Source organism: Nicotiana attenuata, chromosome 1 (assembly GCF_001879085.1).
Source record: "Nicotiana attenuata strain UT chromosome 1, NIATTr2, whole genome shotgun sequence".
NCBI classification, from domain to species: Eukaryota; Viridiplantae; Streptophyta; class Magnoliopsida; order Solanales; family Solanaceae; genus Nicotiana; species Nicotiana attenuata.
In genome coordinates, this window is record NC_031989.1 from 37,484,502 (window position 1) to 37,551,819 (window position 67,318).

Below are 67,318 nucleotides of genomic sequence, written 5' to 3' on the forward strand. Positions count from 1 at the left end.
CAACTCCTGCTGAACTGCTCTCCAGAAACGCGAGGTAAACTGCGTACCCCGAAATGATAGATGCCGGCACCCCATGAAGGCGAACAATCTCTCAGATGTAGATCTCAACTAACCTCTCCGATGAATAAGTGGCTGCAACCGGAATAAATTGTGCTGACTTAGTCAGCCTATCAACAATGACCCAAATGGCATCAACCTTCTTCCGAGTCATCGGAAGTCCAGTAACGAAATCCATGGTAATCCTCTCCCACTTCCACTCGGGAAGCTCAATCATCTGAAACAAACCACGAGGCCTCTGATGCTCATACTTGACCTGTTGGCAGTTCAAACATCAAGCCACATATGCAACTATATCTTTCTTCATTCTACGCCACCAATAATGCTGCCGCAAGTCCTGATACATCTTCGTGGCGCCCGGGTGAACAGAATACCGAGAACTATGGGCCTCCGCTAAGATCAACTCTCGAATCCCATCGACATTGGGCACACACACTCGCCCCTGCAACCTCAAAACACCATCATCATCTAAGGTCACCTTCGTGGCACCTCCACGCTGCACCGTGTCTCTCAGGACACACAAATGGGGATCATCAAATTGCCGATCACGGATACGCTCCAATAATGAAGAACGAGCGACTGTGCAAGCTAACACTCTGCTAGGCTCAGAAATGTCCAACCTCGCAAACCGATTGGCCAAGGCCTGAATATCCAAAGCAAGTGGTCTCTGGCTGACCGGAATATAAGCAAGACTACCCATGCTGGCGGACTTCCTACTCAATGCATCGGCCACCACATTGGCTCTCCCCGGGTGATACAAAATAGTAACATCATAATCCTTCAATAGCTCCAACCACCTCCTCTTCCTCAAGTTCAACTCCTTCTGCTTGAACAAGTACTGCAGACTCTTGTGATCAGTGTACACCTCACACGTCACACCATATCGGTAATGCCTCCAAATATTCAAAGCATGAACAATGGCTGCCAACTCTAGATCATGAACCGGATAATTCTTCTCGTGGATCTTCAACTGCCTCGAAGCATAAGCAATGACTCTGCCATCCTGCATCAATACCGCACCAAGCCCAATACGGGAAGCATCACAATAAACTGTATAAGGCCCTGAGCCTGTGGGCAAAACCAATATCGGTGCCGTAGTCAGAGCTGTCTTGAGCTTCTGAAAGCTCGCCTCACACTCATCTGACCACCTGAACTGGGCGCCCTTCTGGGTCNCCAACTCCTGCTGAACTGCTCTCCAGAAACGCGAGGTAAACTGCGTACCCCGGTCCAAAATGATAGATGCCGGCACCCCATGAAGGCGAACAATCTCTCTGATGTAGATCTCAGCTAACCTCTCCGATGAATAAGAGACTGCTACAGGAATGAAATGCGTTGACTTGGTCAGCCTATCAACAGTAACCCATATCGAGTCGAACTTCTTCCCAGTCATCGGAAGTCCAGCAACGAAATCCATGGTAATCCTCTCCCACTTCCACTCGGGAAGCTCAATCCTCTGAAACAAACCACCAGGCCTCTGATGCTCATACTTAACCTGCTGACAGTTCAAACACCGAGCCACATATGCAACAATATCTTTCTTCATCCTACACCACCAATAAAGCTGCCGCAAGTCCTGATACATCTTTGCGGCGCCCGCGTGAATAGAATACCGAGAACTATGGGCCTCCACTAAGATCAACTCTCGAATCCCATCGACATTGGGCACACAAACTCGCCCCTAAAACCTCAAAACACCATCATCATCTAAGGTCACCTTCGTGGCACCTCCACGCTGCACCGTGTCTCTCAGGACGCACAAATAGGGATCATCAAACTGCCGATCACGGATACACTCCAATAATGAAGAACGAGCGACCGTACAAGCTAACACTCTGCTAGGCTCAGAAATGTCCAACCTCACAAATCGATTGGCCAGGGCCTGAATATCCAAAGCAAGCGGTCTCTGGCTGACCGGAACATAAGCAAGACTACCCATGCTGGCGGACTTCCTACTCAATGCATCGGCCACCACATTGGCTCTCCCCGGGTGGTACAAAATAGTAACATCATAATCCTTCAATAGCTCCAACCACCTCCTCTGCCTCAAGTTCAACTCCTTCTGCTTGAACAAGTACTGCAGACTCTTGTGATCAGTATACACCTCACACGTCACACCATATAGGTAATGCCTCCAAATCTTCAAAGCATGAACAATGGCTGCCAACTCTAGATCATGAACCGGATAATTCTTCTCGTGGATCTTCAACTGCCTCGAAGCATAAGCAATGACTCTGCCATCCTGCATCAATACCGCACCAAGCCCAATACGGGAAGCATCACAATAAACTGTATAAGGCCCTGAGCCTGTGGGCAAAACCAATATCGGTGCCGTAGTCAGAGCTGTCTTGAGCTTCTGAAAGCTCGCCTCACACTCATCTGACCATCTAAACTGGGCACCCTTCTGGGTCAATCTGGTCATCGGGGCTGCTATAGATGAAAACCCCTCCACGAACCGGCGGTAATAACCTGCTAACCCCAAGAAACTCCGAATCTCAGTAGCTGATGCTGGTCGAGGCCAGTTCTTGACTGCCTCAATCTTCTTCGGGTCCACCTGAATACCCTCTGCTGATACGACATGACCCAGAAATGCAACCGAACTCAACCAGAACTCGCATTTCGAGAACTTAGCGTATAACTGACTATCCTTCAGAGTCTGAAGAACCACTCTGAGGTGCTGCTCGTGCTCCTCCTAGCTACGGGAGTACACCAGAATATCATCAATAAAGACTATCACGAACAAGTCCAAGTAAGGCCTGAACACTCGGTTCATCAACTCCATAAATGCTGCCGGGGCATTGGTCAACCCAAATGACATGACCAAAAACTCATAATGCCCATACCGAGTGCGGAATGCTGTCTTAGGGACATCAGACGCCCTAATCCTCAGCTGATGGTAGCCAGATCTCAAGTCTATCTTTGAAAACACCTTCGCACCCTGAAGCTGGTCAAACAAATCATCAATCCTTAGCAGTGGATACTTGTTCTTTATCGTCACCTTGTTCAATTGCCGGTAATCAATGCACATCCTCATCGATCCATCCTTTTTCTTCACAAATAACACTGGCGCACCCCAAGGAGAAACACTAGGTCTTATAAAACCCTTCTCTAGCAAGTCTTGCAACTGGTCCTTTAACTCTTTCAACTCTAGCGGGGCCATGCGATACGGCGGAATAGAAATCGGCTGCGTGCCTGGGGCCAGATCAATACAGAAATCAATATCCCTGTCGGGCGGCATACCCGGTAGGTCTGAAGGGAAAACCTCGGGGAACTCCCGAACAATAGGAACAGAGTCAATAGAAGGAACCTCTGTGCTGGAATCGCGAACATACGCCAGATAAGCTAGACACCCCTTCTCGACCATACGTCGAGACTTCACATATGAAATAACACTGCGGGTGTCATGTCCTGGGGTCCCTCTCCACTCCAATTAGGGAAAATCTGGCAAAGCCAAGGTCACGGTCTTGGCGTGACAATCCAAGATAGCATGATACGGGGATAACCAATCCATCCCTAATATAACGTCGAAATCCACCATGTCTAAAAGCAATAAATCAACACGGGTCTCAAGACCCTCAAACACTACCACACAGGAACGATGAACTCGGTCGACCACTATAGAATCACCCACCGGTGTAGATACATAAACATGGATACCCAAAGCATTACTAGGCATAGCCAAGTAGGGTGCAAAATAAGATGACACATATGAATACGTAGACCCGGGGTCGAATAGCACTGAAGCATCCCTATCACAGACCAGAATAGTACCTGTAATAACAGCATCTGACGACTCAGCCTCTGGCCTGGCTGGCAAAGCATAACACCGGGGCTGGGCCCCACCTCCCTAAACCATGTCTCTGGGATGATCTGCTACTGGCTGACCCCTACCTTTGCCGGTCCGAGCTCTACCTCTACGGTCTCTACCTCCACCTCTATGATCCCTACCCCCGCCTCTAGCTGGCTGGGCAAGCTGTGGATCACCTGGTGCCTGAATCATGGGGCGAGGACCCTGCTGCTGAGAGCTACCCGAGGCTCGAGGGCAAAATCTGACAATGTGACTCGGGTCACCACAACCATAACAAGCCCTCGGCTGCTGAGACTGCTGGCCCTGACGACCTGAGTGTCCTCCCCGAAAACTCTGAAGTGGCGGTGCACTGATGGGCTGCTGACCAGAATAATGCTGCTGAGAACCACCACCGCTTGGAGTACCATAAGAAACCTGGAGTGCTGACTGAAAGGGTCTCGGTGAATGGCCTCTACCATAAGAGTCCCTACCTCCAGACGAGGTACCACTGAACCTACCAGAATGACGAGGCCTCTTATCCAACACATGACCACCTCCCCGTGCAAGGGCCATCTCAACTCTGCGGGCCGCATTGGCCGCCTTCTGAAAAGAAATCTCACTACCGGCTCCCATAGCCATCTGGAGACGGATCGGCTGAATCAATCCATCAATAAACCTCTGCACCCTCTCTCGGTCTGTGGGGAGTATAACAATAGCATGGCATGCCAAATCAATGAACCGAGTCTCATATTGCGTGACTGTCATGGAGCCCTGCTGGAGGCGCTCGAACTGCCTGCGAAGAGCCTCTCGCTGAGTAACTGGGAGAAACTTCTCCAAAAACAACTCTACAAACTGATCCCATGTCAATGATGGCGACCCTGCTGGTCTGGATAAACAATAGTCCCTCCACCAAGTCTTGGCGGATCCTGCAAGCCGAAAGGTGACGAAGTCGACCCCATTGGTCTCCACAATACCCATAGTCCGAAGGACCTCATGGCAGCTGAATAAGAAATTTTGTGGATCCTCTGAAGAAGCACCGTTGAAAGTGGTGGTGAAGAGCTTGGAGAACCTATCAAGTCTCCACAAAGCATTCGAAGACATAGCCGCTCCATCGCCGGCCTGGGTCGCAATAACTGGCTGAGCTGCCACAGCTGGCTGAACCACTGGAACATGAGCCTGGGGAGCTACCTGCTCCGGAGTACGTGTAGCAGGAGTTTGAACTCCTCCTCCAGCCTGAGAAGTGGCTGGTGCTACTGGAAGCAAACCCGCCCTAGTGACACTCTCCATAAAGCCTGCCAGTCTGACTAAAGCGTCCTGAAGATCGGGGGTGACCATGACCCCTCCTGGGACCTGAGCTGGGCCCACCAGAGCTGCTGGGGCTGGAACCTCCTCATCATAGTCAATATGAGGCTCCACCTCTGGGACTGCTGCCCGAGGCTGAGCTCTGCCCCTGCCTCGGCCTCTGGCACGGCCTCGGCCTCTGCCCCTCGCAGGAGCTGCTGCTGGGGACTCGGGCTGCTGCGCGGTAGAAGAGGAAGCACGTGTTCTCGCCATCTGCGAGAGAACAGAGTAGAAGGACAATCAGTATTTGAGAAACAGAATTGCACGGCAAGAAAGAACAAAGTGAAATTTTTCCTAACTCCGTAGCCTTTGGGGGATAAATACAGACGTCTCCGCACCGATCCCTCGGACTCTACCAAGTTTGTCCGTGAGTAGCGAAACCTATGTAACCTAGAGCTCTGATACCAACTTGTCACGACCCAGATTTCCCACCATCGGGGGTCCTGATGGCGCCTACTATCGGAGCTAGGCAAGCCAAGCATTTAAACATTTTCTGATAACATCCCAACAAGAACAATATAAATATAACGAGTCATTTAAATTAAAGCGGGAGTCTTTAAAACACAGATACTGGGAAAAAAACCCAAAATGCGGAAATTTAACATTTCTCTACCCAAGACTGGTGTCGCTATCTCACGAACTACTAAAGAGTGCTACAAACAAGCCTGAATAGAAATACATAAGTGTCTGTCTCGGTACAATGAAAACAAACTGAAAACATAGAAAAGGGACTCCGGCCTGCGAACGCCAGCTAGGCTACCTCGTAAGTCCCTGGACTAAAGTCAGCTCCCGATCAATATCCTACTGCTGTGGTCCAAAAGCTGCTCCGGTACTGTGATCTGTGCAAAAGAGCACAGAAGTGTAGCATCAGCACAACCGACGCCATGTGCTGGTAAGTGCCTGGCCTAACCCCGGCGAAGTAGTGACGAGGCTAGACAGGACTACCAAACCAACCTGTGCAGTTCAATATATATATATGCAATAAAAGGGAAGAATACAGAAATTAAACAGTTAAGAGGGAGGGAAGCATACTATGGGGGAGTATAGTCCGGATATAAAGTCAACAATTTAAGTAAGAAACAGGGCAATAACAATAATTAATGAGAGCAGGAAAATCAACAGTTGCACGGCATCAACCTTCGTGCTTTTACTCTCATTCTCACCAAAAGCAACCAAATAAAGTGCACGGCATCAACCTTCGTGCTTTCCCTCTCATACTCTCAAATCATGGCACGGAATGACCCTTCGTGCAAATATAATCAAAACATGGCACGGAATGACCATTCGTGCAAATATAATCAAAACATGGCACGGAATGACCCTTCGTGCAAATATAAAAAAACATGGCACGGAATGACCCTTCGTGCATTATCACTCTTCCTCACCCAATCAGTAATCACAACCAAACGGGGCGAGGGGATAAACAAATAATAAGAAATGTCCCGGCAAGGAAATTACACAATTAACAGCTAAATCCCGGCAAGGGAGCAACAACAATACTCTCACATCCCAGCAAGGGAGATAATCAATGTACTCAACCATCCCGGCAAGGGATTAATCATATCACTTTCTATTTCTTTCATTTCTTACTCAATAGTCTTTTTATCGTTCGAGCCAACGCTCCAAAGAATTTACAATTCATCATTAGTCCTCATACTCTTCACATTGCATAAAATTCATCAATTAACATGGAACAAGGACCCACGGTCATGCTAGACACCGGTGTATAGATACTCGTCACCATGCCTATACACCGTACTCGATCATTTAGCAATAAGCAAATAATAACACTCTAATCCTATTCCTTCAAGCCAAAGTTAGATCAAACACTTACCTCAAATGCTCCAAAATCAACTCAAGCCTCTAGTATAGCTTTACCCCTCGAATTCGGCTCCAACTCAGTCAAATATATGAAATAATGACTTTACAATATTAATAATAGCTAAACAAACTAAACCCAATGCCTAAATATGAATTTCTAAGCTTTCTACCCAAAATTCCAAAAATCGACCCCGGGCCCGCTTGGTCAAAACCCGAGGTTCGAACCAATTCCATGTCACCCATTCCCCCACGAGCCCGAATATACAATTTGTTTTCAAATTCGACCGCAAAACGAGGTCTAAATCAAAGAAAATTGAAAAGCCCTAATTCTACCCTTTTCCCCCAATTTACACCTAAGTTACATGATTTAGGTCTAGGAATTTGATAAATGATGATAGAAAATGAAGAAAACTAGTTAGAAAATACTTACCCAAGAAGCTTTGGTGAAAAATCGCTCTAAAAGTCACCTAGGGGCTGTGGAGAAGAAGAGCTCGTGTGAAATTTGGGAATAATCCCGTCACTGGTCTGTTTTTGAGCTTTAAAAATCACTGGGAAAAAATGCCCTTCGCGTTCGTGGGAAGGGGGCCGCGTTCGCGAAGGGTAGATGAGTCAAAGCATCGCGAACGCGAGATGCTAGTCGCGAACGCATAGAAGGATCGGGCTGGGTCCGGGATTTGCTTGTACGCGAACGCGAGATGGGGCTCGCGAACGCGGTGAAGGGGAAACCAAGGCTACGCGAACGCGGGGACTTGTCCGCAAACGCGAAGAAGGGAAAGCCCACTGGTACGCGAATGCGAGCTGAGTGCTGCGAACGCGAAGAAGCAATTATCTGAGCAAAAATTGCAGAAAAATCTGCTATCATTCTAAGTTTAAAAACACCCCGAACACCTCCGAAAACACTCCCGAGCCCTCGGGGCTGCTAACCAATCACATACACTAACTCAACAACATCCTACGAACTTAACCGTGCGATCAAATCGCCAAACTTAACATCATAAACGAGGAATCAAACCTCAAAATCATCATTTTTTATTCTAACTTCATAAACTTCAAATTTTAGATATTTAGGTCCGAAACACGTCAAATGACGTCCGATTTCGACCACATTTCACAGAAAGCGCTTAAACCATATATAAGACTTGTACCGGGCGTCGGAACCAAATTACGAGCCCGATACCACAGTCTTTTAATCAATTTTCATTTCCATTTTCCTTAATAATTTCAGAAAAATAATTTCACAGAAAAATTCTTTTCTCGGGCTCTAGACCTCGTAATTCGACTCCGGGCACATGCCCGAGTCTCCGTTTACCAAAATTGTTGACCGAAGTCAACTTTAATCATTTTAATGCCACATTTTGATGACCCTTTGGGTCATCACAGTTTAACATCGAAGGCGATGAAACTCTGAGAGATTTTTTGAGGACTCCGGGTGAATACCGGGAATTTATTGTGTTAAAACTGTTGGAAATGTACGTCAAGGCTGAAGACTTTTGCAATAATTAGGTTGCGCAAATTAGGGATATCCCTCAAGCATTGGGTGGTTAATTTGGAGTAGTTTTAGCCGAATAGGTTCCGAGTGAAGGAGTTTGGCATGATCTAAACTTATCTCCATGGGCGAATGAGGAGCGAGGAAATAATTTGTCTCCTAGTTTACATGATCCACAATTTGAGCGGTATACTTCAATTTTCCTGTGTGTTAAGATTTATATTTTTATGTATTGAATTTGTATTAACAGTCATATATCCACAGGGGATACCGGCAAGATATGAATTTTACAAGTTATGAACCAACGCCCACTTGGAATATGCCTAGTTTTGGTGTGTTGGATCATGATGGTCCATCCGGGAGTCATCATCAACATGATAATGTCCATCATGTGATATCAACACATTATGGTTTGTAAGTGAATATATAATTCTATATGTAAAGTTTGGATCAATAACGAGCAACTTGAAGGTAATGTCCTTACTCAATTGTCCAAAGACGACATATTTAATCGAGATCTGGCAGATGCGCAGAGTCAGGAAGAGAATAGTTATTATGACAAAAATGCGATGAGTCTGGAGATGACACACCCTTCCTTGATGAGAGTGATGATGAGGAGGAAGAGAATGCTGAACCTGATTTGACGAGGTAGCATGCTCCACCTCCCCTTAGATCAAGAGTGTACGAGTCCCACGCGCTATTTCATTCAAGGGAGATTCCCTACCTTGATCATTTGCCAAGTATGCCGGATGCGGATGCCCTACAAGGGATATTGACAAAATTCGGACAGTAATGTGGGATAAATCTAGAGCAACAGTGCTGTCAAAGGGCATGCTTTTTCCTGATAAAGCGCGCCTAATCAGGGAGGTGCGAATGTACAACGTAAAAGAGTTGTGAGATGATAGTAGCAGAGTCATGTCCTGATGTATACAAGGTTATTTGCCGTAGATGGTTTACGGGTTGTAACTGGATGCTGCATGCGACGAAGAAGAAAATAAATATGTGGGTTGTGGTTAAATACATTGGCACCCACAAATGTGAAATGGACACATTAAGTGGGAATCACTTTAACTTGGATGTTGACTTGATTTCTCTTGTCTTGATTCCACACATTGAAGCATCCATTAGGTACAAGATCAAAGAGTGTATAACATCTGTCCACCAGGAATATGGGTGTACCATTACCAAAAGAAAGGCATTTCTCGGGCGCAAACGTGCGTTTGAAATTGTTTATGGTAACTGGGATAAGTCATTTGCATCTCTACCCAGGTACATGGCCGCATTGCAACACTTTAACCTCGGGACTGTTGTTGAATGGAAGCTTGAGCGGAGTCCGGGAATACTAGAACATATAATTTAAACCAGTAATTGATGGTTTTGTGCATTGGCGGCCGGTAATATCCATTGACGGCACTCATATCTATGGAAAGTATGATATTAAGTTGTTGATCGCTGATGTAGTAGATGCTAATGGAAGTATATTTTCCCTAGCTTTTGCTATTTGTGCCAATGAATTCCAAGAGACGTGGCCGCTATTTTGAACCACTTGAAGGAGCACGTTGTCAGACAACGTTAAAGTATTTGTCTAATATTTGATCGGCATGACGGTATTTTAAGTTCTATACAGGATTTGCCTGCATGGCAGGAACCGTATGCATACCACTGTTTCTGCGTGAGGCACCTGAAGGCCAATTTCCAGAAGGCATATCCCAATAAGGACTTGCATGGTTTAATGTGGATGGATGCAACATATCACCAAGAGTGTAAATTCATGAGGCACGTGGAATCGATCAGGTAGGAAGACGAAGGAGCCTATCGTTGGTTGATGCGACATGAGCTTGATAAGTGGACATTGCATGCAGATGGTGGCAGAAGATGGGGAATTCTGACTACAAATGTGTCACAGTCTTTCAACGGGTTATTGTAGTTTGCACGTGGATTGCCTATCACTGCCATGGTGCGGATGTCATTCAAGCAGATGGCGGAGAGGTTTGTTGAAAGGGCTAGAGGTGCATCGTCATTGATGGAGAGGGGTGTTCAATTTATGCCAATACCAATGAAAAGATTTGAGAAATACACGAGGAGAGCACATTGGCATTCATATTTACAGTATTGCAACGAGCAAAATATTTTTGAAGTTCGCACAACTATCCATCAAAATTGGGGGAATAATACACACACTGTAAATGAAGCTAGAAGGTTATGCTCTTGTGGGAAACGGTCCATCTACTACATGTCGTGCTCACATGCCATGAAATGCTTTCAACATACAGGTTTTGCGGCAACCAGCTACATTGATAAGGAATATAGTATTGCTGCATACTTAAACACCTATAGTGGACAGTTGCAGCCGGTGGGTGCTGAGCATTATTGGCCGCCGGAATTATTTAAAATGGTGTGTAATAAGGAGTATTTGCGTCAATGACAAGTGCAAAAGAACGCGTATACAGAACTAAATGGATGTTGGTGATACCACTTATGCGCGTAAATGTGGCATATGCTCGCAAAACAGGACACGATCTTCGTAAATGTTATTCAGCTGGTTTGGGTAGTGGTGGTAATTCAACTCCAGGTGGGGTTCATCCAATGTGCCCAATTATCAAGGATACATGTAGTGTTTTTTTCATTAATTTGTTGTAATAAGTGTATTTACATGTTCATCTCGCAGAATGTATGAAATAAAATTATGTCTCCATTGGTGTTAAGTCTTATTGATATTCAGCATTAATACTTCCGTACAATCATTTAACATACACCCCAAGAAAAAAAAACAATTGTCATTCGCCATTATCGTCACTGCCTGGCACTATTTCATTGTCACTGTCTTCAACTTCTTCGTCAATATCGTGTACGTACCCTTCGGGACCGAGGGCATCGTAATCTAGGCCCCAGTTGACTCACATTTCTCGCATTTCATCGCTATCATCAAGAAGACCACTTGCTTTATTTCTACAACAATATTGGACACCTACGTCTAACATCTATGGTAGAAACTTAGGTAGTACCTCCCAATCGACAACTGTTGGGAAAACAGGATAATCATTGTCTCTATGCAATTTATCATTTTCTAATAAATCCCAGTACTGATCCTCCGTTCCTCCCAAGAAGTTAAGATCATCCATTGCATGATGAACAACTAGTGCCTTTTCCATCTCTAGAATTTCCTTCATCAAATACCTAATCACTTCTGGTTCATCTTTGTATGTGTTTGTTTGGAAGGCCGCAAACAGTGCTTGTGGCACAACAAGCCCATGCCAGCAACATAGTACTTCGTAATCACACCGTTTAGAGTAAAGGGGAACCCATTGTAGTTTTTCACCTATAATTCGCATACCTTTAGGCTTTGTAGAATGCGTTTCGCACTCAATAATGTGCCATGCAACTTTATGTGTATTGTCTTGTCGACCTGAAAAAGCTGCCGTTCTAGAAAAGTTGTCTTCTGGAAAAGATATAATGTAGCCTAAAGATTCATTAGCATGCGAAGCATAGCACGGTGAAATACCACGTTATGTGTATTGTCTTGTCGACCTGAAAAAGCTGCAATTCTGGAAAAGCTGTATTGTACCCTAAAGAATCATTGTCACGCAAAGCATAGCGTGGTGAAATACCACGTTATGTGTTTCTTCTTATCTATAAAAGCCTAGCGCATTTAGTTATTATTTGCATCAAGTAGAAAACACTTTCCATTAATTTTGCATTTGTCTTGCATTAAGAAATGTCTGGACGCAATGACGTACGTATTTGTTATTGTGGCAAACTTGCGATTTTGAAGCCATGTTGGTCAAATGGTAATGTGGGGCGCAGACGCTGGATATGTCATCAACTTGAAAGTTATTTTTTTGCAAAAAATATTTGTTAATATATTTTATATAACATGTTAATTAAAAGTGTTGTGTTATAATCCCTATTTGTAGGACGGAAATCAGTGTAGATTTGAATAATGGTATGATAAACCCATTTATCAGGAATACTACAAACATTGTTTGCAGTATGTTTGGAATATGACCGGTGAATACGAACTCCAGATCTTTAAACTACAACGACAACTTCAGGCAATGAAGGAGAAGCTAAAAGATGCGGAAGAAGAAAAAAATAGGTTGGAAGAGAAATTTAAGTGGTTGAAGCAGAGAATAATGGGCGATAATGACTAAACAAACACATGTATGTGTTGAGTGTAGTATTTTATCTTTATGTTTTCGTGTCATGTATTTTCATTACTTGTACCGAATTTAAATTATGTTAAGTTTCTATGTTTGTTTTTGAGTTGTAGTATTAAAATAACAAAGAACACGAGAAATAAAAACATAATGCGCATATAATGTAAACCATAAATAACATTGCTATTATTTACTGAATGTCATATGTACATAAAATCAAAAAAAATCAATGTGTCTCACAGCCTTTATGCTAAAGCAGCCTCTGGCCTGAGGCGCATCCCATCCCGCCCGGCTACACTACCAGGATCATCCTCATCACGCCGCCTCTTTATCAAAGGATACACTGCAGCATGATCGTCAGTAAGGCTGGCAGGCTCGGTAGAAAGGGCCTTTGGTCCAGCAGTAACCTATAGAATAATAAGATATTTTAGTATATGAAATATATATTAGTAATGTACGTGTTTTCTAAAAAAATTTAAAATGTTTTACCATGGTCTCAGCGGGATCCTGAATATAATCATCCATCTCAGGCATGTCAATGTCGCACAAAGTGGCCTCCGTGACGGGCGAGTATGATGGCTTAAAAAGAGGATTTTGATATTTATGACACATCAATGAGATAAAAACAAATATAAATATTAGTAATACAAACTAACCAAATCCTGTGAAAGATCCTCAGCATCCCTCGGTGATGAGCCATAACTCAGTCGGCGCCCATTATCCACATCTCGTACCGAACAATCATCAGCAAACGTCGATGGCTCTGGAGGGGTAGGAAAATACTCATCCCACTCATGTGAGGTAATGGCCATGCCCGTGATCAACAATGGAGCTGACGGGGTCACCTGTGAAGTCCCTGGAGTAAGCTGCAGGCTGAATGAGGGCATATCACTAGGAGCATGGTCTGGCTCAGGGTGCTCACCCGGCTGATCAGCTCTAACATCCTCAACAAGTGCCTCAACGCCCCCTTGCTGGGGACCACCTCCTCGCCGACCCCCACTACTTCGTGGGATACCCCTACCTCTTTGGGCACACCTGCCACGCCGACCATGTTCAGGCGCCACTGCTGGCCCACGCTAGTACTGCTCTCGCTCCACATAATCAGCCTCGTATCCTAAGCGCTCATCATCTCGGGCTCGCTGCAATGTCCGGGAAGCCAGATGTGTAACTTGCCGGCCATATTCGTGCAAAGCGGTCACTTCCTCGCCGGTATGCTACTGCATCTGCAGTCCCAATTAGTAGAATAGATGTAGCCCAATAGCCTGCACAACATGTAAAATATTAATTACGATACGCTAGGTTAACGTTATAAGTAAGTATACAAAATGACATACCAGTGCCTCATGCCTCCCGGCGTATGGAACGAACCGACCGTCAGCGCGATGAACGGGATTCCCGACAAAAAGTCGGGTAATGGTGCGATACCAGCCATATACTCATGCTCACCATCCGTACGCTCAGGTGGAGGGGTGGCGGAATCAAGTCATGCCCCTGGTCCCAAATCTCAATCTACGATTCTAGCCATGCCACATATGTCTAGTCAACCCTGGAACGATTATCCTGTTGGTAATGTGTCCTAATCCAAGCGGGCGGTGGAGGTACAAGCTGCAGTCGACTAAACTAGTGAAGGACTCGCTCGGTGGCATGATGCTGGACAATATCGAGACACATCAACGGGACGGAGCTCCACATAAGTCGGCCGGTCGAGCAATAATCAAGCAATCCTGCTATTAGCTTGTCGTTGTATGACCTCCAAATGAACTATTAAGTAAATACATGAACCGTAAGTATACGCAACACATATAAATCTAGGCCAAGTAAACTTATGTATACATTTACTTGCACGGCCTCCAGCAAATCCAACAAATCCCTGCAATATGGGAGCTGTATCCTCGTCTATCAACCCACCTCCTAGCTAAAGGGAGAAACGGTGGAGGTGGTGCACCAGGAGTGATGGGTGGTAGAGGTGGCTGTAACTGCAAGAACCGCTCCCATGCCCAAACCTAATACACAATTTGGACGTAAAAATTAAGGTATATTTTTACTATGTATGTTATAATCATAAAAGATTGACTATTTTTACATACAGCAGTGGCAAAAATCTAGCAACGTCTCTCTGGGTGCCCATGCTAGCCCGGCACATCTGCCTGTACAAGTAACCAAGAACAGTTGAACCCCAACTGTAAAGAGGTAAATCATCTAGCAGCTCAAGATGATGAAGAAATCTCAAGCTGACTAGGTTTCCCGAAGTGTTTGGGAACAATACCCCTCCAAACATAAGCAGCAGCAGCAACCTCGTATACCGACTAATATGAAGATCCAGTGTATCATCCGTAATGTCAGCATGCATCGCCTCCAGATGCTGCCGGACAGGCGTCAACTGCAGACGAGCCCTAACCAACGCACCCTCATCCGCTGGCTGGAAACTGGTGAGCCGCTGCAACATCTCTAGGTACTCCACTCCCCTATACTCTCTGATGGCATGCGGTAAAGCAACAGGATGTCCATCAACCTGCAGCCTATACAAAACCTCCACGTCCTGAAGCGTGATAGCGGCCTCGGAAATGGGTAAATGGAATGTGTGCATCTCCGGTCGTCACCGCTCTATCAAAGTCGTGATCAACGACCAATCCAGCTGCAGTCGACCGATCTCAACAATCCTATAGAAACTCGTATCCTGAAGCCGTCTGACTATACGGGGATGGAGATTGTGGGCCCTAAGAAAGTCCCTCATATCGTCTACTCTTCTAGCACGGAACGTCTGGGCCAACAACTGCCCCTCCCATATGTAGGAAGACCTATGCTCGGCATGTAGCAACAGTAGCTCTAGCGAGGCAGGTCCGGTATGCAAAATCGGAACCTCCATGACGACTACTGTAAATTGAAAAATATTAATTAATGTATTTTTCTTTTTCATTACTTAAATATATTGTAATACCATTAATATTAAAATGTATTCGATATTTTTACTATATTGTTAATTAGGTTAATACATTTTCAATATTATAATTTTATATTTTATATATTACTTTAATATTTTATATGTTAGTTTACTATTTTATATGTTTGTTTATTATTTAATATGTTTGTTTCTTATTATATATGTTAGTGATATTATTTTATATGTTAGTATGTTAATCACTTATTTTTTACTATAATAAAATTAAATAATTAATTTTCATAACTATAGAGGATTTAATTATTAAATATTTACATTTTGGTTCCGGACTCAATATTTGAGGCTCAGTAGCACCAAGGTATCCGAATTCTTGTGTTCATGATGAGAAAATTTCCCCGATTTATCACTCAACAGGGCTGTTATTTTATATGTTAGTTTATTATTTTATATGTTAGTTTATTATTTTATATGTTAATTTTAGTATTTTATATGTTTGTTTGTTACTCACTTATTTTTTACTATAATAAAATTAAATAATTAATTTTCATAACTATATAGGATTAATTATTAAATATTCATACAACAATACTTAGTTTGACAAATATTGTTGTTTTCTCATGTTATTTTATTACTTTTGTTGACTAGAATTGGAGAGAGTTTGTGTTTGAACTATCAGTTTTTTTGACGTATTTTTGAGGTTAAGAGATACTTAAATGATTAATTTGAATAACTACAAGGATACTACGCTGAAGGGCACTGCATTTTACTATGCTAAAAGGACTACATTACAAATACGAGCACTACATTAGGCCACAAGATACCACTACAGGGGATTAAACTAACAATTAATCTATTTTACTAGTCTTTTAGCAAATAAATAATCTAAAGCGGATAACAACAATAAATTAATTGAATCAAAAACAATCACGAAAACACATATACCGCAGTAAAAAGTAACTAATTGATATTTTTTTTAACAACTAATAACAATTTCTCTATTTTACTAATTTTTTTAGCACACTAAAACTACGGTCCGGATAAAAAACAAATTAGTTAAATCGCAAAACATTCACAAAATATCATAGAGCATATTAAAAATAACTAATATGCATTTTTTATACGAGTTTTAACAAAAACTAAGTCGGAATACCTCGATTTAAGGTTTTTGGAAAGTTGAAAATTTGGTGATTTGGAGCCGAACGAGCAACCCAGTACGAGATAACGCCTTAGCTAAGACCCGCTCTTTTCAAGTTCAACTATAGCGCCTTTTAAAGGGGCCTATACTTAAGTGGACAAACGATCGTTAAGGTATAACTTCCTTTAAGAAGGCATTATATATAAAATGATCACCAATTATTTTTCAAGCATTTTAATTCTTTGAGTCCAAAACCATATTTTGATTCCGAACTCGTCCCAACTATCCCAACATGAGGTTTGATGAGTCAGAAGACTCAGAACTGATGATGAGTACTTAACATTTTTTTTTACTGTGCTTTTGAGGCCGACTCTACCCTCCCTCTTTTGTGTACTTCTCAGAAGCTTCTCTTCTCTTCTTTTTCTTCTCTCACACACACACAGTGTCTCTGCAAGTTTCAATGGAGACTGAAATGTTCAACAAGATTCCATCATCACACCCTGAATATCCTGAGGTAAAACCATTACTTCAAATTCCCTTTCTACCCTTATCAACCACTTCCACCCTCCTTTTCCATTTTTGCTTGTTTTACATTTTTGAGCTCAAAATCACCCTCTACTGCTCTATTTTTCCTCAAAATTTGATCTTTTTTTCACTTATTTCAGATGGGTTTTCTTAGTTTAGTAGAAAGATTCAAGCTTTGGAAGTACTTGTTTTTTTGTAAAGATAGTTCTTTAACTTTCATTTCCCTTTTTTTGCACCATTTTTGGTTCAAATTATCCTCCAAATTTTTTTCTGTTCTCAAACTTTGATTCTCTTTTACTTATTTCAGATGGGTTTTCTTAGTTATAGTAGAAAAATTCAACTTTTGGAAGTACTTGGATTTTTTTAAAAGGAGTTCTTTTTAACCCTCCTTTCACTTTTTTGCACCAGTTTTAGTTCAGATCATCCTCTATTTTTCTATCTTTTCTCAAATTTTTGTCTCTTTGCACATATTTCAGATGGGTTTTTCTTAGTTACAAAAAAAAAAAAATTAAAAAAAAATCAAGATTTCAAAGCCCTTGGAAAATTAATTCTTTTTATGCCACCCTCATTGTGATGGAAAATATGAAAAATTCTAGCTTTTATAAAGCCACTAATTATGGGAAATTATTTTTTTCTCTAATTTTCCTTCAAAATTTCAGATTTTTTCACATTGTTAATTTTCTGCTTGTTAGTATTGAAACTGTTATTCTGCTAATAAATCACCAAACACAAATAAAAAAAGAAAAAAAAATTAAAGGAGTAGTAGTTTAAAGAGTAGACATAAGTTACTTTAGTCTAGCACCTTTTTCCCTTTTTGTGCTTCAATAGTTCCTACTTTAGCACATGATGGCCAACCAAACTTTTTATTTACAGATCTATTTTTTCTTTGTTCATTTTCCTGGCCTAGTTGTTAATATTTACTTGTTTTTATTTTTAGAGACGAGGGTCTTGTGTAAACAGCTTCCCTACCTAGTAGGGGTAAGCTCTGCGTACACATTACCCTCTCCAGATCCCACTTGTAGAATTACACTAGGTTGTTGTTTTTGTTTATGTTTTCTTTGTTCTTGAAATAAAAAAATCTTTGGAACTCAATTATTTAATTTTTATTTAATTATGATTATCAGATGATTTATGAAGCCCTTGAGTCACTAAATCAAGAAGGAGGCTCAAACAAGTCATCAATATCAAAGTACATTGAATCCAAATATGGAAACTTAGATCAAGGCCATTCAAAATTACTCACTTTCTATTTAGACAAAATGAAGCAAAATGGTGAGTTAGTTTTCCTCAAAAACAATTACATTAAACCTGGTCCAGATGTTCCACCTAAACGTGGCAGAGGAAGACCAAGAAAAGATCCAAATGCACCACCTATTCCTAAAAAACCAAAGCCAACAGCAGCTTCTAATGCACCACCACCTCTTCTTTCTAAAACAGGAAGGCCAAGAGGTAGGCCTAGGAAAATTAAACCACAAAATGGTGTTGAGGGAAGCTGAAAAATTGAAGGGGTTATTTGACTTTTTAGGACTTTGTTGTGTTTTTTATAATCTTATTAGGTAAATTAGTGTTGTTAATTCTCTTGTATGATTGGTACATGAGTGTTGTGTGGTTGTTGTAGTTGTGCATGTAGTTTGGAAGAGGGTGGGGGTGGGGTCTGTGTGTGTGGGGAGGGGGGGGGGGTTGTACTTGTTTAGTGGCTCTTTCAAGATTTACAGTAGGGAGATCTGTAATCCTTGTTAAGTTGTTATTTTTATGTGAGATTAGTGCAGTTTTCACTCTGTTGTCTATATGTTTAAGTGGCATGCATTTTCTTTGCAAATTGTTCCTTTATGATTGATATTGAAATATATCATTCTTGAATCTTGATTCCAATATGAGCATGAGATGGGATAGGGTATGCGTATATATTACCCTCTCCGACACCACTCGTGAGATTCCGTTGCGGACCACCTTGCAAGGCTAAATAGTCCTGGGTGATCGGTAGCGAAGTAGTAGTACCTTGAGGGAAGGATACTTACGATTTTGATAGACATACCGGTGATTCAGAGAAGATCTATCGAAAAGTATTTAGTACACATTTCGGTGGCCACTTGGTTTGTTGTTGAAGGGTTGTTTTTTTTTTTTTTTGGAGAAAAGGATAATTTCATTAATAAAGGTTACGGTGGTATTATATTACTATTAGTAATAGTAGGAATAATACTTAGGTTTCCAAACGTTGCTAGTTTGTTACATATGGAGCTTGATACTAGTCTAGTAGTAGATATTGCATTCTTGTCTTTTTGGATCATCCTCTTGACTGGGTCTGGTGGGGAGTTCAAAATAGTTGTAGTAGAGGTTGGTTGTTGTTGTTTGGAACCCAATTTACTCAAAACGTGTGCCACCTTGTTGCCTTCGCGGAAGTTATGCCGGACCATTGGATTCCCCAATTTCTTCAACAAGTACCTGCATTCAAAGATAGTGTTAGTATATGCAGGAAAGCTATTATGTTCAAGTAGTTGGATTATGTCCGTCGAATCAGTATCAATCTCCAGTGGGGAGCCCTTTGTCATTAGCCAGCTTAAGCCCTGTATGAAGTGCTAGTAATTCTGCATGGGTAGAGTTATAGGCTTTGATTTTGTGAGCAAAGCCTACAATCATGTCCCCTTCACTATTTCTTATAATGCCCCCAATGCCTCCAGTCTTATGGTTACCCAAGGAAGCATTTATGTTTAATTTATAAGTTTGGGGTGGTGGTGGATACCATTTAATGTGAATAGGAATTTTGTGCGTGGTGCTTTGTATTTAGACGCTAGTAGTTTAAATTCAATGCCCCGTGTGTCAACCATTTGGTAGTTTAGTGTTTTGGAGAGGTTGTGGAAGCAGTTATTGTTTCTATTTAACCAGAGGTGTCAAATTGCAAATGGGAATACATCCTCCCAAGTTATGTGGTTGTGTGTAACAGTTATTGGGAGACCTTTAATTGATAACTGCCAATGTTTGCTATTTGGGATAGCATTAATGTCGATGCCCCTATTGTCCCAGAATGTGTGTGCCACTGTGCACTCAAGGAAAATGTGGGTTATGGTTTCTTCTGCCACCCTACAAACCGTGCAAACATTATCGTTTGAAACTCCAACTTGATGAAGGTAAGATTTAGTAGGTAGGCTACTTTTTAAAGCATTGCCAGAGGAAAAATTTAATTTTGTTAAGGGTATGGAGCTTCCAAATCCAATCATAGTCAGTGCTAGTTTGGATGTGGTGAAGTAATGTGTAGACTGAATAAGTTGAGAAGGTGCCATTTGTGTTGAGCGACCAAATGGGTGTGTCTATGGCTAGGGGGTTTGGTGAGAGGGAGATGGAGGAGATATCATTTTTAATATTGTTGGGGAGCTCAAAGGAGATTTATGACTAGTTTCACTGGTCATTTCTCCAAACCTGGTCAAGGGTTAAGTTGCTATCATTCTTGTTAAGAGGACCATGAATGGAAGAGCGGATGTTTGTGTTGTTAGGGGTCCAGCAACCAAAGTAGAAGTTTATGGATTTGCCATTGCCAACATCCCAAGCGACTCCTTTGGCAATGGTTTTCCATCCTCTCAAAACGTTTTGCCAAATGAAGGAGGTGTTTTTAGCATTAGTTTTAGGACTGTATTTTTGAATTAGAGTGTTTGCCCACATTGTTGACGGATAGATGAATAGTCTCCATGCTAATCCTGCTAGTATGGCTTGGTTTAGTGGGTTGCCTTAGGTATCCCTAGACCTCCCATTTTTTTAGGAAGGATTACAACATCCCATGAGATGTAGTGGATCCTTTTTTTATGCGGAGTTGTGCCCCAAATAAAGTCACGCTGGATTTTTTCAATTTGATGTAGGATCTTCTTTGGGTGAGATATGTATTGCATATTATGATTAGGAATGGCATTGAGGGCAGCCTTTACTAGGGTTGTGCGGCCCGCAAGAGTTAAGAAATTCGTTTTCCAATTTGAAAGTTTGTTCCGCATATTGTCAATTACAAATTGGAAGTCGGAATGTTTAGGTTTGTTATTGGTTATAGGGAAGCCCAAATACTTGCCAAATTGAGTTGTCGGATTGATGTTAAATAAGTCAATTGTATAATCTTTGATGGCAATTGAGCAGTTACTTGAAAAAAGGATTTTGGATTTGGTGTTATTTATTTTCTGACCAGATAGCGAACAAAAGGTTGCTAAGGAGTGGTGAATGGTATTTATGGTTTTCACATTGGCTTGTGCCATGAATGTCAAGTCATCTGCATAAAATAGGTGTGACAGATAAGGTCCTTTTGTCCCAATTCTAATGGGTCCCACAAAGTTAGATCGACTTGGTGGTTGATGTATACAGACAGCAATTCCATGCATAATATGAACAAACAAGGAGATAGAGGATCCCCTTGTTTGATACCCCTCGCGGGTTCAAAGAAATTTGTTTGTGCACCACTTACCAAGATTGCTATCTTGCTTGTGGAGATGTAGTTCATGATTAGGGTGGTGATCTTTGATGGGAACTTAAAGAAGGTTAAGGTCTTGTAGACAAAAGACCATTCTAACCTATCAAAAATATTTTCTAGATCAATTTTAATTATCAGTTGCTCATTCACCCGTTTCCTTTTTTTTTTAAATGGTTTACAACTTCTTGTATAATAATAGCATTATCACATGCCCTCCTCCCCTTTAGGAAGCCAGCTTGGCATGGGCTGATGAGTTCAGTTAGAAAAGGCTTGATGCGGTTAACAATTATTTTGGTGATTATTTTATAAGTGGTATTGCAGAGTCCTATTGGTCGGAAATGATTGAGGTTATTTGCATGCTTAAATTTAGGGATGAGACATAATAAGGTGCAATTCATTTTCTCAGAAATTTTGGATCTAGAAAATATTTCTTTACATAGTCAAATAATAGAGAAGCCCACAATATTCCAATGTCTTTGGTAGATAATAGGGTGTTACCATCAAGACCCGGGGCCTTGTATGGCTTAAAAGAATGTACAGCAGAAATAATTTCTTGGGTGTCCAATGGCCTATCCAGTGGGGAGAGGTCAATATTGGCAAAATTGGCGTGATTACTTTAATAGTATTCCACTCTGATAGAGTATTATTGGTTGTGAATACATTTTGAAAATATTGGTGAGCGTGCTCGATGATTTTCTGACGTTCCGTTATCCAATTCCCAACGTTATCTTTAAAGAGTGAAAAACGGTTACGCCTACGCCTATTAAGGACAGAAATGTGAAAAAAATTTGTATTGGCATCGCCCTCATTTAGCCAATTAAGACGAGATCTAATCTTCCAGTGATCCTCCTCCTGGCATAGAGTATTATTATAATCAGTGATTGAAGTTTGTTCCAAGTTTCTAAGGAATGTGCTAATAGTATAACTTGGTGAGTTTTGGATCCCCCTAATTCTGGCCAGTATCCTTTTCTTATTAGCGAAAATATTTCCAAAATTTTGGGCACTCCATTCTTTAATGTTAGTCTGGAAACATCTTTCTGCATCACTGAAATTCCTATTATCCCAACTTTGTTCAACCACTTTACTAAACTCTGGGCGGCTTAGCCAATATTTTTCGAGTCTAAAGGGTTTGATAGAATTAGTCGAGATTGGATTTGTTAGCCTGATTAAGAGCGGATTATGGTCGGAGTAGGTTTTTGGGAGGTGAGTTACCATTACTGAGGGGTACAGCTCTAGCCAGGTTTCATTAGCAAGGCATCGATCTAGTCTTTCTAATATGAGACCATGCGTCCTATTTCTATGGTTAGAACACGTGTAACGACAACCTTTGAGATCAATTAAGTTACAGTAGTTAATACACGACCAAAATCTAAAGGTCCTATTCCTACTAATATTCCTTCCTCCTCATTTTTCATCTTGAGTCAGGACATTTGAGTCCAAAATGTTTTGTGCATTTATAGTGAAATGCATGATAAATTTGACCTTTAAAACAATAATTAGAGCTGAAACTTGATCTGAGGGGGAAAGAAAAAAGTAATCCCTACATTCCAATTTCTGTGACAAAGTTTAATAGGTACATAGTTTTTTTTTAAAAAAAACTTTAGACATTTATAGTAATAACTATGCCCATAACATTTACTATATGATTATAACATTTTTGAAATTTGTGGTTTGAGCATTTCACAATATTTGTGAGATTATAAAATTTCTCATTAAGAGGAAATTTTAAAAACATTAATGGACCAAAAAAGAAATGTTGCCATGTAAACATAATGGTGACTGCTAAAGTGAGTCTATGTGCTGGAGCTTAAGGTGAAAGGCACAAAATTTGGATAAGGGTATAATGAGGTGAAAGTAGAGTGGATTTTGACAAATTTTGTTAAAAAATTTTATATTGTGCCTCACACAACTAACACTAGTTGTGTGAGGCCTTTTTTTGTCTCATAATTATGTGGGTCCCAAAATTTTGTGAATCCAAATGTGTAAGATATGGGTCCACAAATATGTGAGATAAAAAGATGCCTCACGCAACTATTATAAGTTTGTGTGAGACACAAAATAAAATTACTCAATTTTCTTGGACAAGAACATCATGTGTACAAACTAGATAGTCTATGTCTGGGGACATAATCATTCCTCTTATCTTTAAAATTCCTATACACATTTCTTTGTCGAATTAACTTAGCAAGTGTCCTACTTGCACCTGAACTTGGGCCAACAAATTCCCCCTTTTTGATGATGACAGACTCTGTGCTTTTATGGATCAAAAAATCTGTAAGAACTCAGCTTAACCATTAACACTTAACATCATCAAGGACCAGATTTAATTAGGTTATAAATATCATATTATTCAGAATAAAGATTAAAGCACAATATCTCTTCCCCCTTTTGGCATCATCGAAAAGTTGCATACATTGTGAATCCCAGAATTTAGTAACTACTCATAGCCACTTGAGCAACTGCAAGTGAAAACATGGATTAAATCATCAATAATCAACAAACACATTCAACTATTAAGAACAAAATCTACATAGAACAAGAGAAACAGCAGTTGTCATTGATAAGATATGTTTCCACCTACAAACCACAAAAAGAAAGAAAAAACTTCCAAACATGAGCAAAAACAGAAAAAGTCCCTAATCTGGGTCACTGGGGGGTAGTAGACTGGTTCAGAAGGCAACAACTGGAGGACCTAAGGCTTGAAAGAACTAGAGGGTTGGGTTTGGAGAAGGTTGAGCATATTCTGAAGCATCCCATCACTTTTCTCCTTTTCTTTTGCTAGCTCAGCTCTAAGGCCATCTCTTTCAGCTTCCAATTCAGCAACACGAGCCTGAAGCCTAGCAATTTCAGCATCCTTAGTTCCACACTCTTGAACCAAAGCCCTAACCTTGCTGTTCACAGGTGTCTTCAGAGATGAACCAGGTTCAACTGGGATGGCATTGACAGGATAGTCACAAGCCAATAAGGTCTTAACACCAAAATGCTCCTTGCTTGATGCCATCTCCCATTTCTTCAAAGTCACCCTTAGCCTGTCCAACACAGTAGTCAGTATGAACCCATATGGAGTTGCATGTGCCTTGGAGCCATTAATGACCTTGTCTAGTAATTTGACAATAAAAGCAGGCCAATTTATCTGCATTCCTCTCACAAGGCACTCCATAAGAACCAGGTCCATGTAGTTGGCAGTATGCCTCCTCTCCTGTCTGGGCAGCAGGCACTTGTTAATAACTTCAAACAAGACCTTGTGCTCAGGTCTCATCTCACTTTTCTGCACAAACCTGGCTTTAGGTACATCCTCAACAGTTGCAGCATCACAAAAATTTCTAGTAATTTGAAGAGCAGTGGGGAGAGATTCCAGACATGGCAACTTTGCCTTGTATAATCATCATACCCTTCACTAGGTATGCCCAGAATCTCACCCAGTTTGACTGCATCAAATGCCACTTTTACTCTTCTCACCAGGCTGGAGGCTACCCCATTTTTCACAGTGGCATTTGCCATAAACTCAATTAGTTCATTCCTGGCCAGCCTGCCATCCAATTCAAGGACCATGTCCTTCCACCCTTGTGCAGTAAGAGCATCTATCAACCTCCTCATTCCTGGTTCATCCAGGTCTTTCAGCAGCCTTCCTTTAAAAAATTTTATTTTGCCAAAGATGGAAAACCTGTCTTGTTCTTTCTTAGATTCTTCTTCTTCTCCACCACTCCACTCTTCATCTTCTTCAACAATTTTCTTTTGTTTACCCTTCACAACAGACCTAGTTTCTTTTGGCTAAAGAAGATTCAGTAGGTACAGGTATAGAGGAAGACTTCTTAGAAGAAGTCTTGGAACTTTTTGGTTTGGGTGTTGGAACCTCTTCAGTTGTTCCTCTTTCTTGATGGACCAGTTCCATCTCCTCCTCTTCTTCTTCTGCAACCTCAGAACTCTCCAAAACCTTTGCTTTTCCCTTGTCCCTCTTTTTCTTCCTGCTCTCTTCCAGATCTTTCTGTAATTCTGCTTCACTTTGTTTGACCCTGCTCCTGGTAGCTCTTCCCTTAGGTACTGAAGGAACAGTAGGTTTTGGGGATGACATTTTGCTTTTCTTTGTTGGCTTGGGAGCAGTTGGAGCCTTTTGTGTGGAAGCTTTACGCTTCTTTGGATCATAACTGGCCCCAACCTTCTTCAGAAGATCAGCCAGAGTCTCCTCAACAGATGAACCAGGTTCATCTTGTTGCTTGCTTAAATTAACAAGCCCTTCAGCCGCCTCCCTAGAACCACTTCCCCCTGACTTGTTGCCACCTTCTTCAACACCACCACAGATAGCCAATAGTTTTTCTTTCTTATTTCCCCTCGCATCACCACTGACTCCCTTTCTCTCTTTTTCTTTCTTTTTATCTCCTCTTCTACTAGTATCAACCCCCTTTACATCTTTAACAGGACCAACCAAGACAAACCTATTTTCTACACTTTCAACAACATCAGAGAATACCAAGCAAGAATTTACCTCACCAGGAGTTTCTTGAATATTTTCAGTGTCAGATGACCCATGTTCTTTACCTTCGCTGGCAGAAATAAAATCATCAGACTCAAAGCTTGAGTCAGATTCTTGAGCCTGACTTTCCTTCTTCTGGCTAGCCTTTAATTTCTCACTTAGAGCTTTCCTTAAAGCTCCAGAGGCTACAGTTTTTCTAGCTAGCATTTTCTGCCTGTGAAACCTAGGTTTTGGGTTTCAATAGGAGGAGTAGACGAGGATGTGTTAGAGGGAGATGCTGGTGGGGGAGTGCCAGGATTATCTTGGGGGTTAGACATGGTTCTTCGACTATAGAGGAGTTTTGGGAATTTCTGAGAAGAAAGAAGATTTGGAATTTCTGGACAAGAAGAGGGCGATCAGAACTGGAGAAGAGTTTTGACGGTTACAGACTAATGAAGGAGGGGTGTGGTGTATTTAAAGGTGATTAGACTTAAATGCAGTAATGACCGCTTTTCAGAGGTCAAGTAAAAGTCTAATCAGGGTGTAATTCCGATCTCTTAGTGATTATTAGGCTTCGCTAGATTTTAGGCAAAATCTCGATTTTTAGAGTTCTAGGAGAACGAAACTGGTTCAATGCTCAACGGATAGAATTTCTGGGAATTTGATGAATGTAGGACTTCTACTCATGATTGGAAAAATAATCTTTCTAATTGTGCAGAGTATAGAACTCTCTTGAACATGCCTCAAATGCCAAAATAGAAGAAACTTTGTAAGAGATTAGTGAATCATATATATATACACATGTCACAGGAGTATACCAATTAAAGTATAAAACTGAGTAAGAATTGATCTAGATATTTACACAAAGTTAGAACTCCTAACTAAATTTTTTTTTCATTTTTTTTTCTTGTGCATTCTGAACTGGACCTATTAGATGATCTTAATCATCCCTAATTCCAACTTGTTCCTCTCAAAGTTTTCTCTACTCAGTGCTTTAGTGAAAATGTCAGCTATTTGTTTATCAGTAGCACAAAATTCTATTGAAATCAATCATTTCTCATAGTTATCTCTTAAGAAGTGGTGTCTAACATCTATGTGCTTAGTCCTCTTATGATGTACAGGGTTCTTTGTCATACTTATAGCACTAGTGTTATCACAGAATATTGGAATACATCCCACTTCAATACCAAAATCTACCAGCTGTTGTTTGATCCATAGCAATTGAGCACAACAAGAAGCAGCAGCAACATATTCAGCTTCAGCAGTAGATAGGGCCACAGAATTTTGCTTTTTGGTAGCCCATGACACAAGGCATGAACCAAGGAAGTTTGCCATACCTGAGGTGCTTTTCTTGTCCACTAAGAACCCTGCATAATCAGCATCACCATATCCTACTAGATCAAAATTACTACCTTTAGGATACCAAAGGCACAGATCAGTGGTGCCTTTCAGATATCTCAGTATCCTCTTGACATCAGTCAAGTGAGACTCTTTTGGATTTGCCTGGAAACGAGCAGAAAGCCCTACACTGAAAACAATGTCAGGTCTACTGGCAGTGAGATACAAGAGTGAACCAATCATACCCCTATACAACTTTTGATCAACTGATGAACCAGGTTCATCAACATCTAATTTAGTGGCAGTTGCAATGGGTGTGTCTATTTCTTTAGATTCCTCTATTTTAAACTTTTTGATTAGCTCTTTTGTATACTTCTGCTGATGGATCATGGTACCATTTGGACTTTGTTTGATCTGTAAGCCTAAGAAGAAATTAAGCTCACCCATCATGCTCATTTCAAACTCACTCCCCATTAATTTTGCAAAGTCCTTACTTAGCTTGTCAGTGGTGGCCCAAAGATTATGTCATCAACATATATTTGTATAACAAGGAGATCCTTACCTTTTTCTTTTAAGAATAAGGTACTATCAATTTTACCTCTCTTGTAACCATGCTCCAGCAGGAATTTTGACAGTCGTTCATACCATGCTCTTGGGGCCTGCTTGAGTCCATAGAGAGCCATGTCTAATTTGTACACATGCTCAGGACATTCCTTGCTCTCAAACCCTGGAGGTTGTTTCACAAACACTTCTTCTTTCAGGTAGCCATTTAGGAAGGCACTTTTGACATCCATCTGATGAAGAGTAAATTCCATATGTGCTGCAAAGGCTATGAGAAGTCTGATTGCCTCTAGTCTTGCAACTGGAGCAAAAGTCTCATCATAGTCTATGCCCTCCTCCTGGCTGTAACCTTGGACCACCAATCTTGCCTTGTTTCTTGTAACTGTTCCATCTTCATCAAGTTTGTTCCTGAAGACCCATTTTGTACCAATGACTGATCTGTCCTTGGGTCTTGGAACTAGATGCCAAACTTGACTTCTTTCAAACTGGTTAAGTTCATCCTGCATTGCATTCACCCAATCTGCATCCTGCAAAGCCTTAACAACATTTTTAGGTTCAATGATAGATAGAAAAGCATCAAAAGCACACAGATTCTTTAATTGTGATCTGGTTTTAACTCCAGATGTTGGATCAGTGAGAATGTTCTCAATGGGATGAGAACTTTGATACTTGTGAGGTTTCACAACCAACTGGCTTCTACTAGATGTTTCAGCCATTTGCTGAGGAACAGGATCATGAACAGGTTCCTTCAAGGAATTTATTTCAATTCCTCTTTGATTAGTTCCCCCTGTCAGGTTGCCCTGTATGGAAGAACCTGTTCCATCACATGTTCCTTCTGTTGGTGCCACTTTGACCTGAGCTGATGCTTCAGTCAAGTCCTTTACCAATCCAATGGCTTCATCTTCATGTTCCTGTCTCTCAGAAAGAATGTTAGTTTCATCAAATACTACATGCACACTTTCTTCTACACACAAAGTTCTTTTGTTAAACACTTTATATGCTTTGCTATGTGAAGAATATCCCAAGAATACTCCCTCATCACTTCTGGGATCAAACTTACCTAGGGAGTCTTTTCCATTATTATGCACATAGCACTTGCAACCAAATGTACTACGATGGGATATGTTTGGTTTTCTCCTTTTAAGTAACTCATAGGGAGCCTTCTCTACCAGAGGTCTGGTCATGCGTCTATTGCTTATGTAACAAGCAGTGTTTACAACCTCTGCCCAGAAGCTGTGAGGCAATTTACTAGAAAGCACATGGTTCTAGCCATATCCTCAAGAGTTCTATTCTTTCTTTCAACTACTCCATTTTGTTGAGGGGTCCTAGGGGCAGAGAAATTATGATCTATACTATTTTCATCACAGAATTCAACAAAATTGGAATTTTCAAATTCAGTTCCATGATCAGACATAATGGATGCAAGTTGATTTCCTAATTGTTTCTGAGTTTTTCTAACAAATGCAGTGAACATGTCAAATGCTTCATCTTTGGAGGTTAGAAATAGAACCCAGGTAAATCTAGAATAATCATCAACAAGCACCATTACATATTTCTTTCCACCTCTGCTCATGGTTCTCGTTGGACTACATAGATCCATGTGGACCAGTTCCAACGACTTGGTTGTACTTAGCATTTTCTTGCTTTTGAAGGATGATCTTACCTGCTTCCCCCTTGCACATGCCTCACAAACTTTGTCTTCCTTGAACTTGATATTAGGTAACCCTATCACCAAGTCTTTAGAGACTAATTTGTTAAGCTGATTTAGACTTGCATGACCAAGTCTTTTGTGCCACAGGAGGGGATCATTGACCAACACACTTAAACAAGTGAGTTCACTTTCTGAGAGAGTAGACAAATCTACAATGTAAATATTGTTAACTCTTTTTCCCTGCAAAACAATCTTGTAAGTGGTAAGGTTAATCACAAAGCATTTGGTGGAGGTAAAAGCCACAAGGTTACCTCTGTCACAAAATTGTGACACACTTATTAGGCTATATTTCAAGCCATCTATCAGGTAGACATTCTCTATGGAATGAGAATTTGTCTTTCCTACCTTTCCAACCCCAATGATCTCACCTTTCTTTCCATTACCAAAGGAGACATTACCTCCTTTTAAGTTCTCAAGTGAAAGGAACTGGTCCTTGTTCCCAGTCATATGTATTGAGCAACCACTATCCATATACCATATTTGGCTGCATCCTTTCACTTGGACCTACAAAAGAAATCAGGGGTTAGTCTTAGGAACCCAAACTAATTTGGGTCCCTTTCTATAGGCAAAAGGATGAATCAAATTCCTTCTTGCCCATCCAGGCAGCTTACTTTTCTCTTGAACAAAGGCTTTGTTCTTTTGACTGGCCTTTACTTTTGCATTACATTCATTTTTGTAATGGCCAGTCTTGCCACAGTGTGTGCATATTTTATTCTCAGGAAGTGTGAGGTACTTGCTTTTAGGGTCCCACTTTGGTGCTTGAGTCCCATAGCCAAGTCCTCTTTTGTTGCTACTGTGATGCTCTTGCAACCAAGAGAGTGCATCAGAGGCCTTGTTCCATTTGCAAGTTCTGTCTAATTCATGTTTCACCTTTCCTAGATCTTCTTTTAGGACTTTGATTAGTTCATCCTTTTTATACAATTCATCCTTCATTTTTCCTAGGTTTTCCTCTAGAGTGAGATATGTGTGATCAGCTTTCTTCTTTCCAGTTCCTAGTTTCAATTTTAAGTTTTCAGACCTAAGTTCTAGGACACTGTTATCAAGTTCAAGAACCTGGTTCTTCAACTCAGCATTTGTGTTATCACTCTCATTAGCCCTAGACTCTAGACTTTTGCATTTTGCTTTTAGGATCACACATTCCCTAGACAGAACTTCCTTCTCATTGTTAATTATCTCAGACTCATCAATGAAGTCTAGTAATAGCTCAGCCAACCTTTCTTTAGACAAAAATTTAATCTTGTCTTTGAGATGAAGAATACTTACCTCTTGTTCATCATCTGATTCTCCGATGGCCATCAGTGCTTGCTCTTCTTCAGCTTCATCTTCTGAGTCTTCATCTGAGGTTTCTCCCCAAGCAGCAACCATAGCCTTGGTTGAACCTTTGTTCCTTTTTGGTTGAACCTGTTCCTTTTTCCTGTTCCTTCGTTCAGCACTTTCTTTCTTCCACTCAATTTCCCATTGAGGACAGTTCTTGATCATGTGATCAGTCTTACCACACTTGTAGCATCCCTCATTGGTCTGTTTCTCAGGAGCTCTTGTCTTGTTGAAGGTTGTACCTCTTGAAGAACCCTTTCCTCTCATCAGGTACTTTTTGAAATCTCTAGTGATCATAGCCATCTCATCATCTTCCAGATCTGAACCTTCAGCAATTCTGAGAGCTAAGCTTCTCTCCTTCTTGGGTGTATCCATCTTCATGGTTTGCCTTCTCATTTCATAAGCAGTAAGATTTCCAATCAGTTCATCCAGTCTGAGAGTAGCAATATTCTTGGATTCCTGAATGGTAGTTATTTTGCTTTCCCATGCGACTGGCAGAACCCTTGTCAGAATTTTCTCAACCTTGTCTTCTTCAAGAATAATCCTTCCAAGAGATTTAAGTTCATTTGTCAGTGTAGTGAACCTAGTATACATTTCTTGAATTGTTTCTCCTTCCTTCATAGTAAAGTTCTCATATTGAGAATACAGCAGTGTTCCTCTGGACCTCTTTACTTGAGGTGTTCCTTCATGAGCCACTTGCAAGGTGTCCCAGATTTCCTTAGCAGTGGTACAGCTTTGAATTCTGCTGTACTCATCAGGACCTAGTCCACACACAAGCCATTTCTTGGCTTTAGCATTTTTCTCCCACTTCCTCAGGTCTTCAGCAGTGCAGTCAACCCTTGTCTTTGGCATATCAACTCCTTCAACATTCTTCTTTGTGGTTGCTAGGGGACCATCAGTGACTATGTCCCAGAGTTCATAGTCTTCCCCTATGATATGATCTCTCATCCTGTTCTTCTACTAAGAATAGTACTGACCATTGAAAAGTGGAGGCCTAGCAGTGGATTGCCCTTCCCAGTTTCCAGGTGGTGCACTCATGTTGATCTTCTCCTAAGGTGTTATCCTCTTCAAGGATAACCTGGCTCTGATACCAATTAATGTTCTTAACGTCAATACCACACAAGAGGGGGGGGGGTGTGATTTGTGTGGTACCCAATTTTCGCTCTAGAAGAACCTGGTTCTTCTATGTGTACTTACTACTACTGTTTGCGGAATTAAGAGTACATAAAATAAAGAACACAGAGATTTTTACGTGGAAAACACCTGGCTCAAAAGGTGAAAAAACCACGACCTACTGCTCAGTAGGATTTTCCCAAACTTCCACTAAAATCACTGAGCCAAAACAGCATTTACAAAACTCTTGTAAACCTAAGGATTAAACTCTAATCCCAGTCTAGCACACAGCCTCAACTGTTGCGACACCTTCAAGTTAACTCTAACTTGAATACTCAAAGTGCCTAATACAATTGTTTCTATGAAAGCTGGAACGGTACAACTTTAAAACACCTACTACAATTGAACTAAAATAAAAGAAAGACACAATGGAATTGGTTCTTCTATCTTATCCAAGTAGCTTCAGGAATGCACACTTGAATCTCACATAAATTGCTTGCAAAATTGCCTTGCTCTTTTGCTCTCAATTTAGTTTAACTTCTGCGTTTGTGCAATACCTGTAAAAGAGAACAATCACTGTTATTTAATGAGTTAGTAATCAGAGTTTGACTAAGACTCAATTGCTGATCTTCCATCGCAGTTGAGTCCTTGAACAATACAAACTCCAACCCTGTCCTTTATCCGGATTGTGTCCTCTTCCCATGAGAAGACTTTCTCTCCTCATCCAATATGCAACTTTTTCGATTAGTTCAGGAGATATTGCTGCTTGATCACTGAGACTTATCTCCTTCACGTGTATCTCACATGTCTAGGTTGATAAATATTGTGCCTCACATGATGGACCTGGTCCATGACTGAGTACATTTGTCATTCTTCAAAACTTCACCTGAACTTGGGCCAACAAATTCCCAACAGCAACACTTGTATGCATCAGACCAACAATATATGATAAGTCCCCCCCTCACAATTGGTTTAGGATCAGAAACCAAATATTTTACTATCTTTTGATGTGTGGTATATGACTAATTTCTCTACCACAATGCACAAAGATATATTTCCTAAAGAAGATTGGGGATATGTTAGTTTTTCTAACATTTGGGGAATGGAATAAACAGCTGAAAAATATGCTATATGAATCGAATTATCATTAATATGATCCTCACTTAGAAGATAATTCAAGTCAAATGCCAGAAGCATTTGCTGATCCAAAATCAAATATCATATTTCAGCTGCAAATGCTCCTATTAAAATGTAAAGTCCCTGAAGGACATATAGAGTTTACTGTACGCATGAAGCGTGGTAGACCAATCGGTTCCAAAGGTAACAATCCTTGAAAAATGATTAGGAGCTAATGATCAAAATGATCATAATGAGGAGGAAATGAGCTCTAGAAGAGCCCACGACATAACATTTCATGAAACTCCAGAAGAAGTTGAGGTACCTGAAAATAAAGAAAGTGATGAGATCTCAACAAGTTATGTCTCTTAGGAACCGATGCAAAATGATCGCCAACGATATATTTGATACAATATAGTGCACAATACTGTGAAATATTGTGAGAATCGGACCAGTAGTCCAGACACCTGAAGATGTCATGCCATTTAAATGCGAGTCATAACCTATATGACTCATTTGATTAAATCTCTATAAAGATCCCTGAAGGATTTAAAATGCCTGAAGCATGTAGTTCAAAGTCTCGAGAAATGTACTCGATCAGATTATAAATATCTTTGTACGGTTTAAATCAATCTGGGCGCATGTGATATAATCGCCTCAGTGAATATTTGCTGAAAGAAAGTTACATAAATGATGTTATTTGTCCATGTATTTTTATAAAGAAAATATCATCAGAATTTGTTACACTTGCTGTTTACGTTGATGACATAAATTTTGTTGGAACTCTAGAAGAGCTCCAAAGGCAATTGAATATCTTAGAAAGAATTTGAGATGAAAAATCTTGGAAAAATAAAAATTTATCTTGGTCTACAAATTAAATATTTAGCAGACGAGATCTTTATCCATCAATTTGCCTATACAGAAAGGGTCTTTAAACGCTTTTACATGGACAGAGCGCACCCATTAAGTACACCAATGGGTGTTCGATCACTTGAAGTGAATAAGGATCCGTTCCGACCTCCAGAAGAGGGTGAGGAACTCCTTGGTCCTGAAATACTCTATCTCAGTGCAATTGCTAACACTTATGTATCTTGCTAATGCTAACAAAGGTGGTGCAGATCGTATTGGTTATGCAGATACAAGATTAGAATGCAGAGACTCAAATATTTGAAACAAGGTTTTCATCAGGGGGAGTAAAATACGCAATGCACTTTTTTTTCCTTACTAAGGTTTTTTCCCACAGGGTTTTCCTTATAAGGTTTTTAATGAGGCACCTAGCAATGCATATTACTAAATATGTGTACTCTTTTTCCTTCACTAGAACTTTTTTCCAGGGGGTTTTTCCTAGTAAGGTTTTAATGAGGCACACTATCTTTTAATGAACATCCAAGGGGGAGTGTTATAAATATATTATATTATGGATGTTCATTTAGTACTCCGTTGTAAATAAGCTTCCTGAAGAAGCTTATCCATATGGGACTCCGCCGTAAATATGTTTATCTATTTAGTACTCTATTGGAAATAAGCCTCCTGAAGAAGCTTATCACTTCGATACCCGGTTATGGATAAACATTACCCCCGGTAGAAGATTATCCATACCGGGTATAATAAGCTTATCCTTTCGATACTCCGTTATGGATAAACATTATCCCCGGTAGAAGATTGTCCATACCGGGTACAATGAGCTTATCCTTTCAGTACTCCATTATGGATAAACATTACCCCTATTAGAAGATTATCCATACAGGATACAATGAGCTTATCCTTTCAGTACTCCGTTATGGATAAACATTAACCCCAGTAGAAGATTATCTATACCTGGCATAATGAGCTTATCCTTTCAGTACTCCATTATGGATAAACATTACTCTCAGTAGAAGATTATCCATATCTGGTATGTAGCAGCTTACACAGCAGCTTGCAGTAACAACTTAGACATCAGCTTCCTTTATTTTATAAATAGAAGAGATTTCAATTCATTATGGACATTAGTTTGGAATTCGAATAATATATCAATTTGTCTCTATACTTGTCTTTACTTTACGGTCTTTATTTTATAACAGAAAACAAAAATTGTTTAAAGAAAAAAGAAGAAATGCGTAACTATTGAATAAAAAAAAGTATATGAAAAACGGGAAAAAAAGAAAGAAGAAAAAGAGGAAAAAAATAAAATACGAAAGTCAGCCCTACTGTGTTCAGCTTCAGCAGCCACTGCGTTTCTCAGCTCCATTTTCATTCTCCATCTTCAGCTCCAATGAATCTCAACACTTAAAATATTTTTCTTTCTTTGTGCATGGAGTCGTCACAGCCGTCGTCCGATTTCACAATACAATGATTCAATCAACGGCGTTGATTACTACATTCCGTTCAGTTAACTCAATTCCTCTCTTCTTTATTAAATTCTTCCCATTTTCCATTTCATCTTCAACCTCAGCAGAGTCTCCAGAACCTTCCATTAATCACCAACTCTTCTCCCTCCTTTCACATCCGAATTGGCAAAAACACCCTTCCCTCAAAACTCTAATTCCTTCCCTATCCCCTTCTTCCCTTTCTTCTTTCCTCTCACAAAACCCAAATCTAAATCCCCAAATTGCCCTCTCCTTTTTTAATTATCTCTCTTGTGTCCCTTCCTTCAAACTCAATGTTCAATCCTACGCGCCCCTTTTACGCATTTTAATTTCCAATAATCTCTTTCGGGTCGCCCAAAAAACCCGACTTAACATGCTTAAATCTTGCGAAACGCGTGACGACGCCGTTTTTACGATGCGTTTGTTGCTTGATATGAACAAATATGATGAGTTTAAGCTCAATGTGTGGGCTTATAACACGTTGTTAATGTGTTTATCGCGATTCGTTATGATTGAGGAAATGAAATGTGTGTTTGATGAAATGTTGAGTGATTTAATTAAGCCTGATATTTATACTTTTAATACTATGATTAATGCTTATTGTAAATTAGGTAATGTTGTTGAGGCTGATTTTTATTTGAGTAAGATTTTGCAAGCTGATTTGAGTCCCGATACACATACGTACACGTCGTTTATATTGGGGCATTGTAGGAGAAAGGATGTAGATAGTGCTTACAAGGTGTTTGAAGAAATGCCTAAGAAGGGTTGTCGAAGGAATGTGGTTTCGTACAATAATTTGATTCACGGGTTGTGTGAAGCGGGGAGGATGGATGAGGCGATGAGGTTGTTTGTGGAAATGGGAGACGAGGATGCTTGTTGTCCGAATGTGAGGACCTACACGATTCTCATTGATGCGTTGTGTGGATTGGATAGGAGGGTGCAAGCGTTGCAATTGTTTGATGAGATGAAGGAGAAAGGATGCAAGCCGAATGTTCATACTTGCACTGTTCTTGTTGATGGCTTGTGTAAAGACTTTAAGCTTGACGAAGCGAGAGTGTTAGTGAATGTGATGTCGGAAAATGGACTAGTTCCAAATGTGGTGACATACAATGCATTGATTGATGGATACTGTAAGAAAGGTTTGGTTGATGTTGCATTAGATGTTTTTGACACAATGGAATCGAATAATTGTATCCCGAATGTCCGTACGTACAATGAATTGATTTCTGGCTTTTGTAGGATAAAGAAGGTGCATAAGGCAATGTCACTACTTGATAAGATGCTCGAACGCAAACTGTCTCCTACTGATGTCACTTTTAACTTGTTAGTTCATGGACAGTGTAAAGAGGGCGAAATAGCTAGTGCATTTAGGTTGCTTAGATTGATGGAAGAGAATGGTTTGGCTCCTGATGAGTGGACTTATGGTACTCTAGTTGATGGCTTGTGTGAAAGAGGCAGAGTTGAAGAAGCTCACACCATTTTTAGCTCTCTGAAAGAGAAGGGTATAAAGGTTAATGTTGCGATCTACACTGCTCTAATTGATGGATTTTGCAAAGCTGAAAGAGTTGATTTTGCCTTGACATTGTTTAAGGAAATGATCGAGGAAGGTTGCTCCCCAAATGCATGCACTTATAATGTGCTGATTAATGGGTTGTGTAAACAGGGTAATCAGCTGGAAGCAGCCCAATTACTTCAAAGGATGCTTGAAAGCGGTGTTAAACCCACAATTGAATCCTATAGTATCCTGATTGAGCAACTACTGAAAGAATCTGCCTTTAACCATGCTTACAAGGTTTTTTATTTAATGGATTCCATGGGACACAAGCCTGATGTCTGCATTTACACTTCGTTTCTGGTTGCATATTACAATGAAGAGAAATTGAAAGAAGCAGAGGATGTGATGGCTAAGATGGCAGAGGAGGGAGTTAGGCCAGATTTGATGGCCTATACAGTAATGATTGATGGCTATGGTCGTGCAGGATTATTGAATCGAGCCTTTGATGTGTTAAAACGTATGTTTCGTGCTGGACATGAACCTTCTCATTACACCTATTCCATTTTGATCAAACATTTGTCCCAAGGGGGACTTTATCTCAAAACAGAGGCCAGTTCCATTAATATTGCTGACGTGTGGAAAGCGGTGAAATTCGAAACTTTGCTTGAACTCTTTGATAAAATGGGGGAATATGGCTGTCCTCCTAATACAAACACTTTTAGTTCTCTTGCTACTGGCCTCTGTAGAGAAGGACGCATTGAGGAAGCGTCGAGGTTACTTGATCACATGCAGAGCTGCGAAATATCTCCTAGTGAAGATATATACACCTCAATGGTAAATTGTTGTTGCAAGTTGAAATTGTTTGAGGATGCAGCAAGATATCTTGAAACTATGCTTACACAAGGTTTTTTACCATGCTTAGAGTCATGCAAGCTCCTCGTGTGTGGGTTGTATGATGACGGAAACAATGAGAAAGCTAAGGCGACCTTCTTCCGGCTTCTTGATTGTGGGTACAATAATGATGAAGTAGCTTGGAAGCTTCTAATTGATGGCTTACTTAAGAGGGGTTTTGTAGATAGATGTTCGGAGTTGTTGGATATTATGGAGAAAAATCGTCTTCAGCTTAGTACCCAGACATATTCATTGCTGCTAGAGGGAATTGATAGAACAGACAACAAATAAAGTATGAAGTTCGTACTTCTGTGATTCTGCTGCATATGTTTGTGCAGTCAAGGATGTCCACAACTAGATCTTCATTGACAATGGAGATCTTCATGTGCACCTTGATACCCTGTTGCTCGAATAAAGATCTCTCGTCCCATGCCTGTAGGCTATTCTGTTTAAGAGGAATTTGCCTGCTGAGAGATCACTCGGAATCATCACTTGGTACATGCAGCTCCTTCTTACAAGTTTCAGGCAAGTTACTTTGCTTTCTTAACTTTTTCTTGCATTCTTCCATCTATTATTCATCTTTCTCATGCTCTTGATGCGTTTTCAAGTAGAAGGCAGATAAATGGTGAGAAGATATGATCTCACTTTCTGATGCTAATATATGTTTAATTGGATTCCCTTACCAAATGTTGTGAAATTATTTATGTTTTTGTTATTTTGTTTAATGGAGCTCTTGTTAGTCCTTGAATTAATGAAATTTGGTGCTTAGTTTATCAGTTGAAGTTCATCTCAAATTTATGGAATCATCTGAATTTGATTCTTTTTAAACAAATTCATGTTGATGAGCACTAATAATGAAATTAGGGAAGTATAATACATTAACAAAAAGCTTATGCTAAGTTTTAATTCCCTGTTTTAGGAGTATAACTAACTGGTCTCAGAGCTTTTACAAACTTGCTGAAGATTAAGTTGCTAATCTTAAGCTGCAAATCAGTTTTAGCTATGCAGTAAACAAAAGGTGACTAGATGACTTGAGCAGCAAAAAAATTTACTGGAAGCCTTAATCAAGAATCTAGTAGAAGCATCGGGATGCATTTTGTGATGCCCAGGATTATAAAGGACCTCTGTATATACTGGCCGGGAAGAAAATTTAACAGGAATAGAAGATTTCAACCACTATGTCAGTCAATGCTTTGTTAGTCTTGTGGAAAGAGAGAAATCAAACATGTTTTAAAGGAAAGCTGAATCTGTACATAATCTGAAATATAACTGTCTGAACCAACTAGCAATGTGGTACAACCTTAGGAATGTTAGTAAAGTAGATAACTGGCCTAACAACCTACAGGAATAGCTAAGGACTGATTCAGTCATCATTTTCTACTTACACAGTGTTATCTTAGTGCTGCTTTTGCTATTCATAAGACTTTTGCCTACTTGAGAAAAAAAACTTGCTTTCTGAAGCTTCTTCACCAAGTTATATTATTTTATCTTTCAGGCAGAGATTTCTACAATCCAATGGCCTATTAGCAATGTAGCTAAATGCCCCATAAAAAACCGATAAGGTGAATGTGCAACTCACTGCTTCACCTTTGTTTGCATAAAATGGAAATGCTCTCCCGCAACAAAACATGCTGGAGTAGAAAGACAAGGTAATACTAAGTTTTTAAAATGTTCAATACATGTCTTCCCAGTATCAGATTAAGTGTATAGATACAAAAAGTAGTATGTTAGAAGATGTCAAATTTCCTAGCTTGATGGTTCTTAAAATTTGAAACTGTTCTGTCTCTGAAAAAATTTAAGGAGTTTACATTCTTTAATTCTCACTTTGAATATACAGGACTATCAAACTGCTAAATTAGTTCATTTAAATGAACTCGTGGATATTGCAGAAGATTGAGGACAAAAACGATTAGACGTCTTGTTTATGAAGCTCAAGGTTATCTATGCATTTTTGAGTTCTCTCTCTGAATTTGATGTGCATTTGTATTTTGCCGGGGGGCTGGAGGTCGGCCACAAAGTAATTGCTATGCCAGCTTTAGAGGATTGTTACTGCATAAATGTACAGAATATGGTAACATTTTCTTCCCCAGCTGTTGATTCTATACTAAACATGTAGGCAAAACTGTAATGCACTTAACCACGCTGTATTTCATCTGCATGTCTACAACTTAAAACTTTTTTGCTTGCAGAATTGTTTCATATCGTCCGCATACTGGGAGAGCACATTTCAGCTGTACAGTGTCTCCAAACACTCTGTCACAGAAGTACAATTGAGATTCTAAGGTGAATTACATTACTGTTTGTTATACCAGGATGATTAAGACACTTTGATTCCCATCATTTCCTGGAATGCTTAGTTATTGTTGTAATATTGAAACCAACTTGGAAGAAACTATAGAGAAAATAACTCTCTCACCAATCCATTTATATTATAGAAGAGATGCAAAATTCTTCGATTCTTGCACAATCCCTCTTCGCATCCCCCCCAAACCCCCCGATTCCTATCGGATAGTTGTCATTGGATTCTTGATTTGTCAGCTAAGTCAAAGATACAAATTTGCTCACCTGTTGTAATGATTTCAGGTTTTGCTGAATGTATCGCGACATAAGAGTACCATGTAGATGAGAAAGTTGTGTAAAGAATTATTTGGCAAAAAGCTAGAAGAATAGTTGAAGAAGTGGTGACATGAAAGCTGTGCTTGATGCTCTCTTTCCACTGCACTAAGTGATCTTTTCCTTTCTTGAGTGACTACTATGGAAAAAGATGACGACGACTATGTGCAAGTCTCTTGATCAATTTTTTCAAAATCGTTACAATACATCGATTGTGTTTATACGTTTTCAGATCGGTTGGTCAGGAAATTTATGATTATGGCATTAAGGAAGTGCACCATATGTGTATACGGTAAAATCATGTGCCCCGATTTTGTGGGCCCGAAGGCTCACAACGAGGAACAAAAGGTTCGCGTCGAGGAATAGACTCACTACGGACCGAGTTCGAGCCCGAAGGCGGAGCACGAGTCTCGAAGATTTAAGCGTTCGAGGAACGTTGGAGCCTAGTGTAATCAACCCTGAGATAATGCTGTTATGAGTTTGTAACAAAATGAGCAAGATTCCTGCCACGTCCCCAAGATCATGGCGTAAGTTTCGGAATAGATTTGTACAAATCCGTACTAGGCGGTTAGACAGTTGTCCCAATAAGATTCATTACTGTAAATAGAAATGTACTTTATTTAGGGTTCCCCTATTATATAAAGGGGACCCCAATCATTTTGTAACCATCATCAATTTGGCAAAAGAATATACTTACTTTCTTGCTCTTTGCTCACGAGAATTGTCCTTTAACTGTATTGTTCTTGATCTACCTCGAGGCCACCTTAGCTCGGAGTCGAGGCTGGCTTGCACATTGGTTTGATTTTACTTATTTCTTTCATTTACACGTTAGATTTCTTGGTTATTAATTAATATTGAACTAAATCACATATCTTTAAAATCATAAATCAAGTTTAATTGATACTCGTATTTTCGAGGTAAATAGTTTGGCGCCCACCGTGGGGCTAAAGATGATAGTGATTATTTAAGTACTAATTTTGAAAACACACATTATTTTTACATTTGTTCTTGTCAAGAATTTTTGTTCTCAGGTTAAAACATGTCAAACTCGCAAAACGCACCCGTACACGGAGATGGGAGTCTTGGATTTCATGGGAAAAACAACAATGTAGGGGTTGGTGTACCACCGATGAACCCGAGGGGAAGTGCCAAATGTGGAACCAGTCGATGTTAGTTCGCACATTGCTTTGAATGCGGATTTAGGTGCAGACCCCGGGGGAAGTGTACGCAGGGAAGCCCGATCTGGGGGCCAAGGAACACAGGGTATAAGAGATGGGGGAGTCAGCCTCCAAGTAATATTCGAGATGCTACAAGCTCAACAGGTTGCTATCGCTCAGCTTCAAAGTCAACACAAAACTCCAAGTATAGTCGAACCAGAAAACACTCGACGTACTGAGCCGATACCGGAAAGATCAAACGGTAATGGCTCGGGGACTAATCCCACAATTATAAGGTTGCTCGAGGAACTCACCAAGAGAATCGAGTCCAGGGAGAAGAAGATTGAGGATAATGACAAAAAAGTGGAGACTTATAACTCCCGTGTTGATCGAAATACGGGGGGGGGGGGGTGGGGGGGGGTACGGGGCCGACCCGGTGTAGGAAAGGTCTGGATGCCAAAAGTTCATACAAAGACATTCCCTCCGAGTGCGGTTCCGAAGCCCATTCTTAAAAAGTTTCGCATGCCCGATATACCTAAATACAATGGGACAACCGATCCTAATGAATATATTACCTCATACACTTGTGGGATTAAAGGAAATGACTTGAAGAATGATGAGATCGAATCAGTATTTTTAAAAAAATTTGGGAAAACTTTGTCAAAGGGAGCCATGATTTGGTATCACAATTTGCCCCCCGAACTCTATCGATTCGTTTGCTATGTTAGCAGACACCTTCGTGAAAGCACATGTTGGGGCCATAACGGCGTCGACAAGGAAATCTGACGTTTTTAAGATAAGACAAAGGAACAATGAGATGCTAAGGGAGTTCTTATCCCGATTTCAAATGGAGCGAATGGAATTACCACCGGTCTCGGATGATGGGGCAGTACAAGCTTTTATGTAGGGTTTGAACGAGCGGAGTTTGATCGCGTCACGACAATTGAAGTAAAATCTGATCGAGTACCCAGCTGTAACTTGGTCAGACGTACATAATCATTTCAAATCGAAGATCAGGGTCGAGGACGACCAGTTAGGAGCCCCCTCGGGTTCAGTTCATCCTAATAGTTTGGCAGTTAAGGCCCCGAGGGATACGGACAGGGAACCAAGATCAGACAAGGAACGGTATCAGCCATATGTCGATCGGAGAAACAACGGTTCGAGGCGTAACACTCCTCGGAACAATCGAAGAAATGATCGAGGTTAAAGCTCTCGGGGACTTATGAGTAAGAATGGTTTTGATAAACATACCGACCCCGCGGAAGCACCTCGGTTGTCGGGTATAATTTTAGGTGGCCCAAGCCTATACAAACCGATCCTTCTCAAATGAATCCAAACTTGATGGGTAAGTATCATGGCATACATGGCCATAGGACCGAAGACTGCAGGCAGCTGAGGGAGGAGGTAGCTCGATTGTTCAACGAGGGTCATCTTCGAGAATTTCTTAGTAATTGATCTAAGAACCACTTCAGGGAAAGAGATGCAAACAGAAAAAATGAGCAGGAAGAACCGCAACACGTAATTCATATGATCGTTGGCGGTGTCGATGTTTCACAAGGGCCTATATTCAAACGCACCAAGGTGTCAATCACCAGAGAAAAACATACTCGGAGCTACGTGCCCGAGGGCGTACTATCATTCAATGACGAGGAAGCGGAAGGCATATCTCAGCCGCATAATGACGCCCTGGTAATTTCTATTTTGTTATATAAAGTTCAAGTTAAACGTCGATTCGTGTATATATTTTATAGAAACATGAAATCAAAGTAGGCGATAAAGTAGCTAGAAGACACGGAAATAATGGTATCATTTCCAAAATTTTGCCTAGACAAGATATGCCTTATTTACAAGATGGAAGATCCGTTGATACGGTCTTTAACCCATTAGGAGTACCTTCACGAATGAATGTAGGACAGATATTTGAATGTTCACTAGGGTTAGTAGGGAGTCTGCTAGACAGACATTATCGAATAACACATTTTGATGAGAGCTATGAACAAAAAGCTTCGAGAAAACTTGTGTTTTCTGAATTATATGAAGCCAATAAGCATCCAGTAAGCAAACTCGTGTTCTAGTGGATCCAGGTAGCTTAGCAAACATAATCAGATCGAGGGTCGTAGAGCATCTCGACCTACATGACCAAATTGTACTTTCATATCGAGTCCTAAATAACTTCAACATGGCAAGCGAAACAACGAAGGGGGAGATAATCCTACCAGTGAACGTGGCCGGGACCATCCAAGATACAAAATTCCATGTCATCGAAGGCGACATGAGATATAATGCACTTCTCGGGAGGCCACAGATCCACAACATGAGGGCAGTACCTTCAACCCTTCATCAGATGATGAAATTCCTAACAGTGGATGGTGTGAAAACGATTTACAGAGAACAACACACTGCAAAGGAAATGTTTGCAGTGGAGGAGGTGATACCGGTACCAGCGCCTTCGACCTCGAAAAAGTCAAGCACCAAAGATACGCAGACGGCCAAATAGCAATCACCGTCCCCAGCCTCGACCGAATCAGAGCAGCAGGTAATCGAAGAAGAAGAGGATCTCCTTACTCCTCGAACTTTTGTTGTTCCCGAAGAGTCCGATGCAACCAAGTCGACGGTCGAGGAACTGGAACAGGTCATACTGATAGAATACATGCCCGAGAGAAAGTTATACCTGGGAATGGGGTTAACCCCTGAACTCAGGAAAAAACTCATTCAATTTCTTATTGATAATATGGATTGTTTTGCTTGGTCCAGTTTAGACATGACAGGGATCCCACCGGAAATAACAACACACCGGCTAAGCCTCGACCCCAGGTTCAAACTGGTAAAGCAGAAAAGGAGGACCCAGTCAGAGGTAAAGCATACATTCATAAAGGATGAGGTAACTAAACTTCTTAAAATATGGTCTATTCGGGTGGTAAAATACCCCGAATGGTTAGCCAACGTGGTTGTAGTCCCTAAAAAGGGAAACAAACTTAGAATGTGCATAGATTATAAGAATTTGAACAAGGCATGCCCTAAAGACTCTTTTCCCCTGTCTAACATCGATCGCATGATCGATGCCACGGCCGACCACGAGATCCTAACCTTTCTCGACGCCTACTCCGGGTACAATCAAATTCAGATGAACCCGGAGGACTAGGAAAAGACCTCATTTATCACTAAGTTTGGAACATACTGCTACAATGTAATGCCCTTCGAGCTAATGTCACGACCCAAAATCCCTCCAAAGGAGTCGTGATGACACCTAGTCTCTAAACTAGGTAAGCCTAACATTAATTGAAATAACATTGACATTTACTGGCTTCAAATTAAATAACTCTGAACAAAACACAATTTTCCAAAACCGGTGGTACAAGTCATAAGCCTTTCTAAGAGTAGTTATACAAGAATAAATACAACGTTGTTCCAGAACGAGAAGGAACCAATGGAATGTAAATACAAACGAAGGTGACTCCGAGGCCTGCGAACGCAGCAGCAGGTTACCTTGAGTCTCCACCGCAATGACCCGCACAGTTACTACCGATCAAATATCTGGATCTGTACACAAAAATGTACAGAAATATAGTATGAGCACACCACAGCGGTGCCAAGTAAGTATCAAGACTAACCTCGGTGGGGTAGTGACGAGGAACAGTTAAGACAACTACTGGTCAAACAGATAAAACAGGATATGATAACAAATATCAAGATAGAGGTAACGAAGTAATATCAACAGTAGGGAAGGAACAAACTACAATCATTAGAAACAATAAAGGAAAACACGGATGGAAACGAAAGATAACCAAGTAAATTAGCACCAACATAGCCGGAACACAGACAAGTAAAAATGAACTCAAATAAGGAAGGCGATGTCAGCTCAATAAATCATATCATTTCTGATGCACAATTCCAGCCATCTCAAACTCGATGTCTCATATCATAACCTCAATTACCAAACCTTTAGCACACCCGGCACTTTGTGCCCACATATTTCTATCTCACTTTGCACAACAACGTTCTCATGTTACTCAGTACATAGGGTCCATAACCAATGCAATTAAGATGTCCAAGGAGTCTCATTTACATAACATAAAGTAGAGTACAACTTCTAAACCAATTAGGAACTCAGCAAGAAAAGATGAAGTTATTTTTAGAAATCATTTGAATAAAGAAAGTACCATTTTCAATTAAAATACAACATCGAATGAATTATTACCTTTAACATCGGATTTAATAAATTAACTTTGTAGAAATTCCCTTTTAAGTAAAATACAACCTCAGAAGGTTTAAGGGAATGTAATTGAGTAACTAATTGAATTAAAATGAAACAATTATTGAAATTTGAAGTATTGAAATATATATATAAATACGGCGAAGTATTGAAAACACTATGGGGTTCCATCACAAAGGATCACAGCAGTAAAGGAATCTGAACAGTTAAAACACTTGAATTGATAACCACAAAAACACAACAAACAGAAAGTGCACGGCATCACCCTTCGTACTTTATCACTCTTCCTCACCATATGCATAAATAGAAATGTGCACGGCATCACCCTTCGTGCATTAACTCTTGTCACACCTCCTTTTTCCTACACCCCCGGAAGGGGTATAAGGGAGTTTTTCCAATTTAAGTGACAATCGAAACGGGATTATTTTATTTAAAATTCAGAGTCGCCACTTGGGACAATTTATGGTGTCCCAAGTCACCGGTTCAAATCCTGAATCGAGGAAAAGTTTGACTTTATTTACAGTCCGCGAACACAGAAATTCGGGTAAGAAATTTTGTTAACCCGGGAGAAGGTGTTAGGCATTCCCGGGTTCCGTGATTTTAGCACGGTGCTCAACTGTTATTATTGGCGCATTATCTGATTTTAACACATGTGTTAACCTATGGTTCAATTTTAACTTTATAACCGCTTTAATTATTTTTAAGGAAGATTTCAACGTTATTTAAAACATGTCATGAACCACGTCACATAAATGCACCTGCGGTCCCCGACATATATTACCTAACATTGTTGAGATTTGGATTTGGGTCACATAAATGCACATCCGAGTTTAGGAAGGTAATTTTTAAAATAGCGCGCCTAAAGCAACTATGCATTTTCAAGTTTGCGAGGGCCATGGAAATTCAACTAAATGGCACGCCTCGAGTTCTATGGATTTAAATAGTAATTAAGCGAGGGCCATGCATTTTGAGATTTTATTTGGCACGACACACCTCGATTCTAATTTTCAAAGAGAATTCAAAACTAAACTTTTGAGGGCCATAAACTATATTCTATTTGATACGGCACACCTCCAATCTATCATTTTTTACAAAAACCAACTAATTAATTAGGCGCGATTTAAAGGAGTTATAACCAATCTAAACTAAAACCGGACTTATTACATTTAAGCAAAGGCTACCAAGAAATGAAATTTGGTCCATTTCAAAGCCTGGGCCTGAAGTAAAGCCCAATAACTTATCAGAATTGCAAAGCTACTAAATTGCTGATTTTTCAATGGCTTAAACTAAACCCCAAAGGGAGGACCAACTTGAAAGCATAGTGTAACCGCAACGCTGGGACTTAGGATCGAGTCCCTGCAGTGGCACAAAACAGCATACATGCGAGTTTGGAATTAAAACTGATCCCATGTCGATTTTAATCAAAGTGAAGTAGGCAAGGTTCGATTCGAAACACTATTAAACCATAACACCCCTTTAAACAATTGCCCAAATTCAACTATATGCCAATCAACTGAGACCCATGAAACATGCACACAAACTACCATTTAGCTTCCAGATTTAACTGTTTCAGCAGGGAACGAACAGATAAACATTTTGAAAACTCAAATTAAGTAATCAATTGGTAATCATGCTTGACTCACTTTTTAAACTAGTTTTAAAAGACAATTCCAAGCTATTTAAAACTTTGCTCAAGATGTGTGACTGACAAATGAAAATCCTGCGGACTAACCCGATAAACACTAAGAATCTGAACCTTATCCTCAAACTAAGTATATTTACCAAGCATCACACAAGTAACTCAGCATGAATTTACAAGCCATTATTCAGCACTTTAACAAACGTAAATGGAAATCACCGCTAAAGCAGAACTAATCTTCAGCAGAACTCAAACCAGAACTACCAGAAACACTAAAGCACTGATTCTCAACAGATTCACATGGATCAAGCAGATTCAAATTTCTGCTAGACTTAACAACTATACTGACTTCACATCTCAGTCATAAGGACAGTATCTCAGTTCCCTTGAGCAAAACAGCCTAAGAATGGCATACTTACAGAAATAGAATACTAACTCATCACAACCTAAATAACATGAAACATTTATTCATTGTTTCTAGCAGAACTTAAACACAATTCTAACATCCATAACTCAACTAAACCTTTCTACTATAGCAATGTTAAACAATCCTCAAATCACATACAAGGGTGAACTTCGGTTATCATAAGCCAGAAATCAGCTAGGAGATGAAGTGAATCAGAACATAATATTATACAACTGAATTACAAAACTAGTGGAAGCTATGCTCTAAATTCCATTCTTTCATTTCATGCTTCGAATTTGAATTCACATTCTGTAGAGCTCAAGAGTAAGTACCTGATTACAGCAATACACAATGAGAAAAATGAGTTGAAATTTAAGGAGAGGCAGCAGCAACAGACTTGATTCAATAAACTAGCAATCAAACAGACTTGAACACCAGTTTTTGACCCAAAAATACCCCCAGAAATCCTTCGTAACTTTCAGATATTAGAACTAAAGGAAGACTGGACCAATTTCATCAGAAATGCCAAATAGATTTCAGTGTTTTGAAAGACTCAGCCATTTTTAATTTTTCCAGAATTTTTCCAATTTTTTTTCTGACTTTTAACTCAAGTAATGGTGCCTTTATAGACAAAGTATTAGGGCTGCCTAAAAGAGTTCAATTTTACACTTGAAACATTTTGGAATTTTGGTTTTAGCTTAGGTACCATTAGTGTAAAATTCAGAACTTCAATTTAGTCCCCACCCCAACTTCCTAGAAGCTTCCTCAATCAGTTACATCCAGATTCCCTAAGCTAATTACCCAAAATACCCCCTTAAACCCCTGTTAATTACCCAGAAATTCATGGGTCAACCTGGCCCAATAATTAAACCAGCCCTGGGCTCAACAAGAACAACTCGAATCCTTACCCATTTGGGCTTTCTGATTTTCAGAAACCAAATTCGAGCCCTAACCCACAATCAAATTTTTTAATGGGCTAAACAGAAATTCTCAGAAGGAAAGCCGGCAATCCTTTAACATGAGACCAAAACTAAAAGAAACAGGCAATAAACTAATTAATCCTAATGACAAAATCGAACAAATAAACTGAACTTTTATTAAACTAAATCATGCAAACAGAACAAAATAAAAAATGAACATATGACAAAGAGGAGAAGAGGAGACGGAGAAGAGGTTAAAAAATGAGCTTAAACAAAAAGGAAGAAAAAGAGAATGCAAGAAAAGGGTAAGAAACTGAGAATACCTAACGTTGAACAGATAAAATGTTGAACTATTCTTCAAAGGGTCTTCAATTTTTTTGGCCGAAATAGGCCTTAATCGTGTGTTCTCGACTGAAAACACACGAATAAGGTCGACTTCGACCTCAAATCTTCATCAAATTGGCTGATTCAGAACTCTGGGGTTTTAGGGTTCAGGCTTTGATCCAACATTCGACGAGTTCTGTGAGGATTCTAGGGAAACTAGTTGTAGATTAGGGGAGAGGGAGCCATGGAGGTTGTAGGGTGTGAATTTGGGGTGGTTTAGAGCCCGCCGCCGGTGGAGATGGTGGAGGGAGTTGGAGGGCGGCGCTAGGGTTAGAGGTTAGAATCTCTGAAGGTAGGGTGAGAGAGATGAGATGGGGGGGGGGGGTGAAGGGTTCGGACATATTTATACTAAACAAACCCCAGTTCCGGACCGTTTGATCAAAGAAGATCAACGGTCTTGATCACCTGTTATTGAAACTAGGGGTGTTCGTCGGTCGGTATGGTACGGTATTTAGACATTTCGGTTCGGTATTTTCGGTATTCGGTTTCTTAAAATCCTATACCAATACCGTACCTGATTAAATTCGGTATGGTTCGGTTTTTCTCCTTTCGGTTTCGGTTTATTCGGTTCGGTAACTTTGGTTTATTCGGTTTGAATACTAACTAGTGCATAGAGCCATAGACTCTAATATTCTTAATTAAATTACTCAAAAATACAAAACTGAAAATGTTTGTTGACAAAAAATTTGTCCAAAACTAGCAAATATCGACCCAAATAGAGAAAATTGTAGATAAAAGAATATTTGAGCGTTAGAAATATCTTGTTATTTGTTTAGAGTTAATTGATGAACTTAGAGAATAAAGGAAAGTAAAATTTAGATTTTTTATATTTATGTTATAATTGATAATATATGTTTTGTATAATATAATATATATTTCGGTACGGTATCGGTATTTCGGTATTTTATTTTAAAATACCAAATACCATACCTAATACCAATTTTTTTATAAACTTAAACCAAATACCATACCAAATACCAAAATACCGTATACCAAATATCAAAATTTTCGGTTTCGGTACGGTAATTCGGTATTTACCAAATTATGCACAACCCTAATTGAAACGGGGTCGTTTTGACCATCGTGAGACTGGACCGGGTAAGAAAACGGGTTCTGGGCTGGGCCGACCGGATTTTAAAGGGGGAAATTGGTTTGGGCTTGTGGGGAAATTGAATAGATCTAGCCCAATTCAGACTCCTTTCTCTTTCAATTCAATTTTCTTTTTTTATTTTCAAATTCTTTTTTTTCAATTTCTTTTAAAAATAAAAATAAAAATAAAACCTAAACTAATTCCTAAATCAAGTTAATCCTACCACATTGAATTAATTAACTTTAACTAATAACTACCACAATTAATTAAAACCAAATTAAAGGAAAAACTACCGAAATTCAAAACTAAAATTAAAAAGTGTAAAAATAAGTTATTTTTTGTGATTTTCTCATTTTTTATAAAACAACTAATTTGATAATTTATCTAAAAATGTAAAATTAAATCCTAAATGCAAATGCAACATATTTTTGTATTTTTCATGAATTAAACAAAATAAACGTGCACAGACAAATGCAAACGATCGGCAAAATGCTATAAAAATCTACAAAATTGCAAGTAATGGAAGAAATTTATTTTCTTGAATCTATGGGAGTAATTCATATAGGTCAAAAATCACGTGGTCACAACTCTCATAATCATGGCACGACATCACCCTTCGTGCATTAACTCTCATAATCATGGCACGGCATCACCCCTCGTGCATTAACACTCACTCACAATATCATGCACGGCATCACCCTTCGTGCTTTAAACTCTTTCTCACCCAAACAATAGAAACAATACATCCTGGCAAGGGAATTTACAATAGAAACAAATACACCCCGGCAAGGGAATCAACTATAACCAATCTCGTTCCAACAGTTAACTTCACAAAATAAATCCCAACTTGAGTCAATACTCAACAACGGTCAAATACCATGGAAATACCGTAAGCCTGGTCCAACATGAATACTCATCAATTTAAGCATAAATAGTACGTAATAAGAATCACAACAGTCACTGTGTAAGACTCACGGAATAACCAAGAACCGCAATAACCTTAACAAAACAACAAGAGATAAGCACGTGATAACTACACCGGCAACCACAACAATTTGGACACATAGAATATATACACGGGGTCATAGAGGAATTCACAATTAAGAGATAACGAAACAATAAGGAGAACAACCATTTCAATTAAGACAAATAAGGGCCAAGTAACAAGTAAGAGTTAGCGGCAAGCTAACAACATCGTATTGAGCATATAGAGGTAATTTAAGCAATTAGGAAACTTAATCATAACAGAATACTTCCCACATAATGAACATAAGGACCTAAGAACCCTAAAGGCAAATTTCCCACAAGTAAGTCCGAGCACACACTCGTCACCTCACGTGCACAGACTACAAATAGCATAGAAGACTCAACTCCTAAGGGGAAGTCCCACACCCAAGGTTAGGCAAGATACTTACCTCAATCCGGCCAATTCAATACTCAATTTAGCTTTTCCTTTACCAATTCATCAATGCCCGCTCAATCTATCCGAAAAAGACTTGAATACGTCAACCAATGCAAGAGAAGACAATTTCAATTAACAAAACTACAATTGTTATACAATTTGCAAAAAGTCAATAAAAGTCAACTCCCCGGGCCCGCACCTCGGAACCCGACAAAATTTACAAAAACCGAACACCCATTCCGCTACGAGTTCACCCATACAAAAATTATCAAATTCCGATACCATTTGGTCATTCAAATCATCATTTTATTTTTTTTGAAAGATTTCCCAATTTTTCCCAAATTTTCCTTTAGATTCTCATGAATTTGATGTAAAATCTAAGATATAATCACAAAATATAGTTGGAAATTGATTAGAGACACTTACCCAATGATTTGGTATGAAAATCTTCCTTCAATATCGCCTACTCTCGGAGTTAGGGTTCAAAAATATGAAAAATGAGCAAAAACTCGGAATACCCAGCATTTAGCAGGCTGCAGATGTCGCATTTGCGACACTGGGTTCGCAAATGCGAATATAGCTTCGTAAATGCGAAGCCTGGAATTACCCTGGAAAGGTCGCATTTGCAACAAAATCCTCGCAATTGCGATGAAGGACCTTCGCAAATGCGGCAGAGTTCTTCACAAATGCGAACTCTGCCAAGCAGCTCGGACCTTGCAAATGTGATGACTGCTTCGCAATTGCGGCTGTCGCATTTGTGACCAATACATCGCAAATGCGATTATACAAGTACCAGCTATCAAAGACTATGCAAAAAGCATTCCAAAACCAATCCGGAACTCACCCGAGCCCTCGAGGCTCCGAACCAAATATGCACACAAGTCAAAAATACCTCACGAAGTCACTCACGCGCTCAAATCATCAAGATAACTTCTAAAACCACGAATGGGATGCCAAAACGCATGAAAAATCACCATGAACTTCAAGAACTTGTAGAATTGCGACCAAGCGTCCGAACCATATCAGATCAACTCCAAACGACGCCAAATTTTGCAGACAAGTCCAAAATGACATAATGGAGCTGATCCAACTTTCGGAATCGCATTTCGACCTCGATAACACAAAAGTCAACTATGGGTCAAACCTCTCCATTTTCTAAACTTCAATTTTTCCAACTTTCGCCGAAATGCCTCAAATTACCCTACGGGCCTCCAAATCCAAATCCGAACGCATGCCTAAGTCCAATATCATCATACGAAGTTAGTGAGATCATCCAAAACTCATTCCGGAGCCGTTTACTCAAAAGTCAAATTCCGGTCAAACTCTCACCGCTTAAGCTTCCAAAATTAGATTCCTTCTTCCAATTTGACTCCGATTCATTCAAGATTCCAACCATGCACGCAAGTCGATGTACATAATATGAAGCTACTCGTGACCTCAGACTGTCGAACTAGATGCAATTGCTCAAAACGACCAGTCGGGTCGTTTCAGCTAAAAAATGCTGGAGCAACATACCAATGCTTAGTTAATAGAATGTTCGAGGAACAGATAGGTAAATCAATAGAAGTTTACATTGATGATATGTTGGTTAAGTCCCTGCGCGCAGAGGACCATTTAGCTCATTTGCAGGAAACATTCAAAAGCTTGAGGAAGTACAACATGAAGCTTAACCTAGATAAATATGCCTTCGGGGTTGGTTCGGGAAAGTTCCTCAGATTCATGGTATCAAATCGAGGGATCGAAATGAACCCCGAAAAGATCAAGGCCAACAAAGTATCACTATCGTAGATAGTGTGAGAGCCGTACAAAGGTTAACAGGACGAATAGCCGCCTTGGGTCGATTTATTTCAAGGTCATCGGATCGAAGCCATAGATTCTTTTCCTTACTCAAAAAGAAAAAAGATTTCGCATGGACCCCGAAATGACAGCAAGCATTGGAGGAATTGAAGCGATATTTATCGAGCCCACCTCTGCTTCACACTCCGAAGGTAGATGAAAAGCTTTGCTTGTATTTGGCAGTGTCCGAGATATCGATAAGTGGGGTACTGGTTCGTGAAGAGCAAGGTACGTAATTTCCTGTTTATTATGTAAGTCGAACTCTAGGTGATGCTGAAACTAGATATCCACACTTAGAAAAATTGGCACTTGCATTAATAGCGCATCTAGAAAGTTAAAGCCATATTTTCAATATCATCCCATATGTGTGTTGACCACTTATCCCCTTTGAAATGTTTTGCATAAGCCCGAACTATCGGTCCGGTTGACCAAATAGGCCGTCGAACTTGGCAGGTACGATATCGAGTATCAACCCCGAACGACCGTCAAGTCTCAAGTCCTAGCTGACTTCGTGGCCGATTTTACGCCGACCCTCGTACCCGAAGTGGAGAAAGAACTTCTGCTACAATCGGGTACATCATCGGGGGTATGGACCCTTTTCACGGACGGTGCCTCGAATGTGAAAGGGTCCAGGCTTGGCATTATTTTGAAGCCTCCAACATGTAGTACTATTAGACAATTTATCAAAACTTCTAGGTTGACTAATAATGAGGCCGAGTATGAGGCCATAATTGCAGGTTTCGAGCTAGCTAAAAGCTTGGGGGCAGAAGTCATTGAATCCAAGTGCAATTCTCTGTTGGTAGTCAACCAAGTAAACAAAAGTTTCGAAGTTCGAGAGGATAGGATGCAAAGATACTTGGATAAGCTACAGGTAACCTTGCATCGCTTCAAGGAGTGGACGCTAGATCACTTGCCTCGAGAACAAAACAGTGAGGCCGATGCACTTGCTAACTTGGGGTCATCAGTTGAAGAAGATGATATCGTCCCGGGGACTGTCGTCCAATTATCGAGGTCTGTGGTAGAAGAAGATCATGCTGATAAATTCAACAAGTTTGACTTGGGATTGGAGGAATAAGTATATCGAATATTTGAAAAATGGAAAGCTCCCATCGGATCATAAAGAGTCGAGGGCTCTACGAACCAAGGCTACTAGGTTCACACTGGATGAAGATGGAACATGAGGACGTTCGATGGACCATTGGCGGTATGTTTAGGGCCGGGGGATACCAACTATGTTCTGCGACAAATCCACGAAGGCACTTGCGGGAATCACTCCGGCGCCGAGTCTTTGATTCGCAAAATTATAAGAGCAGGGTATTACTGGGATAACATGGAAAAAGACACTAAGGAGTTTGTTAATAAGTGTGATAAATGTCAAGGTTTGCATCGATGATTCATCAGCCCGGAGAGCAACTTCAGTCAGTCCTTTCTCCGTGGCCTTTCATGAAATGGGGAATGGACATCGTCGGCCCTCTGCCAACGACCCCAGGTAAAGCTAAATTCATATTTTTTATGAATGACTACTTCTCTAAATGGGTGGAAGCACAGGCCTTCGAGAAGGTCAGAGAAAAAGAAGTTATTGACTTCATCTTGGACCACATCATATGTCGATTCGGGATACCTGCCGAGATTGTATGCGACAATGGAAAGCAATTCATCGGCAACAAGGTAATAGAGTTCCTCGAAGCACACAAAATAAAGAGGATCTTATCAACACTGTACCACCCGAGTGGGAACAGACATGCCGAGTCAACAAACAAAACTATCATTCAAAACCTAAAGAAGAGGTTGGACGATGCAAAAGGAAAATGGAGAGAAGTTCTACCCAAGGTTCTTTGGGCGTATCGAACGACATCGAAGTCCAGCACGGGGGCGACCCTGTTCTCATTAGTATACGGCTCCGAGGCCTTAATTCCTGTCGAGGTCGGGGAACCTAGCGCCAGATTTCAACATGCATCAGAGAAATCAAATCACAAGGCTATGAATACTAGCCTCGAGCTACTAGATGAATAACGAGAAGCTACACTTGTTCGGATGGTAGCAGAAATAAAAATCGAGAGATATTATAATAGAAGGACCAACCTTTGACACTTCGGAATCGGGGACTTAGTTCTATGGAAGGTCACCCTCAATGCTCAAGACCCGAATGAAGGGAAACTATGCCCGAATTAGGAAGGACCGTAACGAGTCATCGGAGTTGTTGGTAAAGGATCTTACATACTTGGCACGACGGGAGGCGAACAACTGCCGAACAATTGGAATGTATCACTACTTAAACGATACTACTTCTAAGGTATTACCTTCCCCCTTTTTCCATTTGAATTTAAAGCTAACTCATTGCAGGAGTTCGATCGAAGACGTCGAGGGCACCTTTCTACACGAAGACTTTAGGTTTTAAAGCACGCGCTGCACTCTTTTTCCCTTAGATCGGATTTTGTCCCAAATGGATTTTACCGGCGAGGTTTTTAACGAGGCAACAACTATGTGCTACCTAAGGAAAATTCAACAGTATCTAAGGCTTCTTTTCAATCAACCTCGATACTGGGGGGCATCACCCTCGGAGATCATATTTTTGAGGAAAATACTTCACACCAAAGAGGGCCTTGATAGGAAAACTTTGTAATAGGCCAAACGGTCAGATGAACCGTGTCCATATAGAATAGTCGAGCCCCGATGGCAAAACATGTACTCATGTATCAATTATTCAAAGAAGCATTCTTTCTATATCAAAACACTTTGTGTCTCGAAGAAATTTGCTACTGTACAAAAATCATACTTGTAATTTTGCGAGAAACGACTCAAGAGCCAAAACGCGAATACACCTCGAATACTCGGGGACTGTCATCGACGGTCAACACATTGGAGTACCTAAACTCGAATTTACAAGACCTCAAAGAGGCATTCCTCGACGCAAAGGCCAAGGCCATCATACTCGGAGACTAACCTTTCGGACATGTTCGAAAGGTTATCCGAAAATAAAGTCCAAGAGACACACCTGAAGGCTACGGCCATATTAAAGACTACAGTTATATAAAAAGGCTACGGCCGAAATAATGCAGCTCGAAGACGTCCGAATTCTGCCATAAGTTAAAGGCCTAATACTTTGAATAAACCGGTTAAATAAGGCTACCCTCGGCAAAGCAAACAAAGAATGGCATCGATAATATCAGCCCCTCGAATAATTTAAAGGCTTCGATAATGTCAGCTTTCGAAAAAGCCTCAAGAGGTATTAAATTATCGTAACACAAACAGATTACAAATGGGGTTCTGATCGATTGAACCCTCGAAAATCCAACGGGTACAAAAACACATGCTAAGCATAAAAAATCTCGCTAAGTCTTTTAGCTGAAAAGAGGGAAAAATTATAGCCGCCATAGAGGTCGAATTGGCCTAGCTTAAAGAGCCTAAAGACCGATAAAAAAGAGCCTAAGGGCTGACATGAAAAAGCCTAAGGGCCGATTTGGTAAACCTAAAAGGTCAATACAATTAGAGTTCGAGACCTTGCGCTCACTCAATCCGAACCCAAGGGTTCGATTACTCCAAACCTAAACAAGTAATGGTTTGACCAAGGCTCGGAGACTCACTATTACCCGGTATGATCCCGTAAAGGTCTATACCCAAAAACTCGAACTTATTCGAGCTTGACCATGACAGTCTCGAAGAAAACATCTGAGATAAAATCTTTAACACACAGCTAAAAAGGATAAAGCCATTGCAAGAATTGTACAAGGCAAGAAATATCGAAATTCTTCTTTTATATATGTTGAAAAAGATATATACAAGGGACCGATAAAAGGTATTACAAAAAGAACGATACAATAAGAAAGGAAAATACTATCTATAGCCAGGGCTAGTCTCTCCTTTAGGAGCAGCTTCCCCTTCGGGACCAGCTTCATCATCGGACCCGCTCTAGCTGCCTTCATCATCGTCAGAGGAAACGAGGAACTTGGCATCAGCTTCGAGAGCTTTTGCTTGGGCTATCTCATTGGTGAGGTTGAAACCTCGAGCGTGGATCTCTTCGAGGGTCTCCCTCCGGGATTGACACTTGGCCAAATCACTAACCCGTTTCTCTAGATTGGAGGTTTCCCTTAGTTCATTTTGAGCAGCCTCGACATCCTTTAAGTACACAACAATGGTCTTGTCAGTCGTGGCCTTCGTCCTCTCGACCTCAGCCGTGGCTTTAGTGACCTCGGTCCCGGTAGCGGCAAGTTTGGCCTCGAGCTCATCGATATTCTTGGCCTGGTCCAGATTTTTTACTTTGACTCCCTGGAGTTGAGTCTCGGCCGAGGCCAGGTTGGCTAGGGTAGCCTCTTTCTTTCCAGCGAGCCGATCCATGTTTTCTTTCCACTGGTTGCAGTCGGCCTTAAGTTGATCGACCTCCCCTCGAAGCTACCCGATCATGTCCAATTTTTGTTGCAGCTGATACACTTAAGTGTTAGCCTCCACAGTTGGGTCAATTAGACCATACTCTTGCAAAACGAGGGTCACATGCTTGTCCAGCTCGGCCTCATTTTGACGATCTTTGGCCAAATCTGCTCGTAAGTCCTTGAGCTCTTCCTCCTTTTTATTGCAAAGGAGCCTTAGGGCCTTCCCTTCATCGGAGGATCTCTTGAGCTCGGCCTCACACTGGGTCAACTGGGCTCTAAACTTAGTAATGGCCTACATAGAAAAAAGGAGATATCAGTTAACGCAGAAGGAGAAGAAAAAAAAAATATTTTGAAACAATAAAAATTAGTGCTTACCCGAGAGAATAAACGATGAGCCTCTTCAAAGAGGGTAGATGCATCATTGAGGTCGGCTGCATCATCGACCCCAGTAAATAAATCCTGAAAAGGATCTTCTTCGAGGACCTTGCTTGGGTCGGGAGTTTGCAGACCTTGAGCGTCCTTTATTGCCTCCTCGGAATAAGATGGTAGAGGAGGGGAGTGACCTATTGTCGTGGCCCCGAGCTCCTCACTCGGGGCATTCTGATTAGCCTCGAGATTCTCGGCACTTTCCCCCTCCAATGTACTTGTTGAAGGCGGGGGAATAATCTCAATCTCAAGGGACTCGGGGGCTTTGCCCGAGTCTTTCTTCGAAGTTTCCTCACCACGAGGCAAGGTCTCCGGTTCAGAGAGCTTGGCAACCTCTACCGGTTTCCTAGTTCGGGTCACCAACGCTGATTTTTCGCCCTCGTCTTCTTCATCATCAAGAAACTGGTGGGCCGAATCCATGTCCACGTGAATAAGTTTCCTCCTTGGCCTTCGAGTAGGGGCCTCCTTATCTTGGGGTTCTTCGGGTTTCGAAGCCCTTTTTCTCTTCCTATCTTTCCCTAATTTGGGAACTGTGGACTCGACCTCTTCCCCAGGTGGGGCTGGCCTAATCTCGGAGACATCTCCAATGCCTACATAAATGGGCATAAGTAAGACAACATCTCCAATAAAAGGAAAGCATCAAAAAATCTGGGAAAAGAACTTACCATGGTGTTTGGCTTACCATTTGCCTTTCGATAAGTCCCGCCATTTGCGCTCGTCATACGAGGAGGTCGCGGCTAGTCTCTAGACCTAGTCCTTGAGGTCACGGATCGCATGGGGCATCCAAGCTTTAGCTGCAAAAGAGGTAAAGGCATTACAAAAGCTAGGAACGGAGTATAAGAAGATACTGGGAAAGGGACTTCACTTACGATTGAGATTCCATTTATCCGGGAACGGCATTTTTCCCTTAGGGGTGACGTCCGAGGTCCTCACTCGGACGAACCGGCTCATCCAACCTCGGTCCTTATCCTCGTCGTTGCTAGAAAAGAGGGCTCTGCTTGATCGACGTTGAAGCTTGATCAACCCTCGAAAGAGTTGAGGCTGATATAGCCGAATGAGGTGGTTGAGAGTAAACTCTAATCCCTCGGCCTTGCTAGAGAAGTAGCGCAGCATAATCACGATATTCCAAAAAGAGGGATGGATCTGGCCTAGGGTAACTTCATATATTTTTCAGAAGTTAATCACGATTGGATCAAGGGGACCCAGTATGAAGGGGTAACTGTAAACACTTAAGAACCCCTCCACATGAGTAGTGATGCTCTCCTCGGGGTCGGGGATCTGTACCACGACCTTGTCCCCCCAGCCACAGTCTTTCTTCATGGCCTTGAGATGCTTCTTCGTTATTGAACTAATATATCGAGATATGTGTTCGCATCGGCCTAGGATCGCCGGGGGATTTTCAACGTTGGTCTTTCTTTATCACGTAGGGGCTGAAAATGATCTCATGAAGGGTCGGCGCCACAAGTTTGGCCGGACGGGAAGAGGAGGAGGAAGCTTTCCCCTTTTGGGGAACTGTTTTTGAAGTTTTTGCCATTGATTCGAGTTGGAGGAGGTGAAAATAGATGGAGTTTGGTATTTTCTGACACTAAAAGGAACGGGAATAGCGGATAATGAGAGAAAAGAGATGGAAAGAAGGAGATATAGAAAAAGCGAGTTTTTGGGCCAATATTGTCTCTTATCTTTGAGGGTAGGTCTATTTTGGTCCCTCAAATATAACCCTGAGCATATTTAGTCCCTTAAGTATACTAAAGTTGAGCACCTTTAGTCTCACTGACACAATGTGTTCAAAAACTAACAGCACTATCTCGTGTTATTCATGTGACACTATAAGAAGAAGATCAACAATAAAAGAAAAAAGTCGTTCCCATTTCGGGGTTGGTTTTAGCACTCACCATTTACTAATAGAAAATATTTTATAAACCAACACCCACTAATAATACAGAGCTGATAAATTTAAGAATTTTAACGTTGAAACTTTTACTTTTAAAAATTTCAGTTGATTTTTCCAAAAAGAAAAGTTAAAATTTGAAGAAAGTTAAAAATTTTCCAAAAAGAAAACTAAAATTTCAGTTGTTAGTTTTTGAACACATCGTGTTAGTGAGACTAAAGGTGCTCCACTTTAGCATACTTAAGGGACTAAATATGCTCAGGGTCATATTTGAGGTACCAAAATAGACCTAACCTCAAAGATAAGGGGCAATATTGGTCAAAAACTCTAGAAAAAGCTTAGAGATTGTTTGAAGATTGAAGTAAAGCTTTCTCTAGGATTTAAGCCTTATATTTATAGGCGGGCGGCGACGGTTCAACGACGCTAGTGGCCGACCATCACTGGAGAAGTATTTAATGTTTTGGGGAAGCGAACCGACGGGACGTTTCGGTCGCTTCGAGCACCTACGTCATGGAAATGATGTCATCATCAGGGACTCCAGGAAATCGAGGTTCAATCATTTCTTATCATTTTACTCTAAGAAATGCGGGGACTATCTGTATACGGTAAAACCATGTGCCCCCGATTTTGTAGGACTGAAGGCTCACAACGAGGAACAGAAGGTTCGCCGAGGAAAAGACTCACTACGGACCGAGTTCGAGCCCGAAGGCAGAGCAGGAGGCTCGAAGATTTAAGCGTTCGAGGAATGTTGGAACCCAGTGTAATTAACCCCGAGATAATGTCGTTATGAGTTTGTAACAGAATGAGCAAGATTCCTGCCACGTCCCCAAGATCATGGCGTAAATTCCGGAATAGATTTGTACGAATCCGTACTAGGCGGTTAGACAGCTGTCACGACCCTAGTTCACCGACTGTGAACATGTCATGACGGCACCTAGTCCCCACGACCAGGTAAGCCTAATATTGCGGAAATATAATAATTGCGGAAAAATAGAGGAAACCAAATTAAATACTAAAAGAAATTGTACTGAATGCCGCTCGGCATGTACAACTCAATATCACAAGTTCAAAACAATCCCCAAAACCCGAAAACTCACGGGCAACACAGGCTACAGAAGCGAAAAGTAAAGGCTCCAAACTCCAGAATATCTAACAACCGGAAGAAGAAAAACTAAGTACTAGAGATAGAGTAAGAGGGAGACTCGTCGGTCTGCGGACGCAGCAGATCTACCTCGAAGTCTCCGTAGTCCTCCTGCCTCACTGATAGTGCGCCTGAGTAGAGGTACCTGGATGATCTGCACGTGAAAAACATGCGTAGGAAGGGCATGAGTACACCACAGCGGTACTCATTAAGTGCCAAGCCTAACCTCGGTTGGGTAGTGACAAGGAAGGTCAGGGCCATACTGAGACAAAATATAGTAACAACAATAATTAACAGTATGATAATCTGACAGAAATAATAAATACAACAGTGAAATAAGGCAGGTCAACGAGACAATAACAACCACAAAAGGACAGAGCAAACACAGAGTAAATACAACTCAATACCAATGATAACAATGAGGGTCTCCCAGGATACCGTCCTGTAGCCCTTTCCTCAACTGTCCAGTGGATCTCCCGGGATACCGTCCCGTAGTCCAACTCATATACCAAACCGAAGGATCTTCCGGGATACCGTCCCGTAGTCCAACCATCAAAATGCAGGGGGATCTATCGGGAATCTAACCCGCAGTCCCAAAGTAAAAGTGCAAGGGGATCTATCGGGAATCGAACCCGTAATCCCAAAGTAAACAAACAAGGGGAGGGAGCTACCGGAATCCCACATCCGTAGTCCCAATGTAAATGCGCCACCACAGCCAGAAACAAACCAAGGAATAAAGTACGAAAGACAGAGCAATAGATAGAATTAGCCTAGCATGCTTCACGCAGTACAGTCAAACAACTTAAGCAATTAGGCAGTTAAGTCAGCTAAACATGCTTTCCAAATCTAGCACAAGTATAATTTCAAGTAGGATAAGGCAAGTAGGAAAGAAAGCTAAATATCAACAACTTAAGTGAAAACCGGATTTTCATCAATCGGCTCAAGTACGCGCTCGTCACCTCACGGACAAGGCACTCAAATATCAAGAAATCAATCCTAAGGGGAAAAGTTCCCCACACAAGGTTAGACAAGCCACTTACCTCGAACCGGCTCGATATCACTAGAAACCACGCCTTTGCCACGAGTATCCGACGCCAAATGGCCCAAATCTATTCAATTGAATTACATATCGTAAATAATATTGCAAACAACTGATTCCGCTATTAAAATTAAAGCTAGGGCGCGAAAATAGATAAAATGACCAAAACGCCCCTCAATCCAACGTCTCGGAATCGAATAATTTTCACATTTTTAGAACCCTCGTACTCTCACGAGTCTAACTATATAAAAATCTCCCAAATCGGATGTCAAATGCCCACTCAAAACTCAATTGTCTAGCCAATGAAGTTTTACCCCAAATTATCCAATTTTTGGTCCAAAATTCGAATTCCCATGATGTATTTAACTATATAATGATGAAATATAACAAAAAGGGATCAAAGAAACGTTACCCAATGATTTTCTCCTCAAAACCCACTCAAAATTGCCTTCTCCCGAGCTCTCAATCGATTTTTCAAACTTATGAAATTAAGCCCTCGAAATTGCTATTTCTGAACAGCGAATACCGCTTCTGCGGTCTAGGGACCGCTTCTGCGGTCCCGCCTATGCGAAGCACTGGACGCTTCTGCGGCTCCCTTTAAAAATCCCAGCTTTCGCTCCTGCGGTTCCCATCTCGCAGAAGCGGATCCGCTTCTGCGGAAATCCTACCGCTTCTGCGGTTTCCTGGAGGGTGACCAAAAGTCGCTTCTGCGACTTCCAAGGCCGCTTCTGCGACTCCGCTTCTGCGGTTCCCAGGCCGTAGAAGCGAAAATACCAGAAAGAAAAATACCAGCTGCTGCAACACTTAGAAATTTTCTCTGTTAACCACCCGAAATCATCCCGAGGCCCCCGGGACCTCAACCAAAAGCACCAATACCACCTAATACCTTATTCGAACTTGTACCAATCCTTAAAACACCTAAAACAACACCGGAAACCGATTTAGTCAAAGATTCAAGCCTAAGAACTTCAAATTTCTTCCAAATACCATTTCGATCAAAAACCTACCCAAAACACGTCCGAATGACCTGAAATTTTGCACACACATCACAAATGACATGACGGAGCTACTGCAACCTTCGGAATTCCATTCCGACCCTCGGATCAAAAACTCACTATCGGACCGGAACTTCAAAAATACAAACTGCGGCATTTCAAACCTATATGAGCTACGGACTTCCAAAATACATTCCGAACACGCTCCCAACTCCGGAATCACCTAACGGAGCTAACGGAACCATCGAATTTCCGTTCCGTGGTCGTCTTCACACTGTTCTGACTACGGACCATTTTTCAGCACTTAAGCTCTCATTTAGGGACTAAGTGTCCCAAAACACTCCGAATCCTAACACTGAACGTCCCGGCAAACCAAAATAGCAGAAACGAACTTAGGGAAAGCAGTTAATGGGGGATCGGGGCGTAAATTCCAAAAACGACCGGCCGGGTCATTACATCCTCCTACACTTAAACATTCGTTCGTCCTCGAACGAGCATAAAGAACATACCTGAAGTAGTGAAAAGATGAGGGTACTGGCTGCGCATATCCTGCTCGGTCTCCCAAGTCGCCTCCTCGGCCGGCTGACCCCGCCACTGAACCTTCACTGAAGCAATGTTCTTTGACCTCAACTTTTTGATCTGTCTGTCCAATATAGCCACTGGCTCCTCAACATAGGATAGATCCTTGTCCAACTGGACTGAACTGAAATCCAACACGTGCGACGGATCACCGTGATACCTCCGGAGCATCGAAACATGAAATACCGGGTGAACTCCGGCCAAACTGGGAGGTAAGGCAAGCTTGTAAGCAACCTCCCCAACTCGCCTCAAGATCTCAAAAGGGCCAATAAATCTCGGACTCAACTTTTCTTTCTTCCCAAACCTCATAACGCCTTTCATATGCGAGACCCGAAGCAGAACCCGCTCACCAACCATATATGAAACATCACGAACCTTCCTGTCCGCGTAACTCTTCTGTCTGGACTGGGCTGTACGGAGTCTATCCTGAATCGTCTTAACCTTCTCCAATGCATCCTGTACTAACTCTGTGCCCAATAGCCTGGCCTCACCCGGCTCAAACCAACCCATCGGAGATCTACACCTTCTGCCATATAAAGCCTCATACGGCGCCATCTGAATGCTGGACTGATAGCTGTTGTTATAAGCAAACTCCGCCAATGGCAAGAAATGATCCCAAGACCCTCCAAACTCAATCACACACGCACGGAGCATATCCTCAAGAATCTTAATAGTGCGCTCGGACTGTCCGTCCGTCTGGGGGTGAAATGTTGTGCTCAACTCCACCCGAGTGCCTAACTCCTGCTGCACGGCTCTCCAGAACCACGATGTAAACTGAGTACCTCTGTCCGAAATAATAGAAACTGGAATACCATGCAGACGGACAATCTCCCGGATATAAATCTCCGCCAACCGCTCCGATGAATAAGTGGTACACACAGGAATAAAATGAGCGGACTTGGTCAGCCGATCCATAATGACCCAAATGGCATCAAACTTCTTCAAGGTCCGTGGGAGTCCAGATACAAAGTCCATGGTGATGCGCTCCCATTTCCACTCCGGAATCTCTATCTGCTGAAGCAACCCACCCGGGCGCTGGTGCTCATACTTCACCTGCTGGCAGTTGAGGCATCTAGACACATAACCAACTATATCCTTCTTCATCCGCCTCCACCAGTAGTGCTGCCTCAAGTCCTGATACATCTTCGCGGCACCCGGATGGATGGAATACCGCGAACTATGGGCCTCTGCTAGAATCAACTCTCGAAGACCATCAACATTGGGCACACAAATCCGGCCCTGCATCCTCAATACCCCGTCATCTCCAATGGTCACATCTCTGGCATCTCCACGCTGAACCTTGTCCTGAAGGACAAGAAAATGAGGGTCATCATACTGCCACTCCCTGATACGATCAAATAAGGAGGACCGGGAAACCACACAAGCTAGAACCCGACTAGGCTCCGAAAGATCCAATCTCACAAACTGGCTGGCTAAGGCCTGAACATCCATCGCCATAGGCCTCTCTGAAGCTGGTAAATATGCCAAACTCCCCAAGCTCTCCGCCCGGCGACTCAAGGCATCCGCCACTACATTGGGCTTGCCAGAGTGATACAGAATAGTAATGTCATAATCCTTTAGCAACTCTAACCACCTCCTCTGACGAATATTAAGATCCTTTTGCTTGAGTATATGCTGCAAACTCCGATGATCAGTATAGATCTGACAAGGCACGGCGTACAAATAATGACGCCAGATCTTCAAGGCATGAACAATGGCAGCTAATTCAAGGTCGTGGACAGGGTAACTCTTTTCATGTATCTTCAACTGTCTGGACGCGTAGGCAACCACCCTACCGTCCTGCATCAACACTGCTCCAAGGCCAACTCTCAAGGCGTCACAATAGACAGTATAAGACCCCGAACCGGTAGGCAACATCAAGATTGGGGCTGTAGTGAAAGCTGTCTTGAGCTTCTAAAAGCTCGCCTCACACTCCTCTGTCCACTGAAATGGGGCACCCTTCTGGGTCAATCTAGTCATATGGGCAGCAATCGATAAAAATCCCTCCACGAAACGACGGTAGTAACCCGCCAAGCCAAGGAAACTGCGACCTGTAGCTGAGGACGGCCTGGGCCAACTCTGTACGGCCTATACCTTCCTCGGATCCACCCGAATACCCTCACTAGAAATCACATGGCCTAAGAATGCCACAGAACTCAGCCAAAACTCACATTTTGAGAACTTTGCATATAACTTTTTCTCCCTCAAGGTCTGTAGCACGGTCCTCAGGTGCTGCTCATGATCTTCCCAACTCCGGGAATACACCAGAATATCATCAATAAAAACAATCACGAACGAGTCAAGATATGGCCTGAACACACTATGCATCAAATGCATGAAAGCTGCAGGGGCATTGGTCAGCCCAAATGACATGACAAGGAACTCGTAATGGCCATATCGAGTCCTGAAGGCAGTCTTCGGGATATCTGGCTCCCGAATCTTCAACTGATGGTAACCTGAGCGCAAGTCAATCTTAGAAAACACCTATGCGCCTTGAAGCTGGTCAAACAGATCATCAATGCGAGGCAAAGGATAACGTTGTTCAACTGGCGGTAGTCAATACACATGCGCATAGAACCATCCTTTTTCTTCACAAACACAACAGGAGCACACCACGGTGAAACACTGGGTCGAATAAAACACATACCAAGCAATTCCTGCAACTGATCCTTCAACTCCTTCAACTCAGGTGGAGCCATACGATACGGAGGAATGGAAATGGGCTGAGTGCCCGGCAACAGATCAATGCTGAAATCAATGTCTCTATCAGGCGGTATGCCCGGAAGATCAGCTGGAAATACTTTGGGATAATCCCGTACCACTGGAACAGAATCAACAGAAGAGGTATCAACACTAACATCTCTCACATAATCCAAATACGCGACACACCCCTTCTCAACCATGCGCTGAGCTTTAAGAAAAGAGATAACTCTACTGGGAGTGTGGTCTAAAGTACCACTCCACTCAACACGCGGAATACCTAGCATAGCCAGCGTCACGGTCTTTGCGTGACAATCAAGAATAGCAAAATGGGGCGACTACTAGTCCATGCCCAAAATAATGTCAAAATCCACCATACCGAGTAATAATAAGTCTGCTCTGGTATCAAAACCACGAATAGTAACCAAACATGACCGATAAATGCGGTCCACAGCAAGAGAATCTCCCACAGGAGTAGAAACATAAAACGGGGGCACTCAAAGAACTCCGAGGCACACCAAACTGAGAGCAAAGAAGAAG

At 41.2% G+C, this 67,318-nt stretch overlaps 2 protein-coding genes and 1 long non-coding RNA gene across 3 annotated transcripts; all 3 read left to right on the forward strand.

Moving 5' to 3' along the window:
• Positions 16,953–18,845, forward strand: LOC109240706 (HMG-Y-related protein A-like). Its single transcript, XM_019407379.1, has 2 exons — positions 16,953–17,194; positions 18,330–18,845. Exons 1-2 carry the CDS (start codon positions 17,141–17,143, stop codon positions 18,699–18,701), a joined length of 426 nt encoding a protein of 141 aa, XP_019262924.1. The 5' UTR covers positions 16,953–17,140; the 3' UTR covers positions 18,702–18,845.
• LOC109224981 (pentatricopeptide repeat-containing protein At5g65560-like) lies at positions 35,411–38,505 on the forward strand. Its single transcript, XM_019389570.1, has one exon. It carries the CDS (start codon positions 35,581–35,583, stop codon positions 38,272–38,274), a length of 2,694 nt encoding a protein of 897 aa, XP_019245115.1. The 5' UTR covers positions 35,411–35,580; the 3' UTR covers positions 38,275–38,505.
• Positions 39,479–41,158, forward strand: LOC109224990. Its single transcript, XR_002067789.1, has 4 exons — positions 39,479–39,632; positions 39,821–40,054; positions 40,173–40,266; positions 40,567–41,158. It is a non-coding gene; the product is annotated as an uncharacterized LOC109224990 (long non-coding RNA).

Coding starts and splice junctions, on each gene's coding strand:
- LOC109224981 (XM_019389570.1), top strand. CDS start 35,581: ATGATTCAATCAACGGCGTTGATTACTACATTCCGTTCAGTTAACTCA.
- LOC109240706 (XM_019407379.1), top strand. CDS start 17,141: ATGGAGACTGAAATGTTCAACAAGATTCCATCATCACACCCTGAATAT. Junction 17,195..18,329: donor CACACCCTGAATATCCTGAG/GTAAAACCATTA, acceptor TATGATTATCAG/ATGATTTATGAAGCCCTTGA.